At 44.1% G+C, this 67646-nt stretch overlaps 6 protein-coding genes and 2 long non-coding RNA genes across 10 annotated transcripts; 6 read left to right on the plus strand and 2 right to left on the minus strand.

Annotated features, from left to right (window-relative positions):
• Positions 1-4432: 4432 nt before the first annotated feature.
• eif4ebp3l (eukaryotic translation initiation factor 4E binding protein 3, like) lies at positions 4433-6942 on the minus strand. 2 transcript variants are annotated; one of them, XM_068740147.1, is made up of 4 exons: positions 6582-6942; positions 5280-5453; positions 4963-4997; positions 4433-4865 (listed from the first exon to the last, which is right to left on the minus strand). In XM_068740147.1, the coding sequence occupies exons 1-3, from the start codon at positions 6712-6714 to the stop codon at positions 4969-4971; spliced, it is 336 nt and encodes a 111-aa protein (XP_068596248.1). In that variant the 5' UTR covers positions 6715-6942; the 3' UTR covers positions 4433-4865; positions 4963-4968. The 2 variants fall into 2 exon arrangements, with proteins under 2 accessions (XP_068596248.1, XP_068596247.1); XM_068740146.1 differs by having other exon boundaries at positions 4433-4997; positions 6582-6923.
• An 829-nt stretch (positions 6943-7771) lies between these two features.
• LOC137895216 (uncharacterized) lies at positions 7772-8484 on the plus strand. Its single transcript, XR_011105532.1, has 3 exons — positions 7772-7867; positions 8128-8185; positions 8396-8484. It is a non-coding gene; the product is annotated as an uncharacterized lncRNA (long non-coding RNA).
• LOC137895215 (uncharacterized) lies at positions 8476-9908 on the plus strand. Its single transcript, XR_011105531.1, has 4 exons — positions 8476-8528; positions 8612-8725; positions 8813-8888; positions 8980-9908. It is a non-coding gene; the product is annotated as an uncharacterized lncRNA (long non-coding RNA).
• A 4450-nt stretch (positions 9909-14358) lies between these two features.
• Positions 14359-21512, plus strand: acsl4a (acyl-CoA synthetase long chain family member 4a). The gene is made up of 14 exons (XM_068740865.1): positions 14359-14715; positions 14803-14980; positions 15054-15163; positions 16334-16472; positions 16577-16727; positions 17028-17151; positions 17873-17944; positions 18040-18179; positions 18263-18435; positions 18508-18582; positions 18663-18851; positions 19024-19138; positions 20139-20296; positions 20468-21512. Exons 1-14 carry the CDS (start codon positions 14359-14361, stop codon positions 20623-20625), a joined length of 2139 nt encoding a protein of 712 aa, XP_068596966.1. The 3' UTR covers positions 20626-21512.
• On the minus strand, positions 21507-27063 carry nxt2 (nuclear transport factor 2-like export factor 2). Of its 2 annotated transcripts, none has more exons than XM_068740868.1 (4): positions 27049-27063; positions 23563-23649; positions 21899-22043; positions 21507-21772 (listed from the first exon to the last, which is right to left on the minus strand). In XM_068740868.1, the coding sequence occupies exons 1-4, from the start codon at positions 27061-27063 to the stop codon at positions 21588-21590; spliced, it is 432 nt and encodes a 143-aa protein (XP_068596969.1). In that variant the 3' UTR covers positions 21507-21587. The 2 variants fall into 2 exon arrangements, with proteins under 2 accessions (XP_068596969.1, XP_068596967.1); XM_068740866.1 differs by lacking the exon at positions 27049-27063 and adding an exon at positions 23753-23890.
• On the plus strand, positions 24163-26387 carry psmd10 (proteasome 26S subunit, non-ATPase 10). The gene is made up of 5 exons (XM_068740435.1): positions 24163-24388; positions 24470-24568; positions 24871-25017; positions 25444-25610; positions 25844-26387. The coding sequence occupies exons 1-5, from the start codon at positions 24269-24271 to the stop codon at positions 25995-25997; spliced, it is 687 nt and encodes a 228-aa protein (XP_068596536.1). The 5' UTR covers positions 24163-24268; the 3' UTR covers positions 25998-26387.
• A 1309-nt stretch (positions 27064-28372) lies between the features above and the next one.
• xiap (X-linked inhibitor of apoptosis) lies at positions 28373-33772 on the plus strand. The gene is made up of 8 exons (XM_068740341.1): positions 28373-28463; positions 29951-30240; positions 30985-31546; positions 31671-31770; positions 31883-31961; positions 32510-32549; positions 32701-32877; positions 32976-33772. The coding sequence occupies exons 2-8, from the start codon at positions 30004-30006 to the stop codon at positions 33167-33169; spliced, it is 1389 nt and encodes a 462-aa protein (XP_068596442.1). The 5' UTR covers positions 28373-28463; positions 29951-30003; the 3' UTR covers positions 33170-33772.
• A 2776-nt stretch (positions 33773-36548) lies between these two features.
• Positions 36549-55071, plus strand: stag2b (STAG2 cohesin complex component b). Its single transcript, XM_068740493.1, has 33 exons — positions 36549-36653; positions 36729-36810; positions 36959-37102; positions 37253-37349; positions 37521-37597; positions 38499-38703; positions 40236-40387; positions 41538-41611; positions 41730-41853; positions 42233-42331; positions 42480-42559; positions 42732-42839; positions 43099-43210; positions 43299-43416; positions 43512-43615; positions 44038-44130; positions 44215-44304; positions 44444-44647; positions 45172-45242; positions 45332-45419; positions 45519-45599; positions 45717-45809; positions 46142-46316; positions 46405-46544; positions 46743-46844; positions 46938-47086; positions 48231-48359; positions 48485-48711; positions 50562-50781; positions 51362-51469; positions 51647-51773; positions 52720-52797; positions 53272-55071. Exons 1-33 carry the CDS (start codon positions 36610-36612, stop codon positions 53293-53295), a joined length of 3819 nt encoding a protein of 1272 aa, XP_068596594.1. The 5' UTR covers positions 36549-36609; the 3' UTR covers positions 53296-55071.
• The last annotated feature ends 12575 nt before the right edge of the window (positions 55072-67646 follow it).

The raw sequence follows: 67646 nt of genomic DNA on the forward strand, positions 1-67646 counted from the left end.
ATAAGTGCAGACCCACTGAGCTGGTGGGAGTCCAGGTGTTCAGTCTACCCACGTCTTACACGTGTGATGACACAGAGACTGTATCGCATCTGTCCCCCCCAGACAGAATCTTCTCCAGAACAGGACAGATCATAACAGAAAGGAGAAACAGGATCAGCCCCTCCAAGCTGAGCCACTTGGTTTTCTTTGATGCCATTCTTCAGTAAAACAGTAGAACTGTTACCTGAAGCTGCTTTATCTTTTGCACTTTTTAATTTATGTTTTCTTGTTGTGTTGTTTGAGATTTACATGCAGAGATTTGACCTGGTTCTCTGTGAGATGTGTTTGGTTTGGTTTTGTATTTTATATTATATAATATGTTTATTGTAGCTAGCAGTGCAAAGAGGATTTAAATAAAGACATTTCATCAACATTTGATATATTGCATGTTTTTACATTAGTAGCTAATTTTACACAATGCACATGATTTGGTATTAAATTAATTTTGTCAACGACAAAAAATTATTAATCACAATGACAGTTTCAAATAACACAACCAGGCGGTGTTTTATTTGAAGAAAATAAAAGCAGCGAGCAGAACTCAGAACAACTCCCATAAAACTACTAAACAACTACAAGGTGGGAAATTTGTCTCAGATCATTTCTAAATTGTTTGATATACTGACACGTAAATCACCTACATTCTGTGGTTCAAATTACTGCGCATTAATGTAAATGTAAAAGCACCACAGTGATCAAATAATCAAACGTTTAAAAGATAGAGGAAAATGCTACTGGTGTCCTCAACAAATGTCTCCGTGTCAAATAGCTGGCTGAATTCCTTCAGTGTAAATGTTTAAATAAATGAAATGCAAATAGCTTGAGAGTGTGCTCATGCTCGAGAGTCCCCTGCAGCCCCCCCCCACTCGCTATGTGTGCTCGAGTGTCTGTTTACATCATCACCCCGGCAATTCAGCCCCAACATGTGCCAACAGCTCTGACCGGGGCAGATGACAGAAATAGTCCTTCTCTACCCAACTCTCTTACAGGAAAAGTGGAAGGGGAGCAGCGCGAATGAAGGAGGGGGGGTACTATGCTTATGTAAAAGGCCAATGAGGCATTACCAGAGTTCATATAGGAGGCTGGCTGTCTGGAGTGAAGCGGTTTATACCACTGCAACATCATGGAACCCTTTTATGGAAGTCAAGTCATTGACTGCTTCCTGAGCTGATAGTGAGCGTTTTTATGAGGAGCAAGCGGAACCTTTTGCCAAATTCAGCCATTTCACATCATGATTTTAACCCGCCATTACCACTGGATACTTTTTATCTGTCATTTCTACATCTTATGTAAATATATTTTGTGATGTTCACAGTGCAACAACATGCCGGTTTACAGAATACATGCGAAAAGAACAAGCTTTGGATCAGTGATTTCACCAAAGCGTCACTGGTAGCATGAACATGCCAAGTGATGATCGTAGCAGCAGAGGCCTCCACTTCTCCGGCCAGCGGACGATCACTGCGAACACACTAGCATATTGTTATTGTAAAAACCTGCAGTGAAAGTTCTTGTTTTTCATGGTTACATCAAACTAGTGTGGCAAGTATTCGTATTGCATTTATGTAAATGGATACCTTCAACAAATGGATTTTACATGCATCAGCGACATTTTTATTTTTATTTTTATTTAAACTTGTATTCACAGAGAAATTTATGTCAATCAAGACCATGAATACTTACTCACAAAAGAGTCTTTTTAAATCAGTTAATCTCCAATCCCTTTTGCCCAATGTTGTAACCAGCAGTGACCTCAGTTGTCACCATTGGTTGACTGGGTGATGAATTTTATGCAAGTATCATATCAAGTTTCAAGTCCCAAATCAAACCCTAAAATCTGCATCTAAATGCCTCTTAGAGTGACGGGTCTTGTAAATCCATTTTTGGAGAGCCATCAATCCTACCTATTGGGTTTTATTTTTTAATAGGAATTGTTTGTAGCTGAGCCCCGGCGGCTCGTCCAGGGTGTACCCCGCCTCTCGCCCAGTGCTGAGATAGGCTCCAGCTTGGCCCGCGACTCGGTGCCGGAAAAAGCGGTTGGAGAATGAATGAATGAATGAATGAATGAATGTTTGTAGCTGAGCCAAGGAGACTTCAAGCAGAGACATGCTTCCTCTGCATCTTTACAAGGTGAATCTTTCTTCATTCTTTCAAATCCTGGCAGCTGGCCTTTGGTCTCACATGTGTGAAGTGCAAACAAACACACACACGCACGCACGCACACACACACACACACACGCACACACACTCGGAAAAATATATGCAGTTTCAGTTGGCACGTTTTGCCAAAACAAGCAAAGGGTGCACAATCTGGAGACAGATAAATATCACTTATCACCTGCATTGCTGTGCTTGCATGTGACCCGTCCGTACTTTTCACAGTATGACGGGAACATTGTGACATGCAGCAAGTTTTGTGATAAGAAAATCAAGATGGAATGAATACTAAATGCACATTTAAACACGCTCCTAGCCTTATTGTAAGATAAGAAGCCTATCAGAGCTCGTTCGTTGTTAGCTTTTAAGAGCTTGCCAGCGGTATCTCCAGGGCCATGGCACTGGGACAGCTGAGCTGATTGGCCCACATCATTAAATCACATGCTGTATGTCACAGAGGGGCCAGCTTTATGATTTCTCATTTGATTAACCCTTTAAAGCCCGCCCCGTGAAGTGATCGTCAGAACACTCTAATTTTTGGAAAATAGGGTCTTAATGGAACCTTCTGACAGATTTGTCAAAAACAAAAAACATTTATATAAGTGCTCTAACCTTTGCAAAATCTGGACTTTTTTTTCATGGAAAATGCAGACGCTTTTTTTTCTCAAAATCCTAAAAGGCCATGTGTATCAAATACCGGTATGATATACGTTTTGGCAATAAAGGGTTAAGAATGGCATAACTTAAGAAGTGATCACAATGTTTATGCCACATTTGCCTCAACATATATGATATACAAATCCATAGTTAGCTAAATATTTAGGATAACTGCCTGGTCAATACCAGTGGGCGTCATGCCCGACTCCCACATTGCAGAGTGCTTTTGGCATGTCTGGCCTGGGTACAGCAGCTGCCCTCATTCCTTACAACCAGGCCTGCTCCTACATTCAGCCTCCCTAATCCCCAGTTGAGCGTCTGCTACAAGTGGTCAGACCCAGCCCTGACCCGGGTCAGAGCTGGAGAGGCTGAATGCACATCGGCGTGGGGCTCTTCAGCCTTTCAGCAGCGCCTTAATGGTGCACATTGAATTCCCTTTAATCTAATTGTTTTGAATATCGGAGCAGATTAATTTCTTGTCATATTAAGTGTATGAAGATATTTCACACTGCTCAATAATTGATCCTAAGAGTGACATGAACCCAAGTTACTTTGAGCAATGACAAAAGAAGCATGACCTCAGATCCTGATGCTTTCAGCGGAGGAACTTGTTTCCGCCTGACCCAACTGTTCCCAAGGTTTCCTGTGCATTGTCATTTTAAGTGTCCCAAATGACCATGTTCTGTATTTATGTCCTCTGTTCTGTGCCCTCTGGTGAAACCTATTTGCTGATGGGAACATTCCTTTAATTACAAGGAATCTTTTTGGCATTTAACATATAGAATTTATAGCATACTTGTATTCCTTCCTTCTCTTGTTCTCCTGGTGATTGTTGGAGAAACACACTATGGAGGTCCTTCTTTGTGAAAGTTGCATGATGAAATAACAGTTTGTTTATGCAACACAGTTACGATTCTGACTCTCGTTTCAGAAGTAATACATTCAGCACATCGGCACTCATACCCTCGCCGGTGCTCTGAGGGGAGACTTGGCCCCTCTCTACCACAGACTCCATATTTCATCTGGGCTGGGAACCTGGTTCCCGAACCAAGCCACCGCCGACGTTAGGGTAAATTTCAAGACTTTAGTGATGAAACAGATATTGTCAAAACAAGCATGTAAAACGATATTACTACATGGAACAGATCGCCTTCGTCATGCTCCAAGCCAGAGATCCACCGTTGCCCTTAGTCGGTGCATTCAATTGCTTGTGATGCAGATTACCTGTACCGAGGTAACATGCTTTTCCACAAGCATTCAAATTTAGACCCGTCAATAGTTTTGCCTGTGATACAGTATAGATTAATGAAGCAGGAATTAGCCCCGTTTTATATACGATTATAAATCCTGTTGGAAGAGATCAAGATTTAAAACTTCACTTCTGCTGACAGAAGCATCAAACAGAGCCAAAGGTTGGGATATCAATAGAGGTGGGCGTAGCCCGAGACGTGAACGACACTCCCTGCTTCTGAAAACCACCCTTGAGCTCACACAGTAAATACCAAGAACACCACTGTTCTGAACAGCGATCCAATAGACTGATCTATGGTCAATGACAAAAATAACACACACCACTGCAGACAGTCAACAGCCTTTAATGAAATCATTCACATTTCTCATCTCCCCCCATAAAAAAAAAAAAAACACAGTAGGCCTCCACTCCCAGTGTCAGGAGACGGGAGTTTGCCAATCAAAGAAAGTTCGCCGTCCTGTTTGGGGGAAAATACAACAAACCTGCTGCCTGCAGTGAACGCTACCGACATCTACAAAATGTTCTATATTTCCCCAAATAAAATAAAAAGAACTGGCTGAATAGCACAATTGTATTATTTACAAATATAAAAAAGGCAAATCAAAATGGATTTGTTTTCTGATCCTTCTTCAGCTCTTGAGCCACCAAAACCAACCTTTCAATACCGCATTTTTTCCCCTTGACATTTTGCAGCAGAGTCACAAATACCCCATAATCCTCCACCTTTTCTCGTCTTTCTGGTTCCTCACGAAGCTTTCATCTAAAAAACAAAAATTAAAATGAAATTAAAAGGTGGATTAAAGTCATTAATGACCTTGGAGCCGTTTTAACTAGCAACTCTCCACAGGAGGTCATACTGGGACTCAGATGTCCATCTCAAACTGGTTGTCATCTGTTGAGAGACAGAAGAAATGGTTTCAAGATTAAAATAGGCTCCCCGTCACCTAATGTTTTTACTTCCACACACACACACACACACACCCTAAACAACAACAGCTACAATGACAAAGATCAAACACTGTCAGTATATTAATAAAATAGATTTTTAACGGTGCAGATCACAAATCCAAGCCCACCCACAAGAGAACCCTGGTCAAGAAGCCGTTCTTTATCTCCACACATCATTCAAGTCTCTGGAAAGCACCGTAATAAAGAAATAAACGGTTGCATTTACCTGCCATGTCCTTCTCTTCCTCCTCGGCCTCCTCTTTGAGATCCTGCAGCTTCCCCATAGGGTGCGTAGCAGGCACCGTCACCCCTGGGATCTGGGGCAAACATGGCGCAGTCCGGGCAAGAGGAGAGTTTCGACAATCCAACAGAAACTTCCTGTCATAGATGATGCGTGTACCTGATGTCAGAGAGAAAAAAGGGGAATATGATGTTTGAGCTGCAGTAAACATTAATAAATCAGAAAAAAGGCACGAGTAATGGACAAAAATAACAAATACTGGAATGTCACATGATCAAAAGAGGGTCTGGTTAGGGCATGCCTGCATGGGGGGGGGGGAAGCCACTGCAGTGACTTCTAGGAAAATGTAACGTCTTTGGAAGAAGAGGCCTTGAGATTAAAGCCACGTGTTTTGCCGTGGGACAACATGGAGGACAGACGCACAGCGACGACGGAGCAGCGATCTCAACTCGACTCGGCGTGTCCTCGCTCGTCCGTCGCCAGCTGGACGTCTGCCAAACGCGAAGCACAAACAGCCTCATCATGGGTTTGACCAGGATGTGACGGAGTAAAGCAGCAGGCTGGAGTTTGGACTGTTCTGTACAGTATCTGCCCAACCTTTCACCAACAAGAGAACAGTTTATGTAATAACCAGGACAAAGGGGGGACCAAGGCAGCGAGGGGGGGGGGGGGGGGCTGAAATGCAATCTATAGAAAAAAAGCTAAGCGCAGAGCAGAGACACAAATACAACATCGCTCATGCGTCCGATGCAGATTTCAGCTCCCTCCTCTCCGCCTGTACAGAATGTCCCAACTGTTCCTGAACTCAAAGCAGAGATCGGACCCCCCCCCCCCCCCCCCCCCCAAAGCTGGCCAACCCTGTTGCTGATATCTAGTCACATTACGCCCTCTTTAAGTCCTAAATCATGGGTCTAAAAACAACAACACCTCTTGTTGTCTTTAGAACAGGAGTGTGTTTTTTTTTTTTGTCGCAGCAGTGAATGGACCACGTGGTCAGAACCCGCAAAGTGTCTGTCCACAAGCAGCAATGGAAAGCTACTGGCAACGTGCGTCACCGCAAAGCCCGCAGAATGTCCTGCGTCGCGGGGATTTCATCGTTTCAACACAAACAATGATTAACGCGAAGGAAAGCGGAACACCAAGTCCGCGGTGTTTGCGGAGAGTTAAATCGTGTTCCTCCGCCGTTTCAGTTGAATCTCGCGAGATATACTTTATTATCTCAGAAAGTGTTTTTTTTTTTTAAGTAATAAACTCATTATTTAGAGAGCCTCAAATTAAGCTCCTTACCTCCGGGCGTGGTGGAGTAGAGCGTCCCCCCGGGAGTCTGGCTGTAGCGGTCCGGCAGCTGGGACCAGTCCTTCAGGGTCAGCACCCTGGTCGGGATGGGGCAGCTCTTCGCCTCCTTCGTGCCCGTCGACATGCTCGCCGCTGGGCAGGACGCTGCTGAAGACGCGGGGACGAGCGTTAAAACTCAAACTCTCGGAGCGACGCTCGCAGCCTCGAACAAACGCGCATCAAAAGTTACAGGCGCTCGTCTCTACAAGTGGCCAGCCCGAGCTGCCATGTGGGGTACGGGTACGTGTACGTGTACGCGCACGCAGTCAGCCTACAGCTGCAAGCAGCGACTCGTGATGTTTTTGTACAGCAGCGATGACACACGTGGGGCTTCTCCTGCCATGCGGTGCGAATGTTTTCCTGTGTGAGACGGTCCGCGGGGGCGGGGGTAACAGCTGTGCAGTTAAAAATAAGAACACGTTTCAAATGATTTATTGCCAGACGTTGTTGTTGTTTTTAAAGGGAATAATCTCAACCAAGATGTTATGAGATATGCGCAAATAATCTGAAAAACGACATTATGGCAACGTTTGAAGGTGAACTGGTTTTCCATGAAAAAAAAGTGAATGTATAAAAAAATAAATAGGCTTAAACAAAAACGAATATGATCAAATCCTAAACTCAATCTCTCGGTCATCCACAACATTTGTTATATTCTAGTGCAGGGGTCGGAAACCTTTTTGGCTGGGAGAGCCATTAACACCAAATATTTTTACATGTAATTCCGTGAGAGCAATAAAATATGTTTAAAACTAAATACAAGTACATGTGTGCATTTCATGTAATACTTTTAAAGTACAATAAGTCTCTGAATTCTTTTGAATAATATTGTTATGCTGTTTCTAACCAATAATGAGTATTTCTTAGCATTAATGCGACTTCTGCTGCTGCGTGATTTTGCTCATCGCTTCGTGACTGCAAAGTGAAAAGTACGATTCTCCTCATCTTTTTTTCTTTCAGCTATCTTATCAAAAGGGTTTCTAAAGTTAGCTAGCTCGCTAAATGTATTGACTATAATAAACTCGGGTATATATTACAAGGAATCGTGTTGAGAATAATATTTCAGTTAGAATAATCACTATTATGTGACTGTTGTTATTGGATCACGTCCATAATCATGTTTTTTTTTCTTCCCCTAGAAAGCTCAGTCTAATGGACAACCAGTGGCCGTCGCTCAGCAGGAAGTTAAAGTGGCTGAAGCTATTTCCAAACCAGCCGCGCAGGTTAAAACTGAAAAGGTGTGTCAGAACAGATGATACATAAACCTAAGGCAGCCCCAAACGCGTTTTTCACAATTGATTTTCAGGGCAGGCACGCTTTCTTTACTTTACTCAGTTTGATTTCACTTTTGTTATTGGGGAAATTAATATTCCGGGAATTCCACTGTTCCCATTTGTCAGTGTGGCAAGTTTCAAATAAAGTCACACGACTAGCATCTCTTCTTTTTTTTCTTTTTTTTATGTGAATGACCATGCTCTACTTTTTACTCACTACACAGGTGAATGAAGTACAAGCCCCACTGCAGGTGAAAAAGAGCAAGAAGAAAACCAAGACGGGTGTGAAAGCGGTCCGACATTTGCCTAAAAATGACGTGAAAGAAACTGATGAGGGTTAAACTCTGCCGTTGTTCGGGAAAATTTCATAAACCATCTTCTCCTCCCTGCTCTTTGTTTAGTGTAATTTACTGGACGTAATTTTCAACTCTGTCACACCTGTGTGCACCTTTTGAATTTGTAATCGCTGTGCTGTTGTTGTTTTTTTTTTAGATGGGACGGAAGCAGCGGACCTCAGCTTGGACTGGGATACCCCAGTGGAGCATTGGGGGAACTACGAAGATGTTGTCATGACACTATCGCCCCCCCCCCCCCCCCACAAAAGGAGCAGCGCATTCCCAGCAAGGTCGCTGTCGACTTTGGTTTGGTCATTTCTGTTTCATCAGTCTTCGTTATTGTCGACCTGAATGAGTCTTTGTGTTGCTGCAGGCACTGGAGGATGAGAAGGACACCGAAGATCCCTCCGGTGAAGCAGCCGAATCCAAGAGGAGGAGGAGGAGGAGGAAGAAGAAAACGGAAGAGGATGCAGCATCTGGGGCTCAGGTAAGAAGTATAAATATTTGAATATATTTACATCAAAAATATTGTTTCCATGTTTGCGGTAATACCAGGGTATTTGTGTGATTGCAGCCGGTGAACGTAAAACTTCAAGAGCTTCCGGTGCCGACGTCCAAAAAGCCGAATCCCAGCGTATCTCCGTCTCAGAGTGCGTTTCAGCCGCTTCGTGAGGGGAAAAAAGAACGGTAGTTTTCCTCACTCTCTAAACACATCTTCCTCCCTTTCCTGTTTCCTTGCAGACAAGCCTGAGCCGGCGGCGGAGCCCGTGAAGCCCTCCCAGAAGAAAAAGGTCCGGCGGGAAACATGAAGTCGCGTCGCAGGTTCACGTGAAGTTTATGCAAATGATTGTTGAGCGCGTCACGTGCAATAATTACCAGGTACAGGAGTTTCCTTCTGAGACACATCAATTCACTAATCACCAAAACAAAACAAAAAGAAAACGAGCAGTGGACATCAGCTGCTTGTCAAAACGCAGCCATGAAATGTGGTCCTGTGGACTCGGATCGTAGAACATGTACAGGTTCCTTAACTTCACTGTAAACTTACACACGACTGCCAGGATAAAACATTTGGCTGTTTTATTTTCATATTAGTTTTATTGGAGTGGAATCTGCTGCTTCCCTGAACTTCAGAGCTGTGGGGAATGAAATGGTGCATTAAACCAGATGTTATTTACATGTCGATGACATTTGTTGACATCGTTATTAATCCATTAACTGTGGCTCGGATCGGATATTTTGTATTCACACAAGAAGCAAGTTTTGATTTGACTGACTGTGGCTTCAACCTGGGTGGCGTAATAACCTGCTGGAACCACAAGGAGACACTGTGACTGGAAGGATGGGATTAGTAGTGTCAGAGGAAGCAGCACTGAGCTGTTGTCCCACTTGCTTCATAATGAATGTCGGTGCACCTTAAGTAGGCTGTGCGTTCATTGTCCCTTCTGCACTCTGTGATTTCGTTTTTTAAAGATTTTTCTTCCAATTTTCGTTCAAATACTCTGTGACATGCAGATGTTGTTCTCTGTTAGTTATTAACCCTTTCCTCTGAATGTATGATCTCATTTGAGTGTTCATTTTTGTTCAAGTATTACAAAGAAAATGTATGTTTTGACATTCCTAGTTCGAATAAATGAGAAATGTTCCTGAAGTTCCAAATAAAGTGCGTCAACCTGAAAATGTGTTTGTCTGTTAATCCGTCCTAAATGAGGGAACATACTAGAAAGTCAAGAAAATATGTATTTATAATCCAGATCCATACCTAATGTTTTAATATTAATATAAAATGTTTTCATCTCCACATGTAGTTAAGGGATAGAACATTAAATGTTTGAGGCTCATGAATATTTGTTTTTACATTTAGGTTCTCCCATTTATAGATGATGCCTTCAGAAATATGGAAGCCCAAAAGATTCTAAATTAACTACGGTAAATAAAAACGTCGTTTTTGTAGTACAGTATATTGAATTACATGCCTCACCGCCCCACACCACCAGAGGGCGTGGTGGACCTAGAGAACGAGTGAGGCGATGCAGAGAGAGGAAGACATGATGGGGGGTGGGGGGAAAGTACATTTTTATTTCATGACGTCCTTTTCCAGCAGAATGATCAATCCAAGCTAGTGGGTTGGACCTCTGCGTCATCCTTTATCCGGTGCGTCAATTCGCTATTAAAAAACATTGATCGTCTGATGGAGAACGCGTAACCTCTGTTACTCGACAACACTGCCTCCTGCAGGACATTCAATGAACAGATGAAGATTTACTGCTGCAGATGTTTTGTTTTTCCTCTGCTGCCGTTTCATTTTATTTTTCAGTCCGTCTCTCTACAAAGTCTTGTAAGTTGGCATGCAAACTTCGATAGATCATATTAAAGTGAATGCATATTTTATAAGATATATATATTTTTTTTAAACCTCCATTGTAAGTAAATGGGAAAATCCGGTCATTTTTTTTTGTATCCAGACAGGTATCCGGATCGCTATCAAAATTTAATGGGATTGAAGTTTGACCTATCTTCACATATATATTTTTTAATCAAGATCCATGCTGCAGCTTTTCCGTAATCCTACTAACAGAGAGATGAAATAAATAAATAAACAACTATTGTACAGAACAATGATGTGGGGAAACAGCATAAAGGAGTGCCGTATAAGGGATAGTTAGTCGGTAGCGTGTTGAAATAAATCAGTGGTTGCAAAGAGACTTGACTGTAAGAGGAAGAGTTTTGCTCTCAAAGGAAGAAGGCTTATCTCGACTGACTTACGCTGCTCTTTCTCTTCATGTAGATACCTCTGAGGATACGGATTGTATGCTTTTTAATTTTCTATGGAAGAACACTCTTAGCAATACTTTTAAAATCAACTGGGCCAAACATTTTCTTTAAAATCCCATCTCCATTTGGAACTTTATTCCCTACTATATTTTTTCTAGGTTTAGTGGTTAAATTTTTATATTAGGCTGAAACTACAATGTAGACAAAATTCCAGAAAAGCTCTCCTTATTTCCTAAAAAACATTTTGTTGGCTTGGTCCATAATATATAAGCACAATCTTTCTCCCCATAAATATATGAAATGGAATAATTGTACAAAAATAAATCAAAATGCTTCTCTAATTGGGTAATTCAACTTATAATTCAACTGTTTTTATTGTGATGGAAAACTTATGTTCAGATTTTTTAAACACGTATAAGTTTCCAGCCACACCTAAAGAATATGCAATAGTATTTGATGCTATAGTGAAGGGTGTAACAATATGGAAAAAAAAATAGGTCTCTTGCTATCTCATAATTATGAGATACTAAGTCATAATTATGAGATATCAAGTCATAATTATGAGATAGCAAGTCATAATTATGAGATAGCAAGTCATAATTATGAGATACAAACGCATAATTATGAGATAGCAAGAGATGTATTTTTTTTCAAGTGGCGGAAACGGGACTACGGAAGCTTCCGTAGGAATGTTATAATAAAAAATACAAATAAAAACATGTTGAAATAAAATCAGTAATTACTTCCGGGAGACAAATTCGACCCGGAAAAAATGAGTAGAAAACAGCCTCGGCTTTTGATTGGCTCAGAAATATGGAGTCAGATGACGTAATAGCTCCGGGTTTCTTCATCCTCAAAAATAAGGTAACTTTCGGTCATACTAGAGCGGCGACGAGACCGAGCCGAATCTGCTGCTGACGGTAAGAATGGTTCAACCGACCCGGTGACTCGGTATCGCTTTCTAGCCCTCGAGTGTAATCGCTTTACTGCGTTAATCCGTTTGTGGATTAAAGTCGTGGTTCGCCCATGTTTAATTGGTTTTAGCCACATAACGTTAATCAACTCGGGAAGGGTTACTCGAGGTCAGACGCTGTTCGGCCAGCGTGCGGCGGCCGTGTCGTCATCACCGGCCCGCCGCTCGCCCATTGAGAAAAAGGGTTATATTACTTTTTATTGACGTTAGTAAATTGAATTATTTTATTTGGGTTTGATTTTCGACACAAAATCAATCGCGTTGTATTTAATCGTAGTTTATAAGGATCGTATTAGAATCGGTCCGAAATGACTACGTTACAACGTGATTCATCCGGATGACAGCTCCACGTGGAGATCGACGTGACGGCTTTCATGCATTTAGCTGCGTACATTCGTATTGTTATTACTATTAGGCTCACCTTACAAATGTATTGATTATATTCTTTTTTTTAATGTAAAAAGTGCGGGATATCCAAGTTTATACTTCGACTAAACTAGTGACTAGTACTGCCACGTGTTTTTCTAGCGAATGGAGTCTGTCTTCGCTTGCGTGTAACAGGATGTCCGAGTATAAACAGAAGCGTGAAGAAACGCTCCGGTTCGGGAGGCGTCCGGACTCCACGTCACAGTTTACGGTAGATGTGTCGTTAACTGAACGCACAGGCATGATTGATCACGTGGTTGACGCGCAACCGGCCCACAGAGACGAGGCTTAAAAAAACGGATCTTTATTGTGCAAAAGTATTATTTGATTCAATAAAAAAAATCCCTTTGGGATTAATCTGAATCTGAGAACGACTACATTCACAAGGATGAAGGAAAACACAAACATTATCTCTGTTGTGAAACTGGAAGTCAAATCCTTTGATTTCCTGGTTTTCAGACAGTTTATTTATTTGTTTTTAAATGTATTTATTTTATTTAACCGTCTGAGCCTGACCTAGAGTGACCTTTCACTGTCCACGGAGTGGGGTGAGTGTCAAGAGTATCGCCATTGGTTGTCCACAGTCCGATCCGCTTCAGGATGATACACGGGGCTGTTGTCATTGGACCGTGGTCATAATGGTCGGAGCCCCCCCCCCACGTCTCAGATAGCCTGCTCTTTATTAGGTGTTTATTAGGCTGCCAGCAGCTCCCGCACATGAAGGGAGGGAACGTCCGTCATTCAAACCCAGCCTGCCGCTCGAGTTCCATTTAATTCAGCGTCAAAAGCTGATCGACACAAAGAAGCTGCCTGAAACGGAGCGAGGAGGAGGAGGAGGAGGAGGAGGAGGAGGCAAGTCCTTCATCAGCGCCGGGTAGAGCGGGGAGGAGGAGGAGGGGGAGGAGGAGGAGGCGGCGAGTCCTTTATCGGCTCCGGGTAGAGCGAGGAGGAGGAGGAGGCGGCGAGTCCTTTATCGGCTCCGGGTAGAGCGAGGAGGAGGAGGCGAGTCCTTTATCGGCGCCGGGTAGAGCGAGGAGGAGGAGGCGAGTCCTTTATCGGCGCCGGGTAGAGCGAGGAGGAGGAGGCGAGTCCTTTATCAGCGCCGGGTAGAGCGAGGAGGAGGAGGCGAGTCCTTTATCAGCGCCGGGTAGAGCGAGGAGGAGGAGGCGAGTCCTTTATCAGCGCCGGGTAGAGCGAGGAGGAGGAGGCGAGTCCTTTATCAGCGCCGGGTAGAGCGAGGAGGAGGAGGAGGAGGCGGCGAGTCCTTTATCGGCTCCGGGTGGAGCGAGGAGGAGGCGGCGAGTCCTTTATCAACTCCGGGTAGAGCGAGGAGGAGGAGGAGGAGGAGGAGGAGGAGGCGGCGGCAAGTCCTTTATCGGCTCCGGATAGAGCGAGGAGGAGGAGGCGAGTCCTTTATCAACTCCGGGTAGAGCGAGGAGGAGGAGGAGGAGGCGGCAAGTCCTTTATCGGCTCCGGATAGAGCGAGGAGGAGGAGGAGGAGGAGGAGGAGGTTCTTTAGCCGTTGGTTCAAATAGTCTTCAGATTTAGATTTCGATAACAAGACGGTTGTTAATAATCGTCGGTCGTATGAGTTTTGTTTATTATAACTGGGATGAAGGTTGTTGTCACACGTCTGTTTCTGATGTGGGGGGGGGGGGGGGGTTGAAGCCCCCAGTGGCCCAAATATCTTAACGGTACATGTACTGTGGCTTCTTGAAATGATCCGCTGCTGTTCTTTCTCTTTCTGGGGCTAATCTTCTGATCCAGTTCTCCTTGTAACCCACAGGTATCTGTAGGATCAGCATTCCTCTGAGAACTCGTCTGGCCGCCAGCATTGCTGCCCGGCTCCCTTCCACGCACACACACACGCACGCACGCACACACACACACACACACACACACACACACACACACACACACACACACACACACCTCAGGAGAACAGGATGGGTATGCACTGGGACTCAGCCCTCCAAGCCGTCCTCTTCTTTCCGGTACACCTTCTGATATGGCTGTACTCCGTCCTGTCCTTCCTGCCCTGGTATTACTACACCGGTGCCGACCACAAAGCAGCCCGGTCCAAGCGGGTGAAGGCCCGTTCCACTTCGGGCCACGCGGAGGGCCCGTACCGCTCCGTGGACCACTTCGATTCCCTCGCCACGGAGGACTTCCCCGGCAAGGACACGCTGGATAAGCTGTTCAAACACGCCGTGCGGCGCTTCGGAGATTCCCCCTGTCTCGGGACCCGAGCCGTCCTGAGCGAAGAGAACGAGGTTCAACCCAACAGTAAAGTATTTAAAAAGGTACGGCGTTCCCGCTGCAACGCTTCCTCTCTGAACGTTGGTGGCGACCCAGATGTGTGGCGCTTTACCTACCTTCCTCCCCCCCAGCTGATCCTGGGGGAGTACAGCTGGCTGTCCTACAGCGAGGTGGACGCTGCCGCCAGCCAGATCGGCAGCGGGCTGGCCGCTCTGGGGCAGCGACCCAAAAGCAACATGGCTATTTTCTGTGAGACCAGGGCAGAATGGATGATGACCGCTCAGGCGTGCTTCAGGCATAATTTCCCGTGTAAGTGTGTCGCAGTGCGCGGGTGATGGGGCGTTCTGCTGCACTAGCGTCAGCTGCTCCTTTTGGGTTTCAGTGGTGACCTTCTACGCAACCCTGGGAGAGGACGCCATCGCGTACGGGCTGAACGAGGCTGGCGTTACGCATCTCGTTACCAGCGCGGCGTTGCTTGAAACTAAAATGAAGGTGAGTTAATCCCAACGGATCATCATTGGGACCCCTCTTTATGATTCCATGATCTGTTAGTAGAACTTATGGTAATGAATCTGTTTTATCAGGAGAGCAAGTAACCTTTAAAAAAACAAATTTAAATTTGAATAATTTTAGTTTGGTAGAATTCAAATAACACATTATTCATAACTGTACATGAGAAAATACGATACATTTTTATATTGCAATCCATTATTATATCAACATCTGTGCCGTGAGGTAATTTGACGTTTATCTGCAGCTGTGTGACTGAATAAATTAAATACTCTCGCATAATAAATGGGGTTCTGGGTAAATGCATCTTCCTATGCAAGGACGGCTTGTGGAAGCCTTTTTTCACTTCCAATTATTGGTGGGTTGTAACTTGCGTGATATGGAAAGCGTTTTAATGCAGCCTGGTCGGCAGAGCAGACGTTTGACGTTATTCTTATCTCAGATCTTTGTCTTGGAGTAGTGCCCAAGGCAAGAGCAGTTGGAAATGGAATGGAATGGAATGGAATGTTTTGTGTGGGCGTGGTGATCAGCCAATCAGTTTTGACTCCTGTAAACATAATATGTATTTTAAGGTAACAATAAAAATGCATCTACGGATACATATTTAGATTTTATTATTTTTGCAGTACAAATATTTTGTTTACATTGTATGAGTTTTTACTTCCAAATCTTATGTTTAATCAAAGCTATATTTTAGTAATTGCTTTGATTACTTTCAATTGAAGCATATTCCAGGAATATTTGTGGTCTTGCTGCTTTTAGATTATCACCAAGTCTTACAATATTCGCTCTGTTCTCTGGCCTGGGGGGTAAAACACAGATCAATTCGGTCTTAAAAGATGTTTTTTTTTTGTTGTCTGAATTTGCCGAAATATTTACGACTCTGGAATGAAAGGATCTACTTCACAAAGAATCGGTCGGGAAGCAGCCGGTATTTTCTGACGCGGCGTCTTGTGCTTTTTTTACGGCTTTTTATTTTTCATGCATTGACAAAGACTTTGCGTCTTTCTCACGCTTTTGTCTGCAAATGTACTTTATTTACCGGGGATGGAAAAGGGAACGTACCGATTTCTGATGGCCCTCGTTTGCAACAGGAAATGGACGTGATTGTGGGTCCTGCTGTGTTAGCGGCTTTGTCCTCTCTCCTTCCAGAAAGTGCTTCACCAGATCCCAAAACTGAAGCACGTGATCTACGTGGGTCAGAAGAGAGTGAGCACAGATGGCTACCCAGCAGGACTGTCCGTCCACAGCATGCAGGCGGTTCGAGAGCTGGGCATGCTGCCTGAGAACGGTGCGTCTCTCGTGACCCTCCTTGTTTGGGCTTCTTTTTAACTCCGGGGTGAGACGATTCACACGCGCAGCACAAGATGGCGAATGTCGGTTTTTGTCTCGCAGCGGGGAGGGAGATCGTGGCCCCGCGGCCGTCGGATCTGGCAGTGGTCATGTACACCAGTGGGTCTACGGGCCGACCCAAAGGGGTGATGATCGCCCAAAGTAACCTGATCGCCGGAATGACGGGCCAGTGTGAACGCATTCCTGGACTCGGGTAAATCTCAGGATCAGTTTTTTTGTGTGCGCTACATCCATGCAGCATTCACTCGTGGCTTCTGTTCCCGTTCCCGGTACACGCGATCGGTACTTTTCACCGTCCGATCAAAGCGACATTCTCTTAGCGACTGCCACGTGTCCAATGGAAAGATGACTTGTGCTCTGACATGCTTCCAGAAATCAGATTAGCGCTGCTCGCCAGATTAGAGGTGTCTGAACTGGTTCTGTTTGTTCTGGCTGTTTACTTTTCTTTTTGTAATCAGTCTCTCTCTCTCTCTCTCTCTCTCTCTCTTCACAGGCCTGATGATACTTACATCGCCTACCTTCCCTTGGCTCATGTTCTGGAGATGACGGCTGAAATCGCCTGCCTTACATATGGCTGTCGGATCGGCTACTCATCCCCTCAGACTCTGTCGGACCAGGTAAACCGGGCTTGTGTGTTTGAGGGGTGTAAGCTTTACTTCTGTGTAACATTCCTGGGGGGGGGGAGGGGGAGGAGAGAGAGTCACTGAGGGCAATCCTCATGACTCACTTCTCTCGTGTTTCAACAGAAGTTTAAACCAGATGACTCGTCTGAAAGAGCTCTATATACAATTATACAGTTTGAATTAGCTATAATCTGTTTAAAACAAAAACCTTTACTGGGAATTTAGTGTAGACATGAAGAATATAGTAAAGAGTAAGTCCTACCTTCCTGCTAACGTGTAGCACGAGGATGGATCAGCGACGCACACAGTGACAGGGAGGCTCTATTTGTCTTCAGCATTTGTCTTGCAAAACGTGACATTTCAGTCTGTCGGCATGAAATGCAAAATGTCTCCTAATGCTTCATTTAATATAGCCAATCATTTCACCGGCTGTCAGCTTACCAGTGTGGTCTTTGATGTTTGTCCTCGTCCAGCGACACCTGAGGGACAGTTCCTATTTGAGATGTTAGTGACCCAAAGCATAAAGGTGACTCCTGCTTCGCTCCTTCGTACACTTGGCCGCTGAAGCGCTCCTCACAGGGACAATAATAAAGTTCTGGTACTGGATGGCGAGGTTTTGACTAGTCGGCTGGTGAAGCCCGTCCCTGGGGGTCACTCGTCTTTGTCCATATCGTTTCCAGTCATTGTTGCCGATCTGTGTCTCTCCTTTCACTAGTCCACCAAGATAAAGAAGGGAAGTAAAGGAGACAGCTCTGTGCTCAAACCCACCCTCATTGCAGCTGTCCCGGTAAGAACCGTGCTTTTGATTGGTTCCTCTCTGGTCCTCCTCCTCTCCCACAGCATTGAATGCATGAATGGAATCGTCTGCTTTCTTTTTCAAAGGAAATATTGGATCGCATCAATAAGAACGTGATGAGCAAAGTGCAGGAGATGGGCTTCATTCAGAGGAAGCTGTTTACGCTGGGCTACAATTACAAGCTGGAGCAGATCAAGAGCGGCTATGACGCGCCGCTCTGCAATGCGTAAGCAGCCGCCGCGTCTCTCCTCAGGCCTGAGGGGTGTGCTCGTTTGTCTTTGAGTCAACGCGGCCGTCTTGTCTTCGTAGCCTGCTGTTCAGCAAAGTGAAGAAACTCCTGGGAGGCCGGGTGAGGTTGATGCTCTCCGGAGGAGCGCCCCTGTCGGCAGCCACCCAGAGATTCATGAATGTATGCTTCTGTTGCCCCGTGGGTCAAGGCTACGGCCTCACTGAAACCTGTGGCGCCGGCACCATCACGGAGGGTAAGGAGAGCGTTGCCTGGGAGCAGTGCGGGAAAGGAGAATCGCGTCGTTAGCGTCTTCTGTCTCGCGCAGTGACGGACGTCGCCACGGGCCGAGTCGGCGCCCCCCTCCTGTGTTGTGAGATCAAACTACGCGACTGGGTCGAAGGTACGGCGGACACGCACGTCGGTGCGCAGTGGGCGCGTTCGAATTAAAAGGTAATTGTGCGTGCGTACAAATGTTCTCAGGTGGCTACACCAGCAAAGACCGGCCTCACCCAAGAGGGGAGATCCTGATCGGCGGTCCCAACGTCACGGTCGGTTACTACAAGAACGAAGCCAACGACGAGGACTTCTACGCGGATGAAAACGGCCAGCGGTGGTTCTGCACTGGCGACGTGGGAGAGATTCACCCCGATGGCTGTCTGCAGATAGTGGGTGTGTGCGTTTTCCTCCAAAGCAAAAAAGTCTCCTTCACAGCAATTCATTGGTGGTATTTTGTTTAAAAAAAAAAAAACCTGTCTTTTCAAACCACTTGATTCTGCAGTCCCGGTGGAGAGGACATCTGATGCCTCTGACGCACGAAATTTCTTTTTATACTCCCGTTTAGACCGCAAGAAAGACCTGGTGAAGCTGCAGGCCGGGGAGTACGTGTCTCTGGGTAAAGTGGAGGCTGCGCTGAAGAGCTGCTCTCTCATCGACAACATATGCGCGTACGCAAACAGGTGAGGGTGATGCCACCAACCGATGTAGGAAGAGTCAAAAGAAATGTTTATATGTGGTGCACTGAGGAAAGCTAAAATCACTGAAAGTCGTGAAGACCGGCTCGGGATCGTATGAGGTTCATTTCGGAGAACGGCCTGAGACGTCTCCAGGGATGTATAGTTATTCAGATTTATGGCATCTACGTAATAATTAAATGAACTTAAACATTTCCCTGTGCCTTGATATTGGTGCAATATCAAACACTTGATAAGCACATGACATGAGCCAAAACCCTTATTCTTGTTGAATCAGTTTCAGCGAGGTTATTGGTTCTGGGTTAACAGGAGGGGGGGGGGGGGCATTAAAAACCACGAATAATAATCCAATCCTTCATGGCAGCCCGGTCTCCCCGTGATGTCATTCTGCTTAACAGCAACACTTCCACGATAGTTTCCCCCTCATGACTTCCTGACCATGCAAAACGGTCGCTAGAATTTAGAATCTGTTATATAAAAAAGAAACTGTCTCTAATGGTGGTTTTCTTTGTGGTTGAATCACGTTTCAGCTATAATTTGATTTTCGTTTAATCTTTTGGGGGGGGGGGGGGTCAACAAGTGCTTCAACCATTATTTTCAAAGAAGATTCAAAACAAAAATTTGGCAAGTAAAATATCAACTTCTGTACTTCTTGAATAACTGATGAGCCTCTTGGACTGTGATCTGTGAATATGATCCATTGTTACCTAATATTTCTGCTTCTGGAATGTTTAAGTTTTTTTTCCTCGTTTGTTTGGACAGACATTATTTTATTTTAGTCAGGGACTATAGACTTTTAGTCCTGTTCCTCAACTGTCTGAGCTCACGTTTTTAGGTCGCAATTGCATTTAATTTTTTTTTCGCGTCATGTCTCAAAACATTTTTAAAGTGGTTCCAACTTCAAAAGAAACGTTTAGCAGTTGGTGAGCTCGCACAGAATTCTTCCGCTGACTTTAACCCTTGTTTCTAATGTTGGCCCCTGCAGCGATCAGAACTACGTGATCAGCTTCGTGGTTCCAAACCAGAAAGCGTTGTCTGAACTGGCCAAACGAAGAGGCGTTGTGGGAACATGGGAGGAGATATGCAAGCATCCTGAGATGGAAACCGAGGTTCTAAAGGAGATCAAGAAAGCCGCTGTTAAGAGTTGCGGTAAGAGCCATTTTTTCCACGCTAGTCTGCTGCGGCTGTGTCGTTTCTTTATTCACCTCCGCTCTCCATCTATTCCAGTTTTTCCTGTTTGTTGGGTGCAGATAGTTCAGCAGGCAAAACTGGTTCATTGTCTCGTGTCGTCTTTCTGCCTTTTCATTCCTGTAGTTAAACTCGAGCGATTTGAGATCCCAGTGAAGGTGCATCTGAGCTCAGAACCATGGACCCCTGAGACGGGTCTCGTCACTGATGCCTTTAAGCTGAAGAGGACAGAGCTGAAGAACCACTATCGCCAGTACATAGAGAGGATGTACGGTGGCAAATAGAGGCGTCGCCGTCATTAAAGGAATACCCATAATTAAAATGACCAGACCTTTAAATACTACGCCTCAGGCCCAAGTTGTTATTTCGAATAATGGGTGTCCAAATGGAAATGTTCTAAACAAAAAAAAAAAAAAAGCTGAAGTTGTAACTGTTCATCCATACATGCTGCTTTTTACTGTTTCGTGGACCAGTTTAGATTCACTTCAGCGTGTTGGCACTTCGTTTATACGGTGCTGGTACTTCGCTCTTGCGTCCATTCACGATATTAACACCCATTTTGCAGGCTTGTAATACTTTGTAAAAATTGTAGTACTGATGTCACTGTGCCTTGAGTCCGCAGTGCACGTGTAGTCGAGCAGAATTAAGCAGAAACCAGATGTGAGTTTACGTTTTTGATACTAAAGCAGCTAAACTGCCGTGTTTATCCTACTTGAGGCTTAATGGGAAAAGTCAAATGTGCCGCTAAATGTTTTTGATCCGTTTTGTCAGTTTGTTCAAAAGTGACCAAATTTGTTAAAACCACGAAGTGACTCAGGAAGATAAAGCAAATATTTTAATATATGAAATTGTCAACTGGTGGGATGCTTGTGTATAAAGTACTGTACATCTGTGAGAATCCCTGAAGGCACCTTATTTAAGAGTGAGCAACCGTGGAGATGCTTTTTTGGTATGAGCCGGAACCGGCCTACTGTAACGTGCTTTACCTCAGCTAATGGTTAATGTGCAGTTGGGTGTCGAAAGGTCATCTGAACGTAGCTCTTGTTAATGTAGGAATGTTTTCTTTGACATGTCATATTGATGGTCGTTTGGTGTTGCCGTTTGTATTTATTACTCCATTTTGAGCACATGCCTCCAACACTTTGAGAATAAACACCTTTCCTTATTGTGACATTTGATTTTATTTGGGGAAATGGTTCCACCACGCATGTATTTGAGACTGGGGGGGGGAATGTGAAGGAGAAGCTCAGCTGTTCCAGTCTTGAAATCTGAAACAGTCACTAGCGATCTTCCAAACAGGCTGGTCGTTGTTGGGCGAAGCCTGGGCCGTCAAGAGAAAGTTCTGGTTGAAGAATCGCTGCTTGTTCCCTTCAAACTTGACCGTTCCACCGGTCACCACGAGCAGTGTGGTTTGGCCTTGGGTTGCGTGTTCTGCGAATGAAGAAAGGGAAGATTGATCCTGGATTAGTGGCCCTTAACTCGAGGACCAGCATATTGCAGTACAGACGTCAGAGAGGTTTTTACCACTTGTATGAATTTCATTCATACTTGACTCACCATGAACCGGTTGACAATCCAGCGTGTGAACTTGGAACTCGCTCGATGGCAGCGACTCAAAAAACTCGCCCAGAGCATCGTGCCCTGACACCGCGTTCCCATTCCACACCAACGTGGCCTTCTCCAGGTAGAGCCGGGTCAAGTTCTGACACACAAGAGCCAGTAAAGCGATTAATGACGTCAGCTAGTGCACAAACCCGCAGCTATGTCTATTAAAAGATGTTTTACTACACTGGTGCGTCTCAGAGTACTTCGTAGAGGCATTGACACATGAACAAATCTATAATAAACGGAAAGACTGGAGTTATGATATTGATATTCAACAGGGGGAAATGTCAGAGCAGTGATTTTCTTTTTATTTATTTAAACAAAATAATATTTTAGATCGGGATACCTCACATTTCGTGATGTGTGTCTTATCTGGAGACCAAACTGTGCGGTCCAAGATTAGCTGGCCCATTTGCAACATTATCTTAAACAAATCTGCTGACTAAAACGTCGGTAGAGATATCTCCGCGCGTCATCACACCCTATGACGTAGTACAATCTACGTAGAAGCATTGGTCAACCTCCACAGTGAGTGTGTCCATCATACGAATGATTTCAAGCCGTATGAAACGGAAGGGCTGGTGTTTTCGACATCGTTTTGTTCCTCGTCCTCGTCGGGCCTTGGCAGAACACGTCCGGAGCGCTTTCACTTCATCTGCGTTTGGTCTCCATCCAGTGTTTTCTGACGGTGTGTTTTCCGACACACACATACCCGTCAACCAGTACGTTTTTGCCGTACAAAGTACGGTTTTCATGCATTCCAAGACGTGTACGGCGTAGAAGAACATCTGTACGGGAAAACGCAAATTTGTAGCGTCCGTCAGACGCTGAAACGAGGACGAGATGTGTCTCAGAACAAGCTTTTAGATATCCTCTCCCGTCTCTCTCACCCCCTCCACGCTCACACACACACACCACCCCTCCTCCCTGGATGCCTTCACTAACTCTCTGCAGAGCAGGAATTACGAACACAAACACGAACTGTTACAGTCCCATCCGGTCTGCGCCGAATATCAAGAAACGTGAAAAACATGTTTCCCAATCACAAGCCAGCAAAGGTTTGTATTTTCTGTCCCTGTTTGAAATTTAAATTACAAGCATCATTGATCGATACTTAAGTTTGGTTTACAAAAATAAAAATGCTAACGATTTATTTCCCCGAAATATCTGTTCTTTTTTAAAAATTTAAATTACAAGCATTATTAATGGATATTTTAGTTTAGTTAAAATATCAAAATTAAACTGTATCCTAATTAATAATGTCCAACTATGTACATAAATAAACGCATTTGAAAAAATATATATGGTGTACGGTTATTTTGTATTTTGTAAGGAAAAAATCAACGGTTTGTAAGGCCATGGAGCCTTGGAGGTTGACAGGTATGCACACAGCAATGCATGTTTACGTTAGGGTAGTATTTTCTTTTTCTTTTTTTACAAATGCGATTTTTAATGTTTAGCAAGGCGGTTTGCAGCAGTTAATTACTTCAGCACAGAATAAAGAAAATTGTCTATTAATGGACGTCTTTAAAAAAAAACACACAAAAAAACCCCGAAAGATGACCCAGTTTCACCAATTTCAAATTGTCAAAAACAAAAGAAAAGAACTCACTCACCCTTCTTTTCTTATCCATGCAGTCATAATATATATTGACAAATTCTTCCGAGTATCTGCACGACTGGTCGACATGTGTCCGGAAATCCTGAAGAGACAATTAACAATAGATGGTCACGATTGCTAAATCAAACTAGCCTTGTGAGCGTTGCGTTAGCTGTTTGTTTTCAGTGTAAAAGCTTGGAACTTACCAGCGTGACTGCCATGAGCACAGATATGTGGATGATGATAATGTTGTAACGTTTGTAAGGACAAAGAAATCTTTATCCAAGCACCGGTTTACACGGTGGCTCGTCTTTATCTTGCTAGCCTTGCAGCACAGACAGCCATGTTGTTTCAAATGTAACTACTTCCGGGCCACAACTTCACCTTCCAAAATAAAACGTTTGCGTTTTCTTTTAGCTGTATTAAGGCGATGTTTGTTTACAATTCGTTCCATGTTATCTAATTATGATCAATTGTGATCATAATTTAACGCCGGGATGACTAATAAAATGTCATCTGAAGTGTAATTGACATGCGATACCACAGATGGTATTTTAATTTGAACACAAAACAAAATCAACCAAAGCGGAAGTACTGTTGAACGTCTCCTGAGTCATTGCTCTTCCGTTTTAAACGCAAAACAAAGCGCAACACGAGAATATCGATTACTTATTGAGCCGCGTAACTTTTGCGTGATACTGAAATTATTAAAAGATTTATTAATGGAGGATTCTGGTTCTGTATCAAACGTAGAGGTCTGTAATTTTGCTTACACGGGACAGATTGAGAAATTAAAACAGTCCATCCTGTCAGATAAAACGCTCGCCTGCAAAACTGACCAGGTAAGAAATGCGTGTCTTCAAATAATAATAATAAAGTTCCGACTTTTTATTAATATCAACCACGACTTGCTGTCATTTCAGGACAGCCGCACCGCCTTGCACTGGGCTTGTTCTGCTGGCCACACTAATATTGTCGAGTTTCTGCTTAACATGGGAGCTGAAGTAAATCTTATGGATGATGTAGGTGGAATGCATTTTAATTAAACACGTACCGTATTAAATGTCTCTGAGGTTTAACGTCATGATGATGCAGCGTTTTTAATCCTCTACAATGGTGGAATACGAGATGGTTAAACCAAACTGGACTGTACAGGAAGAGGTTTGCAATGTATGTAGCTCAAAAATAGCAGACAGTAAAATGAATAATTTATGGTAGGGGCTTGTATTTAGTTACCCCATCACGAGGGACTATTTTAGCATTAAATATGGAGTCAGATGAATTTGAGTTGCTCAGAGGAATAATGTGATGTCTCCTGCGCCAGGCTTCCTGGACGCCTCTTCACATTGCAGCGTCCGCAGGCCGAGAAGACATAGTGAGAGCTTTAATATCAAAAGGAGCACAGCTGAATTCAGTCAATCAAAATGGGTGCACCCCTCTGCACTACGCAGCCTCCAAAGACAGATATGAGGTAAATACGATGCCACTCACAAACATGTACTTTATGTTTCTTCACGTTGCTTTTGACATGCCATTAAAATGAGATTTCCACATACTTTTATATCTATTTGGTATTTGTAGAGCTGGAAAAAATGGCTTATCTTGGCCTCCTGGTCAACAATGACCACTGTAAACCATTTCTGATGTTGTATCAGCCAAACATTTTAATAAGATGTCAATATCTTATGACGGAAACGTTTTTTGCAACCCTAATGTATTATTTTGTAGTTTATATTTCTTAGACTTAGACTGATGTAAAAAAAAAGAGAGCATTTTTTTATTTTGTATTTCTTCTGGTATATGTTTAAAAATGCATGCCTTTTATTACATAGGTGTATTACGCAGGTGACTTGTTGCTACTCGCCGTGAAGACAACTTTCTCTGCTTTTATTTACAGATCGCGCTGATGTTGTTAGAGAACGGAGCAGACCCAAATGTCAGCGACAAGTTAGAGTCCACTCCCCTTCACAGAGCGTCTGCCAAGGGCAACTTCCGCCTTATTCAACTGCTCCTTAAACAGAGTGCTTCAACCAATATCCAGGACTCACAGGGCAACACAGCCTTGTATGTTTTAATTAACGCTTCTCTAACACTTGAAGAATTTAAAGTCAGTAACAGCTGCGGTGGAATAATGTGGGCTAAAATGATCACGCGCACAAACTTCTACGATATTAAGCCGTTGTTATGTTTCTCTTTGTGGTTTGGATTTTTGAGATTTTCACTTCCATGCTAATGCATAATGGTGGGCACCACCAACCACCATTTTGATACTTCCAATATTCTCATTCTCTAATCAGGCACCTGGCATGTGATGAGGAGCGTGTGGAAGCAGCCAAGTTGCTGGTGGAACAAGGCGCCAGCATCTACATTGAAAACAAGGAGGAGAAGACCCCCCTCCAGCTAGCCAAGGGCGGACTGTGCAACTTACTTCGTCGAATTGTGGAAGGATGATGCGTTTACTGTGTCGTTGGTTGATTGTCCACTCTCAATGAGTTACATTAGGAGAGTTCTTATTCTTGTCAACCTCGCTGAGCAAATTGACGAGACACAGTCTGATGTGTGGCATGCGGCAGAGGAGATCGTGCCAAGGGCAAAGGACTTTAGAGGGAACAGTGAAACTGCTAGGCCATAGATGTTTGTTCAAAAGCACTGCCCAGAATTTTAGTGTCTCCAAAACTGCAAACAACTTTCTACGAAGTTTGAATTGTGAAAAGGCTAAATAAAAATCAGTGTAACTGTAACAAAAGCATGTTTGGGATGTATTTATTCATTGGACTTCCACACCGTTTCCTTTTTGGCCTTCTGTGATTTCACATATTCCCACCTTTAATGATAGAAATAAAGTGGTTAATGTTTCTTCCATACTGGTGTTTTTGTTTTCCGTAGCTGGACACATGAGTTTTTTTCCCATATTTTACATGTTGAATATTGCATATGTCACTGTTGTTGGTTGGTTGCTATATTTGTGTATAATATCAGAGCTCAATCTGTCTTCGGAGGCAGCCAGGCAAAAAGCAAGACAAAACCCAAAAGGGAGTGGTTTCACATGTGGCCACAGATAGCTGCTCTTTTCTCATGGCAGCCACTTTTTTTCTTGTGGCCTGTCCATTGCTGCCCAATCGGGTTGAAAAGGTAGTCCAGCTCCCACGGGATGGCATAGCTGTACATGTGGCCAGAAGAAGATTTGCTGTTTCTCGCAGTCTGGTGGATACGGAGGAGATGCCAGCCGTGGTGAGCATTTTGCTGCCTGAAACATTATCCACCATGACTGGTGCGTTGGTCGGGGGGGAAGGTATATACCTGGAGAGCTCACATACCTCCATGTCACAGCCAAGGCTACCCTGAATAGTGTGAAGTACTGGGTTGAAATCCTTTATGAACCACATAAAAGTCCCAAGAGTATAATACAAGTTTTGTTTTTTTATGTTTGTGATAAATTAGAAACAATCCACTGTGGCAATGTGAAATGTATCCTTTTGTTGTTTCGGCTGTCCTTTCACACAATCGATAGTGACATGAAGTGTTTTCTTTACATCTTGTCATGAATTATTTACAAGATTTTTAATGGCAACTTTACTACCAGAGCGCTTCCCAGTCAATGACGAAAAACATTCCTTGTGTTGTGTTACATCATTGAATAAGAATCCAGTTGGAAGTTTTAACGCCTCAGATTTCATTAGACATTGAGGTACAAGGTAAATGAAGATTTCTTCTTTTGTTTTTTTATCTGCCCGACCTGCTTAAGTGTCTGTAATATTCAAACATTAGTGAAAGGAAAATTCCTTCCTGTGCTGGATTTTCTATGACCACTTTCACAGAGGAACTTCATTTGGTGCTTAATATAAGATGCATGACAAACTTAACCAAAGTGGCAAATCGAAATCAGGTGCACAGTTTCATTCTTCCTTCTAAATGGCCCTTCCACCAGACCAGCGCAACCTCACTGATGCACCGATTGAGGAAACATGAACACTGTTATGCCAAAAGTATTTGCTCAGCTATCCCAGAATAACCCTAAAATGGCAGTGGGATCAGCAGATACTAAGGTGCAGAAGTCGCCAACTTCCTGCAGAGTCAGCAGCTACAGACCAACAAACATCATGTCATCTTCAGATTATCTGGAAACAGATATCTGGTCTCATGCTCTGCATCTTGAGCAAAAAGCCACGAATCATTGTACTTTGAACATTTAACTAGAACCGTTAATTACGTCAGTCACCCCTCCTGCACAAGATAAGAAAACACGCAGTGCCCCACTCTGTGATATATGTAGGGTAACCCCCTAACCCCATACATTTCTTTCTCATCCTTATCACAAGTTGTACTCTCTATCCACATCAAACACTCCTAAAAAGATACCTAAAAGTTCAGAGTACTAAGCACAACTACAGAACTTCAGGAAATTAACTTGCATACTTTCTTGAGTAATGTTGTTTCCTTCCGCCACTGAAAATATGACACTGTCAAACAAGTGCTTATTGATAAATGCTAAAATAAAAATAAAATCATTATTTCGAGCTTTGTCTAAAATCTCTATTTCGTGTTTTTGTTAGCCAATTGAAACTATTTCCAACTGTCTGTAGAAACTGCAGCAGCATGAATCTGTGGGCAACGATGCAAACTGTAACAAGAACAAAAAGCAAAATAAATTAATATAATTAATATAAAAGTTCTAGAGTTTGACTTGGGAAAGGAGGAGTGAAATATAAATGAAAACCATAGTAGTTTTAATTAAGATACGATTTGCTGTTGTTCTATGACGTCACGGTGGTGGTCAGCTGGGCTGCGCCGGATGTGACGCGCATTAGATAACTCCGTTGTTTTCACTTCCTACTTCAGAGGTCAAGTCAAAGTAGCTGTAGCGCTGGATACTTCGGTTGGTGCTATTTCCATTAAAGACTGGCCGACGGCTGTGAGGTAATAAACAGAAGACATGTTTTACAATGATACGTCAAAAAAAGTGAACTTACTGGCGCTAAATTGAATAGCTAAGCTAGCATAAATTAGCGAGCTAACGTTTGTAGCCAGGGTTAGGCTACATTTTTCCGAGGTCCCATTTATAAACGCTAACATGAAAGTGAAGTTAAAGTGTAAAGAAGAAGACAAAAGTGTGTATTCATGTACCTCAGTGAAAGCTTTCAGATCATGGTGTTACTTTAATTTGTCTAAACACGAAGCTAACGCAGTGTGGCGTAGTTAGTTAGGCGTCAGCTGTTAAAGGCAAACAGCAGTCTGTTTGCGTTCGGCAGCGTTTACCCGACAGAAAAAAAGTGGGATTATTTTGTCGCTATTGTTTAACAAAATTGCATAACATTTCTGAAACGTGCAGGGCCCTTCGTAGCCGTGTTTAACTTCTTATGACGTTCAGTAATTACTTTTACGTCATGTACTTAAATTTAACGATTTCATTTTTTTGTGCCCTCGCCTTTCGCGATTGTTTCTTGAAAGAATACCAAACGTGCAACTGTTTATAAATTGTTCCTCTCGTGGAAGTAAACACGCGTTGTAAAGATGTCTCTAGATTAACGAATGTTGGATTAAGTAGTGCTAAAAAAAACACACAAGATGAGTATTTTTATTCTGTCACAATACGATATTACTTAGATGTTCGAGTGTGTTAAGTTTAACTAATTTGTAGCCTCCCATGAAGACTTTCTGTGAAAAGTAATACGTTTAAAACGTTCCTATTAATGTACTGATTATACGTAAAATTGTTGCAAGTCTGTCAGAAAGTGTGGGAACACCAGTGTAAACAATACACTGACGCGCCTGCGGTCTGTGACTAATACGGAACACCATGTACCTTCGCGCATGAAAACGTTATTCTGACTGGTTTTTTTTTTTGTACCACCTACATATCCGGTTAGTGCTATTATATTATGTCTTTATCATCCTTCAGAGTGAATAGTTATTATCGTCCTTTGTATTTGTTAGGATATAACCATCCTGGCCCATCCCTGCATGGAAATATCCATTCCCGCCACGTACCTGAACGCACCTTTTTATTTCTTAAAGGCACAGAAACCATGTTCCACGTTATTTATATTAAATTCTTGCAATGTTTCAGCTGACCTGCAACACTGCTGGAATGGTTTAGCACGCATATTTTTTTTTATCTCTGTTCAACCAAGATTCCATCTTGAATCGAGGATCAGTTTTAAATTGAATTGATAAAGGAAGAGATCAAATTATTTGATTCCTGCCTCCAGGCGTCCACGTAAGAACTTAGTCTGCTGTTGAACTCTTAAATGCATTGTGGTGTTGGTTTTTCCCAAGTTACATGCTTATAAATGTAGCCAACAGTGATTTCACTGATATTATTTGACCCTTTTTATTTAAAGATTTGCTTCAAACTGTCGAAACGCCTCCTTATGCAGTGCTTTTCTGTTCTGTTTCATCTTCAGACATTCTGTCCCTCAAGTTAGTCCAGTGAGCAGTTTCTGGCCCCGGTTCCATCATGTGTGATCGCAAACAAGACAGTGATTTGGAGTCTGACGACGCGCACTTTTCCGTGATGAACAGTCGACTGGAATCGTTCCGTGGCTCCAGCCTGGCCCAGCAGGTGTCTGCAGAAAGATTGGCCCGGGCAGGTTTCTATCTCACGGGCCACGCTGATCAAGTCCGCTGTTTCTGCTGCAAGAAGACTGTGGAGAACTGGTGCAGGGGAGATACACCTGTGGAGAGGCATAAGGAGGTAATCGTACATAACAGCGAATGTCACACACAAGTATAAAAACTTTTCGATCGCATTTTAGAAAAGCGGAAACATTGTATGCACACAAAAGACTTCCATTCGGTATTGGATGGAAACGGCCATAGCTCCATGCAGCTCCTTCACATGGAGGGAACAGCTTGTTGCTTGTGGCGTCTTTCCTTTATTCATTCGTTTATTCAACTTGAAGCCGATCGTCTCGTCAGGGTCGCGGGTTCTGCTACAGCCTGTATCAGCTGGCTACGGGCGAGAGGCAGGGCACACCCTGGATGAGTCTCCAGCTCATCACGGGGCCCTGTGGAATCTTTGTACGCTCGATTGGAAGTCGCTCTACGTTTAAAGAACCTGGAACATGTTGTGCACGTGGAGTCAGTCTAAAACAGACTCAACCACAACTCGATAAAGTACTCATCTCCATGGTGACAGACACCCTGGCATCTTTTCGCACACTCGGGATTGTGGAAACAACAAACTGCAGACCCTCGTGTTAATGATGAGCTTTTTTGATACGTTTCCTGAGCCCAATTCAGAGCATTTCAGTAATCGTTTGTGTTTTCTAATGAGCAAGTTAATACGCCCCACTTTCCACCTGAAGGCAAAGGGATTTTAACGTTCTGGTGTTGAAATCTGAGATGATTTTCTGATTTTTCTTTTTTTTTTTTCAACAAACAAACAAAAACGTTCTTTTGTGACTCTACTAGATAAATATTTTTCTTTTACCCGCAGGTTTCCCCATCATGCAGATTTCTCAGCTGCACCCACCGGACAGGTTCTAATCCGATTTCTGAAACCATGCCGAGTATTGGTCCCAACTACAACGAAGAGGCAGAGGACATGGAGTATCGCTTGAGAACAGGGCAGGTGGTTGATGAGTCCACTTATCCAATGGTGCCACACATGAGGAATGAGGAGGCCCGGCTTCGAACCTTCTCTTCTTGGCCCGCCGGTGCCTCCGTGAGACCGCAAGATCTGGCCCAAGCCGGGCTCTTTTACTTGGGGGAGAGAGACCGGGTGCAGTGTTTCTGCTGTGGTGGCATGCTGGGTGGGTGGGAAGGGGGAGACACTGCCTGGGGGGAACATACCAAACATTTTCCATACTGCTTCTTCATCCTTGGACACGATGTTGGCAACATCCCGTCCCACGGGACTTCAGAGCATCACAGCAGCGGAGAGAATGCCGGGGCGCATGTTCTCATGGGGGGTTTTGAGGAGAGGCTTCACAGCTTCCACGGTGTCCAGCACCCTATGGATAAGGAGACGCTCGCGAGAGCTGGCTTCTTCAGCACAGGTGGAGCCCCAGTTCCCGAATGTAACCGCAGAAATGATGAGGAATATTTCAGTTATAGTAGTAGTTCAACATTTTATGAGGCAACTGATCATCTCAGTAATTGAAATGATGTGTATCCTTGCAGGAACAGAAGATGGCGTGTTGTGTTTCTGCTGTGGTGGAGGTTTGAAAGGATGGCAGCCTGATGAAGACCCGTGGGAGGAACATGCTAAACACTACCCTGGGTCAGAACACAGTCATTCTTCCTATTTATACACACACGTATATTTTTTGCCGTTTCATTTAAGTTTGTTTTCATATAATCATGTGTTTTTTTTGTTTTTTGTTTTTAATCAGATGCAGGTTCTTGTTGGCAGAAAAGGGGCAGGAGTTTATTAACACGATCCAGCTTCAAGGCCCAAGAATCAATACGGCTGTAAGCATTCAGTGCTGTTACATTTTGTTGTTGAATATGAATATTCACAATAGGAACAGGATCCTGTTTCGGGGGACAGTAATACCCGTAACACTGGAATTAACAGGGGCGTTCTTATTTTAAAAGTACTCTTCAACCTCAAATTGTAAAGGGCTACTGTACGGTTTGCACATTTGGGAGTAGATGAGACTGACAAATCATAGTGAAAGCCAATTCACTTAAACCGTTGAGTAGACTGCAGACATCGCAAACAGAAACGGGTGAAAATGATATTTATTTGCACTGTTATTATTCAGTCGTGGATCACTTGCACTTTACTAGACTAGAAAACAAATGTGAATTGAAGACCAATATGTGACTACTGGCTGTATTGACGTTTTAGTTATTGTATACTATATTTTTGCATTAATATCTTGTAATCTTTCTTAAAATGTACTTTTTTGAAGGAAAGATGGAAAACCATCATTATCAGATGACTCCTAACTTTTGAATATTTTATTGCGATTGTCAGTCATTTTGAAAATAATTCTGACCATATTTGTTTCCAGACTTCAAGTAATCAGAACGGGTTTTCGAGAGATAGGAAAGGTAAACGTTAATATTTTTTATTTGACTGCACTTTTTTAAGAATGTGAAGAATAATTTAAACGGATGAGAGGAATAACTATAGCTTACCTATGTAAATTAAAATGATGATAACAAATGGTTGTGTTTGCTGATGGTTCCTCTCTGTGTGCAGAAGTGATGCAGTCGGCCATGGCTCAGAGGGCCATCGAGATGGGTGTGGAGCCCGGTGTGGTGGAAAGGACTACCTTGGAGAAAATCAGCAGGACGGGATCATGCTACTCTAGTCTGGAAGCTCTTATGGAGGATTGTCTCAAGAACACCCCCCAAAATGATGTTCCATCGGAGCAAGGTACTGCATCCTGATAGCTTAAACGCTGCACTAAAACACAGCTGTGGCAGCAGTGATTCTAATCTGCATATTTACTTTTTTTACATCTATTTTACCAGATGAAGAACCGATGGAAAAACTGCGGAAACTGCAGATGGAGAAACAGTGCAAAATCTGTATGGACAAAGATATTTGTATTGTTTTCGTTCCGTGTGGTCATCTTGTTTCCTGTGGGGAGTGTTCAGTCTCCCTCACGAAGTGTCCGATATGCTGCAGGGCCATAGCGCAGAAGATCAAAACCTTTATCGCTTAAGGGAATCAGACTCTTACCAAGTCCCAATGCTGCTTACTCGTGATCTTTATAATATTGCATTTTAACATTAAGTGTAGATAGCCTGTAATGTGTATGTGTTTGTGTATATGAGGACTGTGTAGTTTTTGTAAATAAGAGAATGAAAGAGTTTGTATATATATGTATATATACTATCTGAGATGGATAGCTGCTGACACTGACTTATAATATGTTAAAAATAGCTGGTGTGGCTTTTTAGACTGTCAATAGTACTAATACTGCAATCAATATACTCTCAATTACGATTCGCATTAATGCAGCAGGTTCTCGCCGGGCGTGCCTTTCTCTGTCTCACTGTGTTTCTCATTTTGTTTCACTTCAGAGTTTCCACAGTTTACCGTAATTGAAATGAATAGAGAATGTAATAGTCCATCTCCTCTGTTTGTCTGGCATATTTACTCTTTTTTTTTTTAAACCTGATTATTTACTGCTCTGTATGTAAATTCATAATTTGATTTAAAACCAAACATGATTAACTCGAGGGTGTGCAGTTAACCAATGTGGTGTGAAGCTATTTCATCATTCAATCTTGCGTCTCAAAGTCTGAATAAAGTTTAATGATTGGAGTAACGGTTGGAGAAAGTTTTTTCTTCTTCAATAATCTTGGCACTGTGCAATTTCTGACTGGAACTGGCATGATGGGTATTTAGGGGACGTCAATTAAACTTAATCCCCTACTTCGAAAAGACTGACAGGATACACACAGTAGATACTTGAATGAGCTTGCAGTTATAACGGCTTAGTTTGAAGTTTTTTCCTTTTTGACGTTCGAAGCGATTTTTGAAGTCTTGCAGTAGACAATCTTTTAGATAAACCTCAAAAGTATTTAGTTTGGTTATGTAATTGAATTAACATGATCGATATATAGTGACGCTTGAGCAATGGTAGGAAGCTGAACTGGGACACCGTAATGCTCTACATTAAAAAAACAAACCTTTTTCTTTTTATGAACTAACGCGAGGAACCCGATATATTCAATTGGGGGAAAATACTTGAATGGATTAAAAATTTCCTTTTTTGGAGTTCCTGTTTTCAAGGATACAAACCAAGTAGAGAAGAGCATGTGTAGTACCCGTCAATGGCCACTAGACGTCAGCTCAGCAACGCCGTACCCCAACCCGGTTTTGTGGCCGCTAGGTGGTAGCTCTGCACCAGGATTTCCTTTTCCCAGGTCGTCGAAACAACAAACCGAACTACGGAGCAAGCGGCGTTAGAGAACGTCCGAAACCGCCTCTGACCGCGACTTTTAAACTATTTTTTTCGAAATTGTAGAAGAATTCAGATTGAGGCTGTTCAATAACAGTGAAAGTTAAGGTTCTACCGTGACTACATTTGCTATAAGGTAAGTTAGCTGTAAAATGGCGGAGAGCTATCTGGAAGTTAGTTGGTTTGTATTTTGCTAGCCGTCTCGCTAGCATTGCTAGCCCTTGATGAGCCCAGAGCGCGGATGTTTGCCTCAACCAAGTCGCTTCGCTAGCTCGCGGTACATGGCTACTTCGGTTGTTAGCAAGCTAGCGAACTGGTTTTTTGACACAATAACCCCAAATATTTACTTCGTTACCAAAACAAATGTTTAATTGTCTCAGTTTACTTAGTTGTACTTTAAATATTTTTAAACAAAGTGTTTGTTTCTTGTGCAATACGTTACTGGAACTCCCGAGGCAAGATGGAGGACGCAAGGACGTGATGCTTTTTAGGTAACGTTAGCAGTAGCTGTTAGCACGGCTAACTAATGATAGTTATTATCGGTTTGTCAGTCGCATAATATTGGTTTTAACTACTTGTTCCTTCTTCGGGTGAGAACGACACACGACCAATGTGTAGACGGAATTCCGTTATTGTCATTGTGAACGTTCGCGATTAGCGGTATGGTGTGCTAGCCATTATTAGCATGCGCTAGTACAGTAGGGCTTGCGCTGTTGTTATATTCTGGTTCTGGTACGATAGCGTTACTAAAATACTTGCGTCTTCTAGGTATGTAACGATTATAGATTTTACATTTATATTATCGTTGCTTATGTGGAGAATTGCACTCGGTTTGCACTGAGTTTGCATGCTCAATATTAAAAATGTGAACTAGCTGACGATCGAGGAAAGGCGCTAATATCCCCAGTTGCTAATCTAGTGGCGTTAGCAGTAGCAGCGCACCGGCGTAAATTTTGACAGGAGCCGACGAAGAGCGTAGCCTTATCGGCGGTGTTGGAGGGAACTCATTCGGTAGTTGGTCGTATTTTTTATTTGAAGCCATCCACATTTTAGCGTTTCAGAATTTCGTTTTATTAACAGTTGCCGAGCCTCGCTTCACTGTATCACGTTTATTTAATATTCAGCCCGAATTGGCGCCACTTTTTCAGCATACACCCATAAAATCCCACCGCCTTGTCATGCACTGCCCCCGCACAACCACGGAAATAGGCACTTAGGGAGACCCATAAATATAAAGATGTAACTCTTTGCATGCAACTATTCATACAGAGCGTTGTTACTGGTCTACGTTGTATTGTTACTATTATTGTGAAATGTTAAGATAATCGTTGTATATGTATAATAAAAAAATTATGCTTATGATCCCTTATTAGGTATATGTATATATGGCATTAAGTACAAGTCAGAATGTATACCAAAACTACATTCTGCATCATATTTTGATTTTAAATGTTTTTCTTTAATGTCCACTCCCTTGTCTTTATTTATACTTTACGAATGACGCAATTGTATGTCTGGAACTAAAGGACATGCTTACTGCATGGGTGCGTGATGGGTGGAGTTTAAGGTCGCCTTTGCAATACTGCACACTTGTTCCTATTGTGCTTTTATTTAATTTTCTGGCTGCTAAAGAGGGATTTATATTTCTTCTTGAATCGTGGACAAAGGAAGAATGTTATAGTTTGTGCTGCGCTCCCTTTAGATATGCCACTAATTTACACACCACAGCCATGCTATAGTTCCTCTGTGGCCTGCAGTATCTTGTTGATGTTGATACTGTCTTTTGATTGGTTGATGGCAGTATGGGGCGGATAGGATAGTACCATAGTTGGCCAATCAGGAAGGCGCTCCAGTGTTCTCAGCCTGACGTCGTCTGAAATAAGTAGAGCCGAGAAAGCGAGGGAGCCAATGTTTAGTCGGGAGACCCTGACAAACATTCGTGCCCGCCCCCTGTTACCATGTGAAACAACTTTTTTTGAAAGGCATTAGAGAAACTCCAAACAGGATGTTTCAGCAAACCTTTATGCTTTACATCGCTTATGACCTTTACTGTGTTTACATTTGTAAAAGGTCTGTTAATATAATGAAGTCGTATTGTTTCAAATTCCAGGTCACATGCGACCTCTGCTTTCATGTGTTTTCTGAGGATCTCAAGCCAGTCATAAGTTGGGAGTTATCCAGAAGATGTTACAGAAATGATAGCAGCACCAGAAATACCATCAGAGTTTGCCTATACGCAGTAAGTACTTACTGTATTGTTAAATGTAAGATTGGGGTTGAATGTTTGTGCTGATGAGTTCTTTGCTCCTACCAGGGACACAGACACCCGATTCTCTTCAGACACAGACTTTTCTGAGGATCCTGATGGAAGGAGTGCAAGCTCAGCTAAAGGAAAGGTATGATAAACTCACATGGTTTTGCTCTTAAATATTTAGGTAGGATGTCTTACTAAATGCTATCCATTTGTCTACAAAATAAAAATGTTCTATTCCAAGTGAGTTTGATGTTCCCTGTGTTTAATATGTTTGCCTGTTTTTGCTTTAGGGTGGAAAGAAAGGGAAGAAGGCAGCAGGAGAGAAAGGCAAAGGAGGGAAGGGAGCGGGGCGGGTAAATGGCCACCACCGGGAGAACGGCATGGAAAACATGATGCTGTTTGAAGTGGTGAAGTTGGGCAGGAGTGCAATGCAGGTCTGCATACCTTTATTCTAAAGACTTTATTTATTTATGAGCCGGTTGTTTTTAAGTTGGTTGGTTGCATATGAAAAACAATTCCTTCTGCTTTTAACTGTGATTTTTTAGTATTTTTTTAACACGTGCTTTTATTTTATTTTCCTATAGTCTGTCGTTGATGACTGGATTGAGTCTTACAAACATGACAGAGATGTTGCGCTACTAGATCTTATCAATTTCTTCATCCAGTGCTCAGGATGTAAAGGTATGTGTGTTTGCCTGTTTGATTTGCCGTACTTCGTTTATGTACAAAGTGTGTAACTATCTAAACATTTGGGTCTTGCCACTTTCTCCTCCCCAATGAAGTCTTTTTGAATGAATGAACGTTGACTGATCATACATTTAATGTATTTTGTCTTCTGTCTCACTTTATCAGGCGTGGTCAGTGGAGAAATGTTCCGCAACATGCAGAACTCTGAGATCATCCGACGAATGACAGAGGAATTTGATGAGGTAACTTAAAGTACTCTAGTATAATCATCACCATAATGACGGTTAAGAATGGGTACAGAGTACCAGTAATGTATTTGTTCATGTTTCAAAGTACCATTATCATGGTGTTGCTTGGTAATGTTTAGCAGGTGCTGTTCTCTGCATATGTGTCGTGTTAATTAAGTTATAAACCAGCTAGTTCACTTTCAGCGGATTGTCTTGCCCAACATATGTATTCTTTTATCGTAAAGTGTCCGCTATATCACGGGGTTCTGTAATATTTTCCATTATTTCCATTGTTTTATTGATAAAAAAAAACATTTTGTAGCCTAAGAAAAATAAAACACAAAAATAATTGTAAATTACTTAAATTAAAACATGTATTTATAACAGATACATAGTATTGTACATATTAAACAAGATCTGCATTTAGAAAATCCAAAGACGTTAGCTTGTACACGTCATGCTATTTGCCTCCCTCATCCAGTTGGCATCAGTATGCGAGTCGTTCGCGTTGGTTCTACGTTGTTTTTTTTGCTAAAGTTTTGAAATAAACACTCTTGTTGCTGTGCTATCACTTTACGAGTGTTGGTATCGTTTAAGTTGCCGTGCTGCTTTTCCCTGCAGAATTACTTACGTTTTCGTTCAGCTTGTTGTCAAAGTTAAGTTCAAGCTAAAGTTCAGTCTTTGAATATCCAGAAAAGCGCGATATAAATAAAATGCATTATTATTATGAGATAAGTAGCGCAGTTGTGAAAAGAGAGTCTTCACTTATGGCTCTTGGAGGCTTGAACTTAATCTGAGCTCTTCTGATGATTCTGAGGTTGAAATTGCAAACTTTTTGCAGAAAACGGATGCCAGTGAGACGCTAGTTGGAATTTGCCGGTGTATTAACGGATGGTTGCTGTCTTGTCTTTTTCAGGACAGTGGGGACTACCCTCTAACCATTGCAGGGCCGCAGTGGAAGAGGTTCAAGTCAAGCTTTTGTGAATTCATTTTGGTGCTTGTGCGCCAGTGTCAGTACAGTATCATCTATGATGAGTACATGATGGATACCGTCATCTCCCTTCTCACCGGACTGTCAGACTCCCAAGTGCGAGCCTTCAGACACACTTCAACACTGGCAGGTAAGAGAACGTCTGCGCTCTCTGTGTGTCTGCCGTGAGCATTTGAATGTGATTGATGAATTGCAGCGTGCATAGCCACCCAGCTAGATTGCACCTGGGGGCGACGTGTTAGTTTTTCATAGTAATGGATAGCTTTTGAAGAGTTGAGATGACATGAGGTTGCACGAGGAGGGGCAGTATCGTTCCTGCTCGCTTTGTGTTTCGGGTCAGTAGAAAAATAACATCCAGTTTTCCACAGAAATAAATCAAGTGATCTTTTGGACTGAACTGAACTTATCAATATGAAAGTTAATACGGCTTCTCTTAAAGAAATTAATATCACAACGGACATTTGTACGCATATTCACATGCATTGTGTCCTTCCAAAATTTAGAGAGTCAAATGTGCACTTCTGTATCGGTTCCTCAATTGGTTGCAGATCAATGTTTCATAACATTAGCCTCATAGCATAATTGCCCATCATCATATTTTGTCATGGGAATGGTAAAATGTAAATTTTCCCCCCATCTTCCAGAAATTGCACAAACTCTCTGGACTTGTGATTTTTCTGTTGTGCCGAGAACATTTAAATTTTAATTATTGATTGCCCAACAATGTGCTTAGGGCAAAAGCTGAAGTTGAGCTGATTCATTCACTTCAGACTCTGTAAGTACTTTGTTTGTCTTCAGCTTCATAATGGAGCTTAATATTTCCACTTTAATACTGGCCATAGGCTCCTTGCAGATTAGACACACTGACCCCAGGGAGCTTGTTGAAGAATAAAGGTTTTCTATTTCTGTCCAGTCAGCATTGTCACATTGTAATTCTTGAAAAGGCTACCTTCCTTTCATGCATTCTGTGGCTTCTCTGCCACATATAGACACATTTCAATTGGAATGGCACTCAGAGTGCATGACAAGCCGGGGACAAACAATCCCACACATTATTAGGGTTGCCTGCCTCATGCTGAAACGTTGTTATATTACATATTTTGACATTGTGTATTCCTTTTCTTTAATGACTGTAGCTTGACAGCAAATATGCAGTGGAAACTTGGATGTTAAGTTTATTGGTAAATTATTGGCTTTTTACAGACATCCTATTAAAAGGTTCAACAAAATTCTGCAAATGTTTTTGCACAAATATAAAATAAAATGCTCCTTTGACCTACTACTGCAGTCTTAAAATGATTCCACTCATGTATTTTAGTGCTTTGTTCATTCTTTCGCGCCTTTGATCTGCTCCAAACATGATGCATCGGGCAGCGTTCCTGAAGAATCTTAACCTATTCCTCATGGGCATAGGACTCCATTTCCTGGTTTTTATGTGCAACAATAACTTATCGGGCAATCCCACCAGATATTTTGTTGGCTTCATTAGATCATTAAATCACGCAGTATTTCCCTTGTTACAATCCTACAATATGCCAAATAACTGAATAACACCCCTTTTTATGGTAACGTATACAATCCCTGAGTTATTCGACTTTCGAGTAGGTTTTACTGCTCTGTAGATATCTTATTTCTTGATGTTTCATGTTATGTTTTTGGTAGCCATGAAGCTGATGACGGCCCTGGTGAATGTAGCGCTCAACCTTAGCATCAACATGGACAACACCCAGCGCCAGTATGAGGCGGAGAGGAATAAAATAGTAGCCAAACGGGCAAACGACAGGCTGGAGCTGCTCCTGCAGAAACGCAAAGAGGTAAGACTCGCTACACGGAAAACTGAGTATTTTTGCTTGTTTTATTTAAATTATTGCATTTTTTTATGGGTCTTCCCAAATTACATTAATTTTGTGTTCCGAGTACCATAATTGAAATTCTAGCTGGATTCGGCTTTGGCCGTTTGACCAGAGAACTATAATGATCTGTTTCATCCCAATCATGATGCATCACCTAAATATCAATATTCTTTCTCAATCTTTAAATTTCTTTGACTAGGCTGCAGCCGCAAATAAAATAGCATTTGCATTTCTCTATTCTCATTAATAAATATAAGATTACATTTAAAAAAAAAATTTTTTTTTTTGGCAAAGGCTTCTCGTCTTCTCGCTACTAGCTGTAACTGACATTCGACTGCAATATATTACCTACGTGAAATGTGTCCAATCAACATGGCCATCTCATTGTATTGGTTTGTTCCATTCATATATATAAAGATGCATGACATTCCCTCACTTTTTCCTACTATGTAATTCCAGAGACAGCAACGCCCCTTTAGGCTGTTGATGGCATTTTCAGACAGTTTTTCAGTAGTGATCGGTGGGAAGTGCAGCAACCATACTGAGTTGGGGGATGGGCGATTCAGGCATACCATGGGAAGCGTGTCTTTAATTATTCTCTCTGGGATGATTTATTCTCCATGTCAAATTTGTTTTCTATCTGCTGTTTTTGTTATTATTTTTTGGCCATTCCCCATCTACAAATATTAAAAGATGGGATTTATCCTCAAGATTCTCGAAACTGGTCAGAAATGAAATTTTTTACAACTTCTGAATTGTGTCCTTGTATTTGCCGTGTTCCTCTGTGAAGTCATGAAAGGCATCAATCCTTCAAGTTGAACTAATTGATTGTGAAATTGTCATGCTTGAGACCATAACTCTGCACCGTTTTTAAACTTACAACGCCTCTGTAGGTGGTGAACTCGGCGCCGTCGTGGATACGCTGGTGCTGAGTTAGCTTTGTCTATTTATTATGTGATATGAAAGCAGGGCCTGCTGGGTATCCAGCGGTTAGTGTACTGTGCAGCGACACCACTGCATGGTAGCATAGTTGACTATTGCAAATCACATCGTGGCTTCATGTTGGATCATGTGTATCTGCTTACCCTTTCTGTCATGCTCTTCGTTTCAGCTCCAAGAAAATCAGGATGAGATTGAAAACATGATGAATGCAATTTTTAAAGGAGTGTTTGTTCATCGATATCGGTATGGCTTCAACTTAATGCGCATATATATTGTAGAGAAGCATAACTTGTACTGGTTGTTGATGCTGCGACTGATAACTCGTCGCATCCTGTCAAAAACAAATAATGTTTTTCTACAGGGATTCCATAGCAGAAATCAGGGCAATCTGTATAGAAGAGATTGGAGTGTGGATGAAACTCTATAGCGATGCCTTCCTCAACGACAGCTATCTGAAATATGTGGGATGGACGATGCACGATAAGGTGGGTCAATCGGGCATTTCTTGTTCTCATTTTGTGGCCCATACTTGGACGCATCCGTCAGCGCAGTCTGCAGCTCACTGACATCTCGAGTTGGTTTTGTAATGTTATTCAACTTCAGCTCTGTCAAACGTATTATTACATAAAGCTTGACAGTGATCCTAAGCCTAATTCCTATTTTGAGCCAGAATAAGTAAAGACGCTAGTGAGGAATGTTAATGTTAACCAATCGATGACTAAATTACAAAATCTTGCCGCCAAAAAAGAGACCGGTATTAAAACCAACTGTTAATCATATCAAATTAGCACTAATTTAAAATGGCTGACTGCTCTCATTTACCGTAATGATGTGATGAGTGTTGCTCTTTCTTCTGTGTTACAGCAAGGCGAGGTACGTCTGAAGTGTCTGACAGCTCTGCAAGGTCTCTATCACAACAGAGAACTGAATGCAAGGCTGGAACTCTTCACCAGCCGCTTCAAGGTTAGCGCCACCTGCTGGATAACTTTAACACAACAAATGTGACTGATGCTCTATGGACACGTTTGTGATTGGATTGATGGATTTAGAGCTTCTGATCAACTGAACATATTTACTCCATGCAATCGTCGATTCTTCTCTCTCTGCACAGGACCGCATTGTCTCCATGACGCTCGATAAAGAGTATGATGTCGCAGTACAAGCCATTAAACTGCTCACACTAGTTTTGAAGTAAGTGGCCGTATTCTACCCTTAAATGTTCTGCTATTGTCTCTGTCATGTCGAGTAGAGCAGATGTCAGTTAAATGTAAACTTCAAGTTAACACAAACGTTTGTTTTTAGAGTTACATTAATGGCGCATGCCCTAATAGTTTCTCCTGTGTCTTGTCGTTTGTCTCTACAGTAGTACGGACGAGGTGCTGACCCCAGAGGATTGTGAGAGTGTCTATCATTTAGTCTACTCGGCACACAGGCCTGTTGCCATTGCAGCTGGAGAGTTCCTCTTTAAGAAGTAGGTTCAACATCACTCGAACTCATCAGTCAACAGAAGAATTGAGTTCAAATAACAACCTGACACACCCAGAAATCTTGTCTTTGTTGACCTTGTTGCTTTTACATCACAGTAGGTCTACCGAAAGCTTAATTTCACAGCTCTCTTAATCCTCACCGTTTCAATATTCAAGCCCCATGCTCTTTCTGAGTTGTAGTTGGAAGGTTATGCCCTGGTTGATTTTTGTGTGACACCCATCCAATGATTAATATTCCCAAAGACTGTTTAGCCAACGAGAACCAGAGGAAGAAGGCGCCCCCAAGAGGAGAGGCAGACAAAGCCCCAACGCCAACCTCATTAAGACCACGGTCTTCTTTTTCCTGGAGAGTGAGGTACATCGTCTTTGATGCCACACGTGGGGTGCACTATGCGTCTGTAATGAGAGCATTTCCTAATTGAATAATGTGCCTGTGTTATTAGCTCCACGAGCATGCAGCCTACCTCGTGGACTCCCTCTGGGAATGTGGCGTGGAGCTACTGAAGGATTGGGAGTGCATGATCAGTCTACTGCTTGATGACCCGCTGCCAGGAGAGGAAGGTATGGCACCGGTTCCAGGCTCCCTTGTGTGTGGGTCGCGTTACAAGAATGTCACAGATCATTCTGACTCTTGCGTACGTTTTTTTTTTTTGCAGCTTTGACGGACAGACAGGAGACGGCTTTGATTGAAATCATGCTGTGCACCGTCCGCCAGGCTGCTGAATGCCACCCACCTGTCGGCAGAGGCACAGGGAAGAGGGTAAGAGTCACTCACTTTAAACAAGTGGACCGCGATTGGTTGATTCACAATTCAAGTGTTTTCTTAGAACATGTGCGTGACTATCTTGGGACTGTCATGCTTGTAGTATTTGTTTTAGTAATGCCGAAGCTTGTGTGTATACCGTGGCTCCATGGAGCTGTGGTACTTCTCAGGATACTACGTGTGACATTGGTGTGGATTTAAGTTTGAGAACCACTGGTCAAATAAATATTCCAAAACTCTTGTCACCTTTCTTTTTGGATTTAAATCTCCACAAAAGCGACTATTTTTTGCATATCACACAAACTAAAAACTAGAGCTGTGGTCGAAATGAACCGCGGATTGGTTGAAGAACGAACATAAATGTATTAAAATGGAAAGTAGATTTCGAGACCAGTATCTAATTTCTTGCTTTTGATCAGGTGATGACAGCGAAGGAAAAGAAGACTCAGTTCGATGACAGAACCAGAATGACGGAGCTTTATGCTGTGGCTTTGCCCCCCCTACTGGCCAAGGTGTGTTAACGTCCTCTCTGCGTTTTGAACCGTCTCCCCTCTGAATGGACAGTTTCATTGTGTTTGGTGTCTTTCTTTTTGCAGTATGCTGTAGATTCAGAGAAGGTGACAAATTTGTTGCAGCTGCCTCAGTTCTTTGACCTGGATATTTATACTACGGGGCGACTGGAGAAGGTGAAATATTTACACGTCAACAAAAATAAATCTGTCAGATATATGTATTCAAAAATAATGAACGGTTGATTATAATTAACATAATAGTTTTATCGTTCTCATTGGCTTGTATCAATGCTTCACCCGTTCTCTTATGCAGCACCTGGAATCCCTACTGCGTCAAATCAGGGAAATTGTGGAGAAGCACACAGACACTGAAGTTTTGGAGGTCTGCTCTAAGACATATCATTCCCTCTGCAATGAGGAGTTCACGATCTTTAACAGGGTGGACATCGCCCGCTCGCAGTTGTTGGATGAGCTTGTGGACAAGTTCAACAGGCTACTGGAGGATTTTCTGCAAGAGGTAGGATTGAAGGAATGCACACAGATGTTTCATTTTCTTTCCCATGAGTACGAGCGTCACACCAGGTTCATGTTACTCCATTAAGTTATCAATGTGGATTTAATTAGAATGTTTCCAAAATGTGAAAGAGCTACTTTAAAAGTAACTGTCTTTACTTTGTTCCCACCAAATGTTCTGAAAACCCATCACGTGCTTTTGGGTAAACCTGCTGACAAAAAGACAAACAATCAGAGAGCATATGGTAAAGTCAAAAGTCTGTATGTAAAACTGTAACTGTATAAAGTTATAAATAAAACAAAAGGGGAAGTCATATTTAAAGAAACAAACAATCAGAGAGCATATGGTAAAGTCAAAAGTCTGTATGTAAAACTGTAACTGTATAAAGTTATAAATAAAACAAAAGGGGAAGTCGTATTTAACGAATCTTAAACCTCCTTTAGTATTCATTCCAGGTGGTAGTCTTCAAATAAATAAACCTCTGGTTCCTTACAGCTTAAAACACTGTCCAAAATGTTTCCTTTTAGGGTGAAGAGGCTGATGAAGATGACGCCTATCAGGTTTTGTCAACTCTAAAAAGGATTACAGCATTCCACAAGTATGACTTTCATGCAACCGTTTAATCTCCTGCAGTAACGTACGGTAACTGTGTGTGTTTTAAACTGAGGGAAACTCATTTGTCTGCAGTGCACATGACCTGTCGGGGTGGGACCTCTTTACCAGCAACTTCAAGCTTCTCAACACGGGCATAGAGAATGGAGACATGCCCGAACAGGCAATTAAACAAACATACACATGCCAACAATTTGTTGAGAATGTTGCTTGTGAATAGAAACCCGTCAGTGATTTATTTTCTCTTCCTCCTTGTGAGCAGATCGTCATCCACTCGCTACAGTGTACGCACTACGTGATCCTGTGGCACCTCGCCAAGTCGTCTGAGGGCGGCTCCAGGAAGGTGAGGCCTTTTCAACACTCCATATTCATATTCTACACTGTTCTGAATCTGACAGGCAAGTTTAATGTGAAAAAAAAATCATGACTCTTCCCCCCCCCCCCTTCTTTTTTTTATCAGGATGATTTGGTAACCCTTAGGAAGCAGATGAGGGCATTCTGCATGATGTGTCAGCGCTACCTCACCAATGTCAATACAGCAGTCAAAGAACAGGTGATAAGAGGACAACACATTTATGTCGAATTAAATATTAGTAAAATATTTTAATAGCAAACAAAGAGCACATTAAGTTTGAAATGGAGATTATCAATAATTGATTTTCCGCTGCAGCTGGCGATTTCTTTTCACAAAGAAAATGACCAATAAAACAACCTGTTTATTGACCAGAAACCATCTGAGCTGTTGTGTTTTCAAAAACCCATAACATCGTTGTGTAAAATTTCACTGAGAGAAGAGAGCTAATTGTAAAACATGAAAGGAGTTGCCTTTTACTTTTAAAGTAGTAATGTTTTGTCCTCCTTTCCTCCGTGTTGTTCTTGTTGCAGGCATTTACCATCCTCTGTGACCTGCTGCTCATCTTCAGCCACCAGATGGTGTCCGGAGGAAGGGAGCACCTGGAGCCCCTGGTCTATTCCTCAGAAGACTCTCTGCAGTCTGAACTGCTCTCCTTCATCCTGAACCACGTATTCATAGACCAAGATGACGACACAAATAGCACAGGTGCAAATACCTATAAATGGCTAGTGAAAATGATGGTTAAAAAAAAAAATGCTGTATATGACGTGCACATTTTTTTCCGTCGTCTCAGATGGGCAACACGATGATGAGGCAGTAAAGATTGAAGCTCTACACAAGAGGAGAAACCTCCTGGCTGCTTACTGTAAACTCATCATCTACTGTGTGGTCGAAATGAAGACTGGAGCAGACATCTTCAAACAGTACATGAGGGTGAGTTTAACTTGTGGTATTTAAAAATACACAGCTAGCATTTGATCAAAGGATGACTGCAGGAGCGACACTGTTTATAAGACGCACCAACTGCTAAAGGAATGAAAGCTTTATCTGCCTTACGTCGATGACATGCAAAGCATTTCACAGACGGGTACTTCTTCATCACCCAGTAATGTTTTCCTGTTTTCTATGCAGTATTACAATGATTACGGCGACATCATCAAGGAGACTATGAGTAAGACTCGACAGATCGACAAGATTCAATGTGCCAAGACGCTCATCGTCAGTCTGCAGCAGGTCAGTGAACGCATCCTCGCTCACACATTTTCACCTTTTGATAGTTTGCCCTATTCGTTTAACGCTTATTCTTCTCCTATCTGTTTCTGACAGCTATTCAATGAAATGCTGTCTGAGCTGGGTCACGGGTTCGATCGCTCCTCCTCTTCGTTCTGTGGAATCAAGGAGTTGGCCCGACGTTTTTCTCTCACCTTCGGTCTCGACCAAGTCAAAACCAGAGATGCCATTGCTATGCTGCACAAGTAAGGCTTCATCTCCTCTTGTAAAACTGTGAGAGGAGCGTCACGTTGCTCCTACATTTCGGTCTTTGCATCTGGGGAATGTAATTTCAGCTCAATTATTCCTTGAATATTCTCTGGCATATCTTTTTGCTCCTCATATTAAGGAGACTTGAGTGAGAATGTTGCAGTTCTGCACAGCCTCATGGATTGAAAGCATTTTGCATGAATTATAAAATTATAAAAACAGCAGATATGGACAGTATTATATTGTAGACAGTGTTAGTTTACAGGAAATTAGTTACAGCATACTCCTTATTATTTTGGCTTTGCTATTCCCTATTATGCAGCATATTGCTACATTGTTATGTTGAGTGTCCAGCAGAGGCTTGTTTTTGTTTATTTAAAGTATCATAGAGGGCTTCATCCTTTTCGTAACAGTATTCCACAATGCAATGCTGTCGGCCATATTGAGAGGCTTTGTTTACAGAGGCGTACACGGTCACAATAACGTCATTTTTCAAAGTATGCACTGGACATTAACGTTTCGTTGTATTTGGTAACATGGAGAAGGATTCGTACTCCATGTTTACTCGTTACACGGAGAAGACAGCTGTAAATGTTTTTTTTTTGTTTGTGGATGGGTCCGTGATGTCTGTGTTTTCTGCATAAATCCAGCGGGCATGGTGTCAAGGCGAGAGGCATGCATTCCCAGAAATGATCTGACCCAAGTTTGACCCCATGGATTATCACGGATAAGCAATCTAAGGTTCTATCAGCGCACTCTGTTGGCAAGGCTATATATAACTTGCCTGAAATTCAATGATGCCAGCAAACATGAAGCTGGTCATCGCACGTTAGATCGGATTGCCTTCGCCGTTCACGCTTTCTGTTCTGCCGGGTCCCCGAGGAACGCGCTAGCAGCCCTTTTTCCTCTCCCAACGCGATTGAGACGGTTTACAATAACCCACGTAGTCGGCATTATCATGGGATGAACGATCAACAACACTGAGCGTCTAAACACAACCTTTCGATATGGCTGCCAGCAATGCATTGTGGGAAATTTAGAAAAGCCCTCTCTTTCCCAGAACAGTATATCCTGGAATCTAATTATATTTTTCATCTCCCGAAGAGTCATCTGTCGTCTTTATTTCTTCTCCTCTCTCAGGGATGGCATCGAGTTTGCGTTCAAGGACCCGAGTCCCCAGGGAGAAGGGGGGCCTCCCCTCAATCTGGCCTTCTTGGACATCCTCAGCGAGTTCTCCTCAAAGCTCATGAGACAAGACAAGAGGACTGTGTGAGTTGTTTCTGCCGAGCTCGGGGTTACGGGTGCCTGTGAGGCCTCCGGTGGGAACGCGCACCCGGTTTTGTGCGTTGGGTTTGTCCTCTGCGTGGGTTTCTTCATCTCCCGCTTCTCCCCAGCCACATGTACCTGGAGCGCTTCATGACGTTCCAGATGGCGCTGCAGCGAGAGGACTGCTGGCTCCCCCTCATCTCCTACAGGAACTCCCTGCAGGCCGGCGGGGACGACGACACCATGTCGGTGATGAGCGGCTACTCCAGCAGAGGCTCCTCCGTGCGCTCCAAGAAGATCAAGCCTCCCGCTGCGACAGCTGGAACGTCGGCAGCCAAGAGGAAGCTCCCCGAAGGTATCTCACACACACACACACACACACAGGACCCTGAGGAGAGCTGCCATTGGCATTTTATCATTTGCAGTTTCCTGTTGTGAACCATAAACATCAATCAGTTCAATCCCATAAACGCCTGCTTATTCACACAGACAGAATCACACATTATAGCCCAATCCAGCAATGTTACGGGAGAGCAGCCCAGATTAACCCAAAAATGCGTTGTGGATGGATGAGGAGATTAAACCAGCAGCCGGTGAAAGAGACAAACTGCTCCTTAAATCGCACGGGGTCTCCTGGAACTTCCTGTGTGTGTGCGAGTTTATTGAAGGATGTGTCGCTGTGTGTCTGAGGAACGTAGTCATTTAAGGAGCTGCTGCACCAAAGGGGGAAATTAAAGTACGGTCAGAGTCAAATCAGTGTTTTTGGTGAGAATGCCTAATTCTAAAAATGATGTACCATAATGCCAGCGAAGTGTGTGTGTGTGTGTGTGTGTGTGTGTGTGTGTGTGTGTGTGTGTGTGTGTGTGTGTGTGTGTGTGTGTGTGTGTGTGTGTGTGTGTGTGTGTGATCACCAGTAGACAGGAGGGGTAGAGTCAAGGTTGGTCCTTGCTAATCTAACATGCTCCTACTCTACTTCCGGCTTGTCCCGTGAGGGGTCCACACAGCAAACCAACGTTCTCCACTTCACCCTGTCCTTTGCATCGTCCTCCCCAACACCAGCCACTCTCATGTCCTCCCTCACTACGTCCATGTATCTCCTCCTGGGTCGACCTCTAGCCCTGTTCCCTGGCAGCTCCATCCTCAGCATCCTTCTACCGATATCGTCCCTGTCTCTCCTCTGGACATGTCCAACCCATCAAAGTCTGGTCTCTCTGACCTTGTCTCCAAAACGTCTAACCTTCACTGTCCCTCTTATTGCCTCATCTCTAATCCTGTCCAACCTGGTCACTCCCAAGGAGAACCTCAGCATCTTCATCTCCTCCACTTCTAGCTCCGCCTCCCGTCTTTTCCTCAGAGCCGCTGTCTCTAAGCCGTCCATCATGGCTGTCCTCACCACTGTCTTGTAGACCTTTCCCTTCATCCTCGCTGACGCTCTCCTATCACAGAGCACACCTGATACTTTCCTCCGCCCGTTCCAGCCCGCCTGCACACGATTCTTCATCACTCTACACTGTTGACCCGAGATACCTGAAGTCCTCTACCATCATTATGACTCAGGAAAGTTTATCTAACATGGATGACGAGAAAAATGCTGATGTGAGCCACCAACATACGTCAGCCGGGTTGCAAAAAAAAGGGCTGTGGGAAATACATCATGCTTTTCTAATGAGGAGTGGAAAAGAGCATAAAGGGAGCTCTAGTTTCTGAAAATATTAGACTAGATGGACACTGGGATGAACCCAGAGTAAACCCCTCGCTGTGCACAATGATCGATGCTAGTACATAACAAAATGAAGTGGCTGTGAGGTCATTCTCTCCCTCAGAGCTCTTTCTAACAGCCTGTTCTTCTACACGACGGTAATGCTGACATACGCAGAGACTTTAACTTCCATGCCTGTACATATAGTCAAACAAAGAGCAGGTTAAATTTGACTCGTCGGGTGTCGTAGTCTTTATAGGAATCTTCATTGTCGGTCTTCAGACCCTCGACTTGGTTGAGGAACAGCCAGTGGGGGAAGTGGAAGAACATGCATTTCTGACTGCGATGTATTCACACTTGTCAGCGAAGGGATGTCTTCTATTTTCCCCCAAAAATACTTTAACATGTTAAATATCTGTTGCGAGAGTCTGGACAATTGAAACTATGACACCAATTCTGGGTGTTGTTATGTGGGGTATCGTATCATTCCGGCCGTTCCCTTCCAGAGGAGAGCAGCAGCAGTGAAGTGTGGCAGCAGAGCATGCAGACCCCAGTCATGATCCAGTCCCCCCACCTCACCTCCACCGCTATGCGGGACCCTAAGAGGGCTCGTGATGACGGCTACATGGGGGCGTATCCCCTCCCTCACGACCAGCAGCAGCCACATCAACACCCGCAGCACCATCAACCGACGCCGCAGCACCACCAGACACCCATGGATTACAAGTAGGTTCCATGACTGAGGCGTTTGTGAGAGTACACGCTGTGATCACTGTAATAGACCGCGGTGGACACGTCAGACGTTTGATCGTATTTTAGTGCCACCTCTAAATCCCAAAGTCCGTCTTTTCTCTTCCACTTTGTTTCCCATGATTTGCGCAGACGGATCAGAAATGCCTTGATGTCTGATTTTATTTTAATGAAGATGTTTCTTGCAGCCGAATGAATATTTCCATTGGGAGTTTATAGCTATGTCTTAGCCCGTCATCCAGCGGATCATTTATTTCCTGACACGTTAATAAGTGGACTGGAACATGAGCCAAAACACATTAAGACAGGGTTCAGGTGAATTTCTCATTTGCATGCTATTAATTTTGAGGGCGATGGTGGCCGTCGTCTCGTACTTAACATCCTGCCAAGTGTTGGCCCTTCTGGGGGGGGGGGGGGGGGGCTGACTAGTTTATTTATTCTACTTGAATCTTTATAGGCACCAGGTCAGTGGGGGTCATCTATATATGTACTATAACATCCAGCTCAATCTCCAAATGTGTGTGGATTCAACGCTTCGCTAACTGATGCGTTTCAGTTCCCAAGTGACGTGGATGCTGGCTCAGAGGCAACAAGAGGAAGCGCGTCAGCAGCAGGAAAGAGCCATGAACTACGCCAAGCTCAGGACAAACCTGCAGCACGCCATGTAAGACACAGACACGGACACAGACACAGACACGGACACGGACACGGACACGGACACGGACACGGACACGGACACGGACACGGACACGGACACGGACACGGACACGGACACGGACACGGACACTCGCGTGTGGACGCGGCCGTGGAATCCCCACTGGAAATGCGTTTGCTTTTACAGTCGCCGCGGCACCGGGCTGATGGAGGAAGACGAAGAGCCGATTGTGGAGGACGTGATGATGTCATCTGAGGGTCGTATGGACGACCTCAATGAAGGCATGGACTTTGATACCATGGACATTGATCTGGTAAGATACCAATAATGGTGCATACATCTGTTCTGTGAAAACCTTCCTGTGTATTATGGAACAAGTTTAGTAAATACGAGGCACATTTTCACCCTCTGCTGCTTATTTCTTCACCAGTACCAATAGTGTGAATTTCCCAATGGTCAAAACTGTCAAACATCCCCGTTTTTAGTTGACTTCTGAACGCCTTTCGTCTCTGGCTCAGGGCTTCCTGGCCGTCATGAATCACCGACAGATCAAATAGCTAAAAGGCATCGTACTCAACTCTGACCCCTAACATTCATTCAGGAGGCAGCCAGAGTTAATGTTCCAACATTTGTCCTGAGAGCAGTCAGGACCCATCTGGAGACTTATGGTCTGCTTATTGGATGCAGTGTCAAGTAGAAAGAAAGTCATTTCAAATTGGGTTTAACTCAAAAAGAAATCTGGATCCAGAAACGATCTCTGAAAGCTGCGAGGCTGTCAGAGAGTCTCGTTGTTTCATAGCAAACTGCATCAGCTGCCAGCTACGAAGTGGCCAAAGAGCCCGCCGGCTGAAGGTCTGGCAGTAAACGGCACCATCTTGGGTCATCGTTGAGTCATACCAAAGAGATTAACAGCACTCTGAAACCAGTGTGGTGGAGATCAGACAGAACCTGCCAGCTACTCTGATAGTTTCCCTTTTCATGACTTGGACTTTTATTTATTTTACGTTTTAGCTTGTTTTATGTGACTTTTCTGAAATCCCCTTTTGTTCGTGAGACGGGGCTGATGTGCTAGGCATGCAGCAATTTATTACCGCAACTTTTGTTTAAGACCAAAGTAACCATCAGAATGGATTGTTGGCTGCAGGGAAGGATGGATCTGTTTTAGCTTTATTAGAAAAGATTGGTTGGTCGTCTGCCAAAACAGCTATTCGTTGCTAGCTGATTGATTATTTGCCATAAATGTGGTGTCTTCCTTGCAGCCACCCTCTAAGAACCGTCGAGAGAGATCTGAGCTCAAGCCAGACTACTTTGATCCTGCTTCTATCATGGATGAATCGGTAAGGTTCTATATCTGGTTTACCGCCCGCGTGTGCTGACCGGCACTGATGGGACACACATTGAAAGTTGTCTGTGATGGCTAGAACCATACCAAAGCAGACCAGTAACAGATGGATTGCAGCCCAGTCACATTGGAGAGGCAGCTTGAACCGTTTTGAATTTGATGTGATCAAGGGAGAAAAACAAACTTTTTTTAATATCGTAAAAGCTCCAAATCTTGAAAACACGATGCGAAGAACTTGATTGGCGTGCGTGGGACGCGTTATGTTCTTCACAGATGGTGAAGCAAATAATTAGGAATAAAGAAATTTAAAGTACTTATTTTGTTACACGTGGATCATATTTTTATTATAAGTTTTCAGACTACATATTCATTTGCAGATGCAAGATAAGTGTCTTTTTTGTCTTACACAAAATGTGACTTTTTGAATTCAGCGGCTGGTTATTAAAGTCTGTTTTTTTGTTTCTTCCAGGTCCTCGGGGTGTCCATGTTTTAAGCTAATATCCAGATAATTTTGACGCTGGGATACAGAAGAGGCGCTTTGTATTTAAAGAGAATTTTAGACGAGGAAACGAGTGTTTTCTGTAAGAAAAACAAAATAAAAATCTTTTTTGGCTTGTACTCCACGTGGACCAATGATTACCCACACTCAGTGTTGCTTGCTCAGAGAGACTTTGTTTCAAATATTTACTTTTATAATCTTGGGTAAGCTCTTCCTGTCCAGAAATAGTGCATCAGGCCACTTCCAAACCTATTAGAAACGAGACATGTCTGAAGAAAGAAAGAAAAATCCATAATAGCTTTTTTCCACTTTTTTTTTTTTTTAATACGGGGTTGAATTGGTGTGTTTAACTTAAGAAAAGTTTTCTTTTTTTTTTTTTACGTCTAACCATTTTTACAATTGTAGGTAAGTTACCAGGTGTGAAGTAGTAATTTATAAACAGACTGTAGTAGCTCGCTTGTAATGTGTTAGCCAAGTGGATGGAGGTCTTCGTTTCTGTGCTCTTTATTTTCTCCTCCCTCTATCTCATAAGTTTTTATTTTCTCTCTCTCTGTTGCTGGACCAGAGACGAGGTCCTGATAACCACTGGTGGTTAAGATGGTGAGATGTCGCGTAGAATCATGATCCCTTTATGCTGTGAAGATTCCCAGAGTCCACTGAACGCTCCACACTGTTAAACAGTATGTCTTAGAGCTTAACCCCGCCCCTTCCCAACAATGAGTGGATTTTTATCCCAGTAGTGCCACTGTGTGGGCTCTGGCAGAAAGCAGCTTGTTTAAAGAATTACACCTCTTTTTTTCTCCTCTTACAATCCAGCAGCATAATGTTGAAATGGGTATCTCTACATTTTAAATAAAGGTTATATATGAATTGGTGCTGATTTTATATATGTGCTTTTTCTTTTCTTTTCTTTTCAACTTTTCAGCCCTCAGTCACAAAGTTTGAGAAATGTGTAAAGTTAAAAAAAACAAATATTGAAAGCATGTCAAACCATGCAAGGAAGATTTCTACATTTGTATTTTTACCTTTTCTTTTGTCTTGATAATGTCTTTGGGTTTCTACCTTTTTTCCTACGTGTAAATTAGTTTGGATAAAACGAATGAAAAGACTTGTGAAATCCAGCTTTGAGGTTTTCTCAACGTGTAAAGTCCTGTCACCGTACGCAAAGATTTCAAATCTCAAACGTGAAAAGTCGCTCGGGCAGTAATGACGATGGAAGATTGAGCAGCACTGTGGCAGCTAGACGAAGTTTAGATTCTGGCATATATTTGTCAAGTTTTAATGAAACGTTTTGTCTACTGGGGTTGTTGTTTAGTAGTCATTCCATGCTTAAGCCTTAAAACATGCTTCTGGAGGTCACCTTCTCTCACAGTAATTTTCAGTCATGTTTAAAGGTGGACAATTGGCTTCTTAGAAGATGAAACATGAAGCTGGTCAGATGTAATGTGATTAAGTAGATCAACAGCCTATATGTGTTTTGCCTAATTATTTTATGTAAGTAAAAGAAAATTCTTTTAAGGAAAAAGTGCTGTTTATTGTTTGTTACTTACCACTACATTGGTATACTAGATCATGTGTGTATATATATATACAAACTTTAATTCGTTTCCCTTCCTTTTGGTCATTTCTGTGTTTTTTATTTTATTTTTTTCTGCACTCTTGCCTACACTTTACGTTTGTTGTCTATTATCTCATCCTCTTTCAGTCACTGTTTTCTTATTTGTACTTGTCTGGAGACAGTAACTTTTGAATAAAAATCAACACATTTCATCTGCGGCACTTTTTTTTTTACTTTTGACCACGTTTTTTTTGCTCGTTGTTCACTTGTATGCCTCTGGGGGGCAGTAGAGTCCAGGGCTGACACCCATTCGCCCCGCACAATGGCAGCACTGTATGTTGACACTAATGCATGAATCTATTTCCACTGAAACGGTGATGAGCGTGTATTCAGGCCATGTTGTGCACCCATCTCACACGCACATGATAGCTCTTTACATCGGGGGCTGCTTGTTCTTAATGTCTTTCTCTTTCTCGGACTAAGAGCGCCGTGGTTGTTGTCGTGATAAAAGTGAGGCTCTGGGTGAGCAGCAGGAAGGATGAAAGCAGCGCAGACATTCTGTGCGAGGTGCATGATTAATAAAGTGGAGCCCAGATCAATGCAGGTGTGTTAGAAAAGGGCCTCGCACAGATCCCCCCCCCCCCCCCCCCCCTTCATGTTCAGCCTGTGAGATGTGAAAGAGGCTCATCTATCCCTGTCGCATGTCAGGACAATGTGCAGAGAAGCACTTACCTCAGCAGGCCCGCTTGATTCTCTTCTGAGCCGTCAGCCCTTTTCATGCCTGGCTTTATGTGACCAGCTGTTCCATTCTAGTGAACGCCTACATCTCAGGGAGCTACTACAAATTTAGGCCAGAAAATATATACCGGTAGATTGTATTCTCTGACTTGAATTAATATTAGATTAAGCAACAGCCTGTTATAAACCTTAAATTGGCGTAAAAAAAGACTGACCCTGATTGTTAGTTGATCGGGTGCTGGATTGGTGCCGAGCCTCCGGTGAGACATCCTCATATTCCAAGTGTGTGACTTTGACTCTTCTGCCACAACTTCAGCTTTTCGCTCCGTTAACTTAATCAGCTGCTCTAAAGCAGAACAATAACAATGCGTAACAAGAAAAATCAAATTGATTAATTTGTCACAAATCAAAATTTAGCCTCGCAATTTTACTGCAAATTATTTCCTCTATCGCTGAGATGACGAATGACTCCCACAACAAGCTCGCTGCTCAGAAGATACTGGAGGATTGTCTTTAGATCATGTAACGCCAGCTCTGTAAAAATAGTCTCCGAGTCAAGACGGAACGTTTTTTCTCGCTGGAAACTTTTCACTAAATTCACCCGTGTCAGCAAAGCTCTTTGTAATTTCTCGCTGGATGTATAAACTGCAACTTGGGTGGACTGGTTGGCAGCGGCACGCCAGTATGAGGTGTAATTGTAGATCTAATGTGCTGTTAGTGGTGTTCCTGCAGACAGCTCCCAAAGACCGCAGTTAGATTAGTGTAAAACTGCTGTCAAACCAGTTTTATGACGCTTCAGTGGGTGTTTAAGGCCAAATCTCATGGCTTTTAACCCAAAATGTTATTTTCCCCTCTGCTCACCAGTCTGACCTTTTCTGACAGCGATGCCTCTGCTGCAGATCGGGTGAAGCTGTGTCTGCCATCAGAGCTGCGGCGTTGAAATCAGGGCTTCAGCCTCTGCTAGTATTTACGGCTGATAACCCAGAGGCCTCTAGAAAACCCTATCAGTTTGCCTGCCGCTGAGACAATAGAAAGGGTCAAGGAGGGCCGAGGAGCATGATTCCCGCATGCATGTGCAAAGTTCACAGAAGAACACCCCCCCCCCCCCCCCAAAAAAAAAATTCACATGGATTTAAAATCTTTTCTCTGCATTTGGCAAAGCCTCTTGTTGTCTTCTTTACATCTTGATAAGTGCTGCTCTACATGGAGGAAAGGACATCCAGGATTCTGCAAGATAATGAGCCTACAGAAATTTAATTCCCTGGATAAATCATCAACGAGAGGAGTGGTGTTAATCTCCTCGGCCGGGGGGGGGGGGGGCATCTGACCTCGGAAAATCATTTACGAGAACCTGAGATTAGGGACACGGACACATGAACTCTGATGGAGAAACTTTGGACTGCTGGATCTCAAATTTCTCGTCTCATCTTTGGTCCTTGACATGGCTGCAACAATACAAAGAGTAAATTAATAAAACAAAGGTATAGACTATCTCTCGGGTTAAAGACGAGACGCTCTGTGGTCCGTAACCAAGGTGTCGATGTGAGTGTGTGAGTGAGAAAAGGGGATCAACGCCTTTCATTATGAGGAGCAGGTTTCATGAGACAGGCCGGGACAGGTCAGAGATTCCAGCGGAAAGCTATGAATAGAGCGCCGTGGGAATCGACTGTCTGCCTCCTGTCGGTTTCCTACGCATTGACGTGCTGGCCGAGCGGCTGAAGGTATGCAGGATGGAGTGCACGAGTGACGTGGCTATTGTTCTCAAGGGGACAGAAGCCGTGGGGGATTAGTCTCTCTTTGACGCTGAAGGCTGAGACGATCCAGCGTGTGGAGGGAATCTGTCATCGGCGGAACCTGCAGGTGGTCCAGAGGTCCGGGCAGGGCAGTCGACCCCGCCAAGCGAGAAAACAAGACGGGTTTTCACCTGGGAGCAGGGTGATGTTTACCCTGGAATGTGATTCTCTGCATGTCTTCTCCTCATCTCACACCTTTGTTTGGAGCCACTTTCACTCGTCCCAACGGGCCTGGGCTGAGCCCGGTGGGGATAGTAGTGCCCGCCCCCAACAAAACCGTTACGTGAAGGGGAAACAAGATTATGTCTTTTAAATTAGGAGAGATACTCCGGAAACCAGGGACTACTTTTCTACGCCCCCCCCCCCCCCCCTCATTTTCAAATCCCTTGAAGCTCCCTCAAAGGTGACCTGCAGATGACTGAACGCTTTTCTGGGCCAAGCCAGCTCTGCTAAATCATGAGACCTAGTAAAGTTTGGATGAGTGTCTCATAAGGGCGAGACGAGACAGGTATCATAAAGATGACGGAGCGCTCTGCATGTCACCAGCGCCGGCCAGGAACGCCGGGTGATGAACGAGGGCCGGGACACCAGCGCTAATAAGACTCATCTCTTTAATTGGCTCAATGATATTACTGTGCAAATGGGCGAGGGTGGTGTTGAATGTGTGTGCGATGTCCACGTCTGCAAGCCCGCGTGTGTGTGTTTGGGGGGGTGGGGCATCGGGTGTGTCTGAGTGCGGGCGGCGCCCCACGCATGTGCCTGTGATTAGCTCCATCCCTTTCTGTGTGGCTACAAGCCAGAGACAAGGTAACGGGAGCCTCATTAGAAGGAAAGCGCTTCTATTGCTGCAGGATCTGACGCCTCGCCCAATAATAATTTATTCAATCTATTCTTAAGAATTCTGGATGGGGGGGGGTTAGGTTATGTAAGGGTGCAACGGTGCCTAGTTTGAATGTGATATGATGATAATTATAAATCCAAGGAGGCGACAGATGGTGGTGGTCAGGGGGGGGGGGGGGGGGTGTGCTTTAAAGGTTCAGCAGGTATAAGTATTACCACTCGGCTGCTTCCAGATCAGTCCCTGGGAGGGTGAGGGGAGGCGGGAGGCGGGGGGGGGGGGGGGGGGGGGGGGAGAAAGAAAATTAGACAAAAAGAGAGAGTGCAGACACAGAGAGGGAGAGCTGGTACTTGTTAGCACACTATTCATCAGTCTTGTGAGGTCAGGGAACCCTGAGGGGTGGTGTGTGACCCCTCACCCTTTGACTCCCCCCCCCCTCAGCCGGCACCTGGAGCTGAGGTATTTCCTCATAACGTTTACAATCTATAGCTGATTCACGTCTGACTTGCTGAGGCCTCCTGTCGAGCTGAACTGCTCTGGAATGGTTGTAAATTTCAACGCTATCTACGACTAAATACAACGATTGGGTGGTGGGTTGGGGGGGGGGGGGGGGTGACTCGTTTCTCTTCTCCACTCGCAGGGCGTACTCCAAGAGCAGGGAGTGGATGACCCAGGGCGATTCAACGGGAATGGATTGCAGAGGGAGGAAGGAGGAAATGCAGAGAGAGGACAGGGAGGGGCAGGACAGGGAGGGGCAGGAGACTGAATGGGAGGTGGAGGAGGGAGGGAGGGAGGTCAGGGTCACAGCTGCGATAAAGGGGTCAGAATGGAAGATGTTGCTTCAGTCCAGGCAATGTGGGAAATAAACATCCTCCTAAATATAGATTGGAGACCTGCTCGTTTGTCATCGCCGCTGCTTCAGCAGGTGGGAACAACCTTCTTAAAAAAAAGGAATCAGGTCTCGACTTCATATCTGCCCTTGGACATCACACCTTTTCGCCCAACACGTCTTCATTCCCTATAAAGAAAATATCTCCTGCGTTTTTTATGCTTTAAAACCAGATTGAGTTTTTTTTTTTTTGTTACCAACTGATTCACCGATTGTGAAAAAGCTCAAATAAACGGGAGACAAACACCCCGGGCCTGTGCGTTCCGGGCCTCCACCCTCTCTGTCATTCTGTATGCCCCCCCCCCCCCCCCCCCCCGGGGCCCCCGTTGCTTCTTCCGGTGGGCCCCTCCCCTCCTGTGTTTGTGCCTGCAGAGCCACTTTGTTGTGCTGTTAGTGGCTGGGTTTGTAGCTGGAGCAGATGCTGCAGCTGATATTCCCGGTTCCTGCAGCAAGCTCGGATAACGGCAGATCTATGCCAGAGCGAGAGCATGGGCGTAATTGCTGGAGCTTTTGATGATGCGGCTGAGAGCGTTTCCTGCACCCTCGGCTGCTGACTAACAAGGACACCGTCAGATTTAAGGGCTCGCGCCGTGGGCTTGGAGCAGGGCTTTTATTTATTTATTTGTTTGTTTGTTTTGTTGCCATTGGTGTTCTGTAGCAGTGGTGGGTGTTCTGGTGCAACGCTGCTTTTTGAGTTGTTGTTCTGTGTGTGTGTGTGTGTTCAGTGTGAGTCATTGTCTTAAAGGCGTGTCACAGTTGCAACATTACGTGCACTTGTCTGTGGGCGTGACACGACACAGGCCACAGGGATTTTACAGCCTCTATTTATAGGCGAAAACACATGACATAATCATAATGACAGATAACATTCTATCTGCTGATAAGCTTATCTAGATTTAATTGTCTATGGTTATGGGTCAAATGTGGGGGGGGGTTCCCAGAAACACGTCCACAGCCAGCGAGTGCTTGGTTCTGAGACGAGGACACGTTGGGAGGACACGTTGGGAGGACGCTTCTCTCCCTGCGAAGTCTTTTTGAGGGTACGAGCGCTTAAAATATAAATACTCGATCAAAGCGGTAGCCTATATGCTGCTGCCCTGCACCTGCTGGGGGGGGGGGGGGGGGAGACGACTCCGGATGGTAGTTTTTTTCTTTCGGGGCTACTTTATCCTGTCTGATTAGCGGTAGGCTCTAATGGCGGTCGAGGATCATGTGTTCAGAGTCCCTGGGTGATGATGTCACTGAGGACATGTCAGTGGCACCAGCTCCCAACAGTGACACGTTGATCCCAGGAGCTTTGGAGCCTGACCCGACTCTTGACTGATGCAAGTGGGCTCAGACAGGACAGATACTGTTGTGACACACACACACACACACTATAACTCATGCACAATACACATAATGCTCTTATCTCCCTGCCTGCCCTGGCCGTCACCCTGGGTCTTCCTGTTTTTCTGAGGGGCCCCAGAAAGTCCTCGCACCAGTCGCCCAAGAGTCCTATAACCGTGTTAGCTCTGCCGAGAAAGACGCCTTGAAGAGCATCTACAGTTGAGAGTGGGGTGATAAGTGGAAGATCATTAAGAAGCTCAGAGCTGGAGCCAAGCGGAATTAGATCACACACACACACACACACACACAACACAGGCCAGAATCAGTCAGGATGCTGGGATCAAATTAGACGCTAAACCTTTCTGTATAATTTAGCAACAATCATTTCTCTAACGCTTTAGCTCCGTGGGCAACTTGTTTCGATTCCAGTTCCCCGTCAGAGTGAGCCAACGCTCAGTTCAGAGGGGGGTAACGCAATGAGCCAGATCCTCTGCTGCAATTATATCTGCATCCTGCAAGGCACACGCACACACACATCTCTGAGCGTAAGATAAATGCACACACACATCTCTCAGCGTAAGATAAACGCACACACACATCTCTGAGCGTAAGATAAACGCACACACACCGGGGCAGAAAGACCCACTTTGAAATCAACACTGCACACGCAGCTGCCAAGAAATATCCACGTAGCAGTCAGAAAACAACAGGCTGGCGAAGCTGTGAGCGCGCACACACACACGCGCGCGCACACACACGCACACGCACACATCACTTGAGCGGGATCTTGTTGACCATCACACTGCCAAGGGACTGTGAAGGAACGGGAGGGGGGGGGGGGGGCTCACAGAGGTTGCTTTGAAGTTTCTATTCAGGTCTTTGTCCCATTCAGGCTGCTGGCAGTAGACATCTCTACCAGAGGCCTGGCCCCTCCCACCCTCAACACCGTCCCCTCACACACAGTCAAAAAGAAAGGGAGGCACGTCCGCAGGTCCTGTCCATCACACGGGCTTTAATTAGAGGGGGTTCAAATGCACCCTTTTGTACCCCTCTCACTCTCTCCTCTTTCTTTAACCTCACTCATTTCACTTTCTTTCACTAGCCCCCCCCCCCCCCCCCTCTCTCTCTTTTTCTCTCATTCCTGCCTCTCTTCCCTAACCCCTTTTTCACTTTTGTTGCCCTCATTTTCTTGGCAGGGATTGAGGCACCTCTTCAGACCCCCCCCTCTATTTCCTGAGCCCCCCTCCTTCTATTCCTATCTTCCCCCCCCAAACACACACACAGTCTGGAAGCTGAGTGTGACCTAATGTTTGACAGACAAGTAGCCTTGGAGCAAAGACTCATCTATCAGAGGCTTGTAATGCTATTAGAATGGACAGAACACCCCCCAGGCCTGCGTTTGGCATATTCTCTCCATCAATTTAGCTCTTCTCTAAACCCTCCGGGCCACGGGCCTACAAAATCCAGTTTACTCTAACAAATAATCACAGCCAGTTAATAGTGTGTGGGTGTGTGTGGCGTGTGTGTGTGTCCAAACTTTCTGCTTTGTTCTTCATCTGAAATTTAGAAGTTCTTTGATATGAGGCATCAAAGGACACTTTCCCCATTTCAAATTCCAATCTCATTACCAAAAAAAGGTATATCGTGGGGGAACGGCGGCGAGTCGAGAGAGGAGGATCACAGGCAGCTACTAATCGGGTTTGCTATCAAGATTCCAAGATGTTTACATGTAGACAAAGGCGGTTGCATGAATCGGCCATTGCCAGCTTGTTATTAGATTTAATTACTGATATGAGGAGCGAGAAGAGGAATAGAAGAGGTTTTGTTCGCATCCCCTGCTGGGATGTTAAATTGAGGAGGACACGTTTAGCGCTGATTGTTATTTGTCTGTAATCAGTGTTTTCCCCGTCAGTCACGATGGCAGAGACGAGCGAAGAACGAGAAGAGAGAGAGAGAGAGAGAGAGAAAGAGAGAGGGGAGGAAGACGCCTGGACGGCAATCAGGCGTACCACAAACAGGAAGTATAAGTCTGCGGATGCACCAGCTGTTGTGTTTGGCCTTGCTGCTGTTCCGCTTAAATGAAAACAGCATGAGCGGCTCAGACAACAACTTTCAAGCGTCAGCCTCCGAGAATAGTCCGTTTACATTAACAGAGATTTTCCCAGTGTTCCACTTGAGCGTTTTGGAGGGAGTCCATCTTGTTTGCGTTTATGCTTCCTTTGGTGGACACTTTACTTGCGAGTGAGACATGCGGGGACATGTTTTCTTAGTGGTTAATGGCTGTTCGCTATTGATTACAGCTGGAACATCCGAGTCACATGTTCCTCGCCCCTCTCCAGATAACGAGGGCTAACCACACTTGACCCTGTGCATGCCGATGGGGGGTCCGCTCAGAGCTGGGTCCACGATGAGCCCGGCTGGAGGCCACGTCTCCCACAGCTCCGGCGAGACCGACCGGCCCTTTGGTCTCTTGGCAGGCCCGTAGATCACGGCCGTGTCACGGAGCCACAACCAGAGGGAAGCGTGTTAGACTTCATTAAGGGCAGATTAAAAACCGGAGGAGGCCACTCAGGTTGATTTGTTTTCTCCCTGGGTTCGACTTGCAGGCCTTGCAGCAGCTTCATCTGCTGATAATGATGTCATTGGCCTCAGTGTTTGCTCAGTGTAAATATCAGATTGGAGAGGAACTCTGTCCTCGGCAGCAAAGGGTCATCTCAGAGTTTTCAAAGGAAGGGAAAGAAAAGCTTCAGACGCCTGAATGAAGCTGTAGCGTCGGGGACGCTGCTCTTTTTGTCCTGCCAGGCCGTAGATTATTTCCCTCGCCGAAGAGGAGGCGAGGGTATTGCAATTGGGTGCGTTTGTCTGTCTGTCTGTTTGTCTGTCCGAGCGCATAATTCAAAAACCAGTAACCCAATCGACTTGAAATTTTTACACAAGCAAGGTTCTGTCCGTGGCTCGGTCCTCCCCGAGAATGGCGTTGATCCGGATCTGGATCCAGATTCTAGAATTATTTTTACATCTGGAATTGTGCCCGTGCTGTAAACTGCCACTTTAAGAGGGAGGGACACGAATGGCATGATGGGAAAAAGAGTCCAGAAGGACTCTTGTAGTACGTTCCGGAGCAGCAAGCTAGAGCAGGTTTGGCCCCTCTGATCCGGAAGCCCTGTTTACTGTCTCACAAGATCCAATAGTCTATTAGAGGCGAGGGTCTGCAATCTCTGATTGTCGTTTTCTAGTTTCTCATGGCATCCATGCCATTCATGTCTCACACATTCTCAGTCTTCATTTCCTGCTGTCCACTGCCGGCCAATCGGAGAGTGAGATGGGTTTATCATTAGACCTTTCTGCTCATTCATAGCGCTGTTACCCCCCCCCCCCCCTTGCTACTTGCTTGTCACAGATTTTCCAACTTTATTTCATCAGCTTCATCTGTCTCAGCAGATTCATCAGCCACCGCCGTCACCACCAGGATAGGGCAGGGTGGGGGGATTTATTTCACTACTGCTGCTGAGGACAGATCATCTTTGATCTCTGAGTCCTGCAATAAGGAATTACTGTTCAATATTTTGTATTTACAGACAACTTCCTTTCGTTTTCATTGAGACTGGATATAGTTTGTTCCGTCCGCCATTTTTAGTGCAGACTCTGCATCTTAACGAATTTTCATTCTTGGTCCTCAGAGGATAAATCCTCATTTTCACGGTGGTTGCAAAAATATTGCATTGATCACGTTCATCACATTTCCTGTTGGGCCGTTTAATCAAAATGGAAACCATCACAATTCTCCTGATTGTTGGCCGAACTCTTGCTTAAACTTAATGACATCCAGCATTCGACATTTTATCTTTGTACCCGCAGACATTAGCATGTTTAACATGGCCACTGTGGGCATGCTGACATTTAGCACACAGCCCCCCCCCCCCCCCCCCCCCAGATGTGTTTGCAGTATATGCAACCTGACAGGGCTGAGCATGGCTGAAGAGTCTTTATGTTTTTTTTTTTTTTAATGGCTCGTTAGACAAAAGCAGAGCAGCTTGAAAACGTCGCCTCAGGATCTGGGAAATTGTGCTCGGCATTTTCACCATTTCCTGAAGAATTATATATATAAAGATTAAATCAATGAATCAAAAGACAATAGGCAAATTGCGAACATAATCTTTCCTTGCCTCATTTAGAAAGGACTGAAGGATGTCTTTGGATGTGCACATGTGGTATCAAAGTACATCCAGTCTATTTATAGACGCGCTGATCACAGCCACGCATGCACATTAACACAATGACCTCATTCCTTCAATATGGCGCTGCTTCATAGGTGGCTGTGTCTGGGGTGGTGATGGATCAGATTACCTGGACGTTAAAGCTACTCTCATATGTGTCACGTCACATAAATCTTTTGTGGTTTCTGTAGAACGAACCTGAAGTCCATCGTCTATAATCCTCGTTCCTGCGTGGGACGATGTAGAAGAGGGATCTTTATTACTTCTTAAGGCAAACCTCTGTTTTTGATTCTGCTTCTTTCAAGCGGTGTTTTTCCAAACAGCACAAACTGTGTTCACCTTCATCATACATCCTATTTGGCCCCTCAGCTTCACATCACAGCTGTGATACGACTCAGTTTGCACATAGGAAGGGTCTCATTGGCTCACAGCCGATCAGGTATCTTGTCCGTGACCGTCTTTATTGACGAGGGATGGATCAGGTATCCCGGATGTCGTGGCCATCAGATTGGGACGTGCCAGCGTCTTGGCTGCTGGCCTGTGTTTATTGTCACCACGACAACAAACTCAAAGTTGATGAGGAGGCTCCTGAGGACGAAGCCAAGCCAAACTCCAGCAACACTTTATGACCTTATCAGGTTTGACCCTCATCCTGCATTCGCGGAAGACGTCTATGTGCCCTTTGTTAAGCAATGCAGACATTTCACTCTGTTGTGGGGATCCTGTTGGCATGACTCTCTCTCTCTCTCTCTCTCTCACACACACACACACATATATAATATACTCAATATAATTACACATAATTAAAGAGCATGGTCATTTGGGTTTGAAGCTTATGCCGAGTTTTTCATGGCAGGTCGAGGAAAAACAGGAGGCAATAAAAGCAATTTCAGGAACTGAGCGAGTGTCTTTAACTGTCTGTTATCTTTCCTTTCTCATTATTACCGAATTCCCTTCATGGATCGATTTAATCACGACCATTAGGTGGCAGTATTGACTGAACAACGCACTAAAACGAAGCTCTCTCTCTCTCTCTCACGCACACACACGCGCACAGATAGACAATGGGGGCACAGACATGGACATGATCAATTATGTGTCAAGCATTTCTTCCTCAGTGAATGAATAGCTCAATGACTATCGGCTACCGACCCGTCTATTGTCTGTTAACACTGGAGACTAAGTTCTCATGGAGTTCATTATCTCAGGGGGGGGGGGGGGGGGGGGGGACAAATAGAAAGGGATCCAAAAGGCCATTAATCATCATTTCTTTCAAAGAGGGAGGCAGAAAGGACCAAAATAACAAATACTGTAATCCTATACAGTCGAATCTGAGGGCTGGTGTGTGTTTATGTATGTGTATATATAGAAAGCTTTATCATAGTGTTACGCTGAAATTACAGCCTATAAAAACAGAAAATATTACAAATGCGCTTCTCCCTCTGCCCGCAGACATAATTATTATTCCCCATGGGGACATTTTCATAGCCATGTATTATAGGAATGTTATGTCAGAATTATTTTGTGTGGTAGAAGCAGACCTGGACTTAAAGGGGCCAAAGGTTCTTCTGTTGGAGGCACTTTTACGCACGCTCCGCGAGCCGATCACGCATGTCTTCCAAAAGATTTCAGTATGATGATTTTCTTGATGTGGTGGTGGTGGTGGGAGGGGGGGGGGGGGGGTAGATGCGGGGGTCAACTCAATAACAGAACCCCCCCCTCCTCTTTGCCGTCCCTCTCTTTATCCACAATCCACCTCTCCACGTCCCCATAAATGCCATTCACTTCCTGCTTCCAAGTTCGGACAGAGCGCTGTGATTGGCCGCTTTTTCCACTGTGGGCTGTCCCACCCGTGCGCGCTCATCGGCTCCGGTTACAGTCGCGCTCGAGCTGCGGCACAAACAGCGTCGTGTTGGATGCGGTTATGAAAACACGCACCGGCGTGGACGTTGCGACGACCGGATTCAGAGGCACCGAGCGGCCGGCCGAGCGGGTCTGATCCTCCTGCGGTACCGTCCGAGCAGCGACAAACCAGCAGGAGACGTGCGGGCGGTGTCTGGTCCGCGCACACACACGCATGCTCGAGTTGGACCAGAGGCGATCCTTGTCTGTGCGCAAAAACGCACGCGGAGCGACGCTGAGAGAGCCCGGAGGGATATTTACAATAGAAACTAAATTCCTTTTACGAAGAAGAATAGCAAAGGGGGGGGGGGGGCGCGGAGGAGGAGTGAAAGATAACACTGGAATGAAGTGCACCTCGGGATTCCCAGCGCGTTGCGGAGTCCTGACTGATGGATGAACGCGGTCATCTGTAGGCTATAAACAGCGGCAGGTAGAGACAGCAGCGGGAGCGCATCGGAGCCGGTTCATCGGAGCCGGTTCATCAGAGCCGGTTCATCCACACGGTCCGATCGGATCGGATTTGCGGGTCAAGCCAGCAGGACGCTCCGGGGACTGCTGGTCGCGCGTCCTGCGGACAGCTCGGTGAAGGACGCGGGGCCTGGCGGACAGATTTTTCAGGAGTCCGGACAGAAAGACATGTATTTGATATCGACCTCACATGCTCCGGACTGATTGTAGCTCACCTTCCCACCGGGGCGCACCGCAGATAAAAGGCTGCCCCGACGCACCGAGTTTACCGGCTCCGCTTTGTGTCTGAACGTCCTCTCAGAATGGCAGGACTCGGTGGCTGGAAGTATTATCTCTGGATCGCTATTTTATTGAGCAGGTCGGCGTTACCTTCGGCCAAATCCCTGGAGACGATCATCTGGAGCTCGCTGAATTCCAGGTAAGTTCTTTAACTTCACCGGGCGTGCGCGCGCAATGGACGACCGACGGCAGTGTTTAGTGGGGAACGTGGCCGTGGCTGGATTAAATAATGGGCAGTTAAATAAATCCAAATATATATATATATATATAAAAGAAAAGAACGCAATTTATGGAGCTAAAATGTGCGTTGCGATGCTTTTATTTGTGCGGCTTT

The sequence above is a fragment of the Brachionichthys hirsutus genome, chromosome 6 (assembly GCF_040956055.1).
Source record: "Brachionichthys hirsutus isolate HB-005 chromosome 6, CSIRO-AGI_Bhir_v1, whole genome shotgun sequence".
Lineage (NCBI taxonomy): Eukaryota > Metazoa > Chordata > Actinopteri > Lophiiformes > Brachionichthyidae > Brachionichthys > Brachionichthys hirsutus.

Excerpts from the sequence above, each read along its gene's own strand:
- stag2b (XM_068740493.1), top strand. The coding sequence starts at position 36,610 with ATGATAGCAGCACCAGAAATACCATCAGAGTTTGCCTATACGCA. Across the intron at positions 36,654-36,728 it reads TCAGAGTTTGCCTATACGCA|GGACACAGACACCCGATTCT; the intron begins GTAAGTACTTAC and ends TGCTCCTACCAG. Across the intron at positions 51,774-52,719 it reads ATACCATGGACATTGATCTG|CCACCCTCTAAGAACCGTCG; the intron begins GTAAGATACCAA and ends TCTTCCTTGCAG.
- eif4ebp3l (XM_068740147.1), bottom strand. The coding sequence starts at position 6,714 with ATGTCGACGGGCACGAAGGAGGCGAAGAGCTGCCCCATCCCGACCAGG. Across the intron at positions 5,454-6,581 it reads CTACTCCACCACGCCCGGAG|GTACACGCATCATCTATGAC; the intron begins GTAAGGAGCTTA and ends CTCTGACATCAG. Across the intron at positions 4,998-5,279 it reads GGAAGAGAAGGACATGGCAG|ATGACAACCAGTTTGAGATG; the intron begins GTAAATGCAACC and ends GTCTCTCAACAG.
- nxt2 (XM_068740868.1), bottom strand. Across the intron at positions 22,044-23,562 it reads GCATGGATAAGAAAAGAAGG|AACTTGACCCGGCTCTACCT; the intron begins GTGAGTGAGTTC and ends CTTGTGTGTCAG. Across the intron at positions 21,773-21,898 it reads GGATTGTCAACCGGTTCATG|AACACGCAACCCAAGGCCAA; the intron begins GTGAGTCAAGTA and ends CTTCATTCGCAG.
- psmd10 (XM_068740435.1), top strand. The coding sequence starts at position 24,269 with ATGGAGGATTCTGGTTCTGTATCAAACGTAGAGGTCTGTAATTTTGCT. Across the intron at positions 25,018-25,443 it reads CCTCCAAAGACAGATATGAG|ATCGCGCTGATGTTGTTAGA; the intron begins GTAAATACGATG and ends TTTTATTTACAG. Across the intron at positions 25,611-25,843 it reads TCACAGGGCAACACAGCCTT|GCACCTGGCATGTGATGAGG; the intron begins GTATGTTTTAAT and ends TTCTCTAATCAG.
- xiap (XM_068740341.1), top strand. The coding sequence starts at position 30,004 with ATGTGTGATCGCAAACAAGACAGTGATTTGGAGTCTGACGACGCGCAC. Across the intron at positions 31,962-32,509 it reads GCCCAAGAATCAATACGGCT|ACTTCAAGTAATCAGAACGG; the intron begins GTAAGCATTCAG and ends ATTTGTTTCCAG. Across the intron at positions 32,550-32,700 it reads GTTTTCGAGAGATAGGAAAG|AAGTGATGCAGTCGGCCATG; the intron begins GTAAACGTTAAT and ends CTCTGTGTGCAG.
- acsl4a (XM_068740865.1), top strand. The coding sequence starts at position 14,359 with ATGGGTATGCACTGGGACTCAGCCCTCCAAGCCGTCCTCTTCTTTCCG. Across the intron at positions 17,945-18,039 it reads CCCTCATTGCAGCTGTCCCG|GAAATATTGGATCGCATCAA; the intron begins GTAAGAACCGTG and ends TCTTTTTCAAAG. Across the intron at positions 18,180-18,262 it reads GACGCGCCGCTCTGCAATGC|CCTGCTGTTCAGCAAAGTGA; the intron begins GTAAGCAGCCGC and ends TTGTCTTCGTAG.